Source organism: Sorex fumeus, unplaced genomic scaffold (genome assembly GCF_029834395.1).
Source record: "Sorex fumeus unplaced genomic scaffold, SorFum_2.1 ptg000131l, whole genome shotgun sequence".
NCBI classification, from domain to species: domain Eukaryota; kingdom Metazoa; phylum Chordata; class Mammalia; order Eulipotyphla; family Soricidae; genus Sorex; species Sorex fumeus.
In genome coordinates this window covers 31,904,491-31,976,579 of record NW_026606188.1, presented here as the reverse complement: position 1 = coordinate 31,976,579, position 72,089 = coordinate 31,904,491, and the positions used below count along the sequence as shown (strand labels likewise).

At 40.1% G+C, this 72,089-nt stretch overlaps 1 pseudogene; it reads right to left on the bottom strand.

Annotated features, from left to right (window-relative positions):
• Positions 1-43,781: 43,781 nt before the first annotated feature.
• Positions 43,782-43,882, bottom strand: LOC130015855 (uncharacterized; annotated as a pseudogene).
• Between the last annotated feature and the right edge of the window lie 28,207 nt (positions 43,883-72,089).

The window sequence follows — 72,089 nt, the reverse complement described above, 5'->3', positions numbered from 1 at the left end:
CTTAAAATAATAAATAGCTCTTGTACTTTGGATAGTGTTCCATCAATTTTCAGTATAAGCCAGGTAGAAAAAAATCATTTATCAGAGCTGTGATATAATAAATGGAGTCGCTGGTGTGGGTTGTGTGTGTGTGTGTGTGTGTGTGTGTGTGTGTGTGTTGATTATTACTAGAAAGAAATCTTCTAAATTTAAAAGTAGAATTTACTGGCATTATCTGAAAGGCTATACATATTGCAGTCCAGGAGCAAGGTTGACATGCAGAGAACAGGACCACTGCTTCAGCACTGTGGAACAGTGCTCTACAACAGTGGTTCTCCTAGTTTCTCCCTAGCAGAAGCAGCAGCAGCATGAAACTTGGGAGAAACGCAATTCTCAGAATTGACCCTCAATCTACTAAATAAGCAGCACTGGTCTGGGGACCAGCAGTCAGTGATTCTGATGCAGCTAACATATGAAAATCACATTTTCCAAGGTCCTTCCCAAGGAAATCATAGAATTCTTCTTATGCTTTCTTTTCTACCAAAGAAGGATAGGAATTCATTTCTGTAGCCCAACCCGATTCTTTGCACAAAACCTACATATGTTTTAACAGTTTTGCATCAAAGACGTTAAACAAAGGAAAGACGTGTCAAGATGAAAGGAAACATATTTCTTTTCAAATAATTGGAAAACATGTGCAACTGGAGGATATTATTCTAAAACCTAATTGTAATTAGCTTCCCCTGACCTAACTTAATAACTTACTAACAAATTGTACAAAACCTTGGCATTTCTTTAATCCGCTAAAGCCCAGAAAAGCAGTTATGTTCTTGAATGCAAGGTGTTGTTTGCGTCAGAAAACACAATTACAACTCAGGCCTCTGACCTAAAATTTGCTGACTCCTTCTCAGTAGACCAAATTACTATCTTACATCTTGAAAAAAAAAAAGGTGGCAAAAAAAAAGAAAAAAGAAATGTGGCAACTGAGGCTAACTAAGAGAAATTTTCTTCTGTAATTTTAATTTAGTTTATCACTTTACCCAGTTTCCTCACACTTGCTTTCTAGATGCTAAAAAAAAATTTGTTTAAGCAACATATATTATATACACACATATATATTTAAATATATTTGCTCAAGATAGTTGAAATTCTGTAGATACAACTATTGTCTATAGCCACAGAGGAAAACTGTCTTGAAATTCATAGGGTTAAGTGATGAATGGATGGATCAAAACTGCTTAGGTGGAGGAGAAGGGAATCAGACTCATTTAGGGAAGAGCTTATAGTGTTTAATTTCTCCGAATCTCCAATCACACACAACTGCAACTCAGAAGATTCAAAAAGGAACCTCCTCCCCAAATGAGATTCAGTTAAAGCTCTTGAAGAATTTTCCCACTGTGAATTATAGAAAGCATTCTCCTTTATAGAAGACTTTGCTTTAGCATGAAGTTCAAAGCCCCTGTAAAAGATAGAAACGTCTGTGTAAAAATGTCTGGAATGACTGTATCAGGCTTTCATGGGGACTGAGAACCTTGAGTTGATAAGAGATAGTGCAGTGTGGCCACAGGGGCTGCCATGCAACGGTATCAGAAGAATGTGAGAGCTTTGAATTAAATTATGAATAAGACAATATGACAGAGAATTATAAAATATGATTGTGCTAACACAAAGATTATTGTTAAGCCTTCACTAATTTGGGGGGGTGGGAATCTATTGTCAGGTCACTGTGCTCCCTTTTCTTTTCCCAGTAATGCTAAACATCATTGTCCTTTTCCCATGACACTTCATCTGTCTCACATACTAGGGGTACAAATAAAAACCCCCTTGCCAATTCCCTAATTAATCTTCAGTAATCAGGCATCTTGGAAATTCGCTGCTAAGACATAACCAGAAGCTTGTTCTAATTCCATTATCCCTGATTTTGGTGGGCTTCTGGATTTTGTTTTGGAATGGGTAGTACCCACTGGCCCTAAGGTCTTCTCCTGGTTCTATTCTTAGCCCTCACTCATGGAAACATCTCATCAATAATATTGTGCCCGTGAGTGATCCCTGAGCATAGAACTAGGAGATCAAACCCAGGTCAGTGCCCTACCAGCTGTAATATCTCTCTGGCCCCAATGTTCCTATTTTTAATACAGAGGTACTAAACCAGAAAACAGTTTGATCAGGCCACTAGAGTTGTCATCACTGAAAGTCAACCACATTATTAAGTTTATCTTTGAAAGTCACTAGTTAACTATATTTATAAAGAACTAAAGGATTAGACAGGAAATGTAATGCAAAATATCTATTGCTTCCTATTTCAGAATAGGATAGGTCAGTGGAAGTTATGTGATGGTTCACAAAGAATAGCAAAGAATCCTGTAATAGAAGAAAATCTGTCTTTTTTGGCATTTTGGATCACATCCCGGGATGCACAGGGTTTACTTCTGACACTGCACTCGGGAATTACTCCTGGCTGTGCTCAGGGGACCATATGGGATGTTCTGGATCGAACCAAGGTCAGTCACGTGCAAGGCAAACACCCTACCCACGGTACTATCGCTTGAGCCCTAAGAAAAATCTCTTTTTAAATACTGAGTTACAGTAGGAATATCCCTCTTGTATGTGTGTGTGTGTGTGTGTGTGTGTGTGTGTGTGTGTATGTGTGTGTGTTGGGGAAGAGGTACAGGGGGTGGGGGATGGGGGGTGGGGGCACACCTAGTATTGCTCAGCATTTACTCTTGGGTCTGAGCTCACGAATTACTCCTGGCCGTACTCAGGGGACATATGAAATGTTGTGATTGAACCCAGGTGGGCTGCATGCAAGGCAAATGCCCTACATACCATAATATTGCCCCCGCCCCTGTAGGGGTATGTCTTTATGTTTAACTAACAATTTCACATGAGGAAAAACTGGCAAAAGAAAATTGAGCAATTGGAATATATTCTAGATACGTGGATTTTAATGTCAGATTATTGGGGGAAATCTAGAGAAATCTTGGTACACACCACTGGGGGGTGTATACAGGGGAAATTATAATTAAGTAAATTGATCATAGAGAAAATGAACACCTTGTGTGATGGTTAGAAGTAAGGGTCCAAAGGCACACAGCAACATGGATGAATTTGAAACCTTATTGTCCTGAATAAAACATTTTTTTAAATTGAAAGGTCTATAAAACATACTACTTTCTATACACAAAACCATATGCATTTTGTAAAAACACAGGAAAACAAAACAGAATTTTTTTAAATTGGATCACCGTGAGGGCAAAGCTTTCAGGTTTAAGTCTCGGTCATACAATGATCAAACACCTATCACTTCACCAGTGCACATATTCCACCACCAAGAGCCCCAGTATACTCCCCCCACACCCCCCCTCCCATGCCTGTGTGGCAGATGATTTCCACTTTACTCTCTCTTTACTTTGATTACATTCAATTTTTCAACAGAAGACCCACCATTATTATTTGGAATTTCCCCCAACAATCAGACCTGCCGAAAAGGCATCATTAGATCATTTGTTTTCTATTGCTGATAATGAAGAGCATATGATTTTGGATTTCTGGTATTTTAGTAAATAAGTTCAGTGGGACTTCTGCTAGAAGCTGCCGGGTTCTGAGATTGGTTTGTGTGCCTCTGGGATCATAGCCGTTCAGGAGCGGAGGAGCTGTTAGTGGGCTGCAACTCAGGGTCTCATCCGGAGGGCAAAACAAAATAATTTTTTAAACTTTTTAATTGACTGAGTTTCTGTAATTCACAATTCTATTTCCCATGCACAATTCCAACACCACATTCATCACCAGTGTGCCCACCTCCCTTCCTCAAAGATCCTGATGATCTCTCCTTTCAACTCATTGTGTGAATCAGTTCTCCTGAAAAAGTTGAACATTGTATACATTCTGGAAAATATATGCAATAAAAATAAAGTGAAAATTGTTTTTGAATCTAAATAGGTTCTTGCTTTGACCAGTGATGATAATGTGCCATAAACTGAGGAAATCATTAACTCAATTCTCTACGTTTTATTTACACAAAGGGGGAGGGAATTATAGGAGTGATATCTGTTAAAAGCTGATTATTTTTTCCTCTAAATTCATCTCTCTAAATTCATCTAAATTCATCTCTTCTTTTTTAAATTTTCATTGACAGATTTCTCTTTTGACCCTAAGTCATCAATTATAGCAATTTCTCCTAAAAACAAACAAACAAACAAACAAAAAAACCACTAACGTGGGGCTGGAGCAATAGTATAACCAGGTAGGACACTTGCCTTGTAGATGACTGACTTGTTGGCCCAGGTTCAATCACCAGAACCCTTGCAGGGTCCCCCGAGCTCTGCAAGAGGTGATCCCTAGATGTAGAGCCAGGAGTAAACCCTGAGCACCACCAAGTGTGACTACCCCCTACAAAAAATAAAAAGTAAAACCAATATGAGCAACTATGTTTTTGTATACCATTGTCTTGTTCATTTAAATCCATTTTTATTACTCAATTAAAAATGCTTAAAATAAAAGATTCTAGGGCTGGAGAGATAGTACAGCCTGTAGGCCACTTGCTTTACACTCGCTGACCCAGGTTCAATCTCTGCTCCCTAAAACGGTCCCCTGTGTCCACCAAAAGTGATCCCTGAGCACAGTCAGGAATAAACCTTAAGTACAGCCAGATATAACCCCAAAACAAAAAAATTTTTTTAATTTTAAGAAATGCTCCCCTTTATGGCATAATTCAAGGTCAAGGAAAATGGGGGAAATACTTGGGATCATGAAAGATAGTCCACGGGTACCAGGTCTTAAGTATCAAAGTCCTCAGAGATCCATGAATGTGGACTGAAATTTGAGTAGGATCTCATGTTAAAATGCTTATCACATGTAGCTGGTAAACTTTTCTCTTTGAAAGTTAAAGATGTCTAGGTCAAGGTGATTTCTTCAACTATTCTACCCCAACACACTAACAGTATTTTTTAGTGAATGTGTCTACCTTAATTTATTTGATTTTTTTGGTTGGAAAATAAAGGAGAAATGGTGTAGAGTTGAAAGATTTAAATAATCAGGATTTGGGGTTAACTAAAAAAAAACTTGTTAAGGTAAAATATAGCTTACTCAGTGCAATGCCCAGAGAACTGCCCAGTAAAATCCCTCCCGCCAGGCACCTTCACCCTGCCTAACACCAAGGAAATGAAAGAGTTACACTGAAAGGCTCTCTTTTATGTATTAACAAAAGGGCAGGTGTTTGTAGGTGTACTGCGGAGGAGGCTTCTGACGTTTTTTATTCTGAGGACTATGTTTAACTTGTCACCTTGTCATCTTTCTCTTGTGTTCCTTATGTTCCCCCTTTAACATTTTCACCTTGTTTTAGTGACTCTTTTGTTCCAGGAGATGCTAAGGGTCATCAAGATTTCATAGCCATTATCAAGACCTGTCATTTTGACAGGAAGACCAGTCGCTCCACTTATCCTCTTTGGTAAGTTTCAAATGTTACTGACATATTCTTTTTGCTCTATCTTGATTAGTCAGTCTCCAAGTTCTGGTGACGCAATTAAGAAACATAGTACTTGGTCTCCCCTCAAGAGGTTTATCTTCCAAAATAGCTTCCAAAAATAGTTTACAATAAGATCTTAATGCTAAAAGTATTCGTACTTCCTGTTCTCTCTCTCTCTCTCTCTCTCTCATGCATTCACTCTTCAGAAGCATTTCTAAACTAATTTTTTGACCAGAATATTCTGTGACTTCCAAGAAAGTAATAGATACTGAGTTGAAAGCTACTCAATAAATATTTTTGGTATATTTGCTTAAAATTGTTTGATTTAATTTTAGTCAATTGTGAGAACCTAAATTCTATTACAGCTTCCAAATCAGTGGACTACTATTGTAGCACAATAGAATAATTCATCTCAAAGACACATAGCATGTCTGTCCAAGACAGACTCTGATCACTGGAACTAGCCACAAGAAAGATTGAAAAAGTAAAGATCCTGGAAGTAAGCCATTTTGTTCCTAAAAATTTACTATTTCAAACCATGAAACTAAAGGGAAATATTGGGTTTATGACTAATATTCAAAAATACTAAGATAACTGGAGAGAAAATATAGCAAATAAGGCACTTGCCTTGCACATGGCCAACCTGGGTTTGATCCTCAGCACTGTATATGGTCTCCTGAGCACTTGCAAGAGTAACCCTAAGCTAAGAGGCAGGAGTAAGCCCTGCACACAGCCAGGTGTGGGCCAAAATCCAATATGATATTAAGAGTCATTGTCAATCATCATGTGGTTTTCTATTATCTTTGGAAACAATTGAGACAACCATCATTCCATAAATACACCTCTACCTTGATGCCTGAGCCTAAAATATACAACCTGTTAGAAGCCCTCTGACTCAAAATATAATCTTAATTACCTTCTCTCCCTCAGAAATATCTATCAGGAGAGAATGGTGCCCAACAAATTTTCAGAAAGTTAAGTACATAACCAACAGTGATTTCTTTTATCATTTTCTTTTGATGTGACAGTTTCTTACGATATAACCAAAATCTATATTTTGGATGCTACTACAAATGGCATGATGGCAACACATGAGTTTTTAGCTTTTCTCCCACCAGCCTTTATGTCAGCACAGTGAAAATTTTGTCCTGTGAATTATTGTTATCATTATAGCAACCATTGCTCCCAGTGTGACTAAACTGTTTTAAATTTTAAAACACATCAATGTAAAGTACTATCATAAATATAAACTTAATGCAAGTATTTCTCATTGTTCCCACCATCCATAGAGGTATATAAAGTTTAAAAGTGTTTTCCCCTGTATTTTCAAATGAGGAGGTTATTATTCGGAGATCATCACCAGGGGTCATTCAGCCAGAAAATCAGAGCATCGATTTGGATCACCTATCTTCCTAACACCAGCGTTGAGATATCACACTCCATCCACCAAATAAAATACACACAAAATAGAATGTTAGAACCCAGTTGTGACACTCTCAAATGAGTTATACCTAGAAAAGGAAATGGCCTTTTAGTCCTTAAAGAGGTGTTGGAGGGCGAAAGGAAGTAATTAGAGTTGCAGTCAGTTTTCATTGCACCTCTGAACAGGAGAGAAACTAGAGTGTCATAAACGCAACGAGGCGTCTAGTTCCTGAATCCTCAGCCTCTGAATACCCGTGGATGGCAGCCGGCTGCAGGATGCTTGACTTCAGGGGAAATGCATGGGGCTGTTTTCCTTTCCTACACAGGCAGCTTTGTTAAAAGGCACAAAACGAAACCATATGCTGGAAACATGCATTTCTCAGCAGTAGTGGAAACGGCAGAACGGCCAGCAACCCCCTGACTTTCTAGGCCGAGAAGAGTGATGGAGACTAGCGGGAAGGAAGAGTTTCAGTGGCCGGATCCTTGAAAGACACTTGAGTATCTGCAGAGCATCATCTCTGTGTTAATAAAAGGGACGACTTGCTTATAATTGCTGGAAATACTCCCTTTCCCAAACCATTTCCCATATTTCAGAATATTCTGGGGGAAAAAAAGCCCCATTTCCCCTCCCCCTTGCTGGCCGGCTTTCTCTTGCTTCCTCATGGCTCTGACTACAGACCTGTTTTTAATCACTAATACCGCAGAATATAAACAATAGCCTTTGTTTTGTGGGCACTGCTTTTTAACCTCTAATTATTGAAACTCTCACCTCAGATAAGGAATTAGGAGGAGAATGATAGAAATTTATTGTGGAAGAAGCCTAGGGTTCTTCTAGGTCTGTGAAAAATGATAGATAATGTCCGCTCATGTTCTCCCTGAATTACAGGACAAATGCGTGGGCAATCCCTTTTCACTTGCCAGTTACAAACTCTAAATGGCTCCATTTACCAGCAGTGTATTTAGGAAGGAAATTTTGTAGTTACTTTGTCAGAAAAAAAAAATTCCATTAGGGTTAGGTGGACTCTTATCAGCCACAAGAAGGAAATCTTTTCCCCCTGAAGAATGCTGTTCTGCTTTTTTTTTTAAACCAGAAGAAATTAAACTAGGATTTGGAGAAAATCAAACACAAATGATGAGATTTTTGTTATTAAATAAACTTCTATCTTTGACCTTTAAACAGAAGGTAAAATTTGAGAATGAAAATAGTCTTTGCACTTATCTCTTTAATCATAAAAGCAAATGCTTTCCACATTATGGATATTTCAAGAATGTCTATAAATTGGCAGTGTTCAGGAAGAAAATGTTCACTTTCTCTCAATCAGTGGTGCCTAGTGGCCTTGAATGCAAATTTATGTGTAATTCACCTACATGCAGGATTTGGCATGTAGATGACCTGGATGTTTTAAGTTATTTCTTGAATATAGTTAGTGGCAGGTCACTACCGTGAGATCTGTGTGAAGTGTTACATGTGTCCAGGGAAAAGAATGATGAGATTGACTGTGTGATCTTGTGTGGGCATCAGTCATGGATGCACAGGTGTACTTCCCACGTCTTTAGTAAACGGGGATAGCAGTTAGCAGTTCTGCTTGTAGAGAGCTTGAAAGTTGTGGATCCTTCTAACAGCAAGTAAAAAGCTCAGAAGGCTGGAAAAAAATCAGCTCATCTTCAATCCATCAGAGAGAGGAGAACATGGCAAACCACAGCCCCCAAGATTGCAGAAGCAGCCTAGCGAATAAGGGGAGTTCAAGTTCCTCAGAACAAAGACTGACTGAGCAGCAGAAACGGTCACGGGAACCCTCACTGGGGTAGAGAAACCTCGACTCTAAGTGTTGCCTTGATAGAGACTTGGTAGGCACTTGGAGTTCAGAATTCTGAAGGAAATCAACTGAGGGTCAGGTTGGGGCACAAGTTAGTAAATTGGTTTTCAGGAGCTCAACCCGATTTTCACAGTAAAAATATGCTCCTGCATTAGACAAAGGTTTAGGTAAAGAAGCAATTTTGAAATATGCTATCTGGTAAAGGTAAAAGGTAAAGGCCCTCTCGTTGATCATCGATTTGCTCGAGCGGGCCCAGTAATGTCTCCATTGGAGACTTTGTTGTTACTGTGTTTGGCATATCGAGTACGTCCCGGGGAGCTTGCCAGGCTCTGCTGTGCGGGCGAGATACTCTCGGCAGCTTGCCGGGCTCTCCAAGAGGGGCGGAGGAATCGAACTCGGGTCAGTCATGTTGGCTGCGTGCAAGGCAAACGCCCTACCGCTGTGCTATCGCTCCATGCTATCTGGTATATTTAGGAAAATGTTTTTTTTCCCAAGGGTCTTCAATCAGGAAACACTAGCAAACCACAATATTATTAGAACCAAACTGACCCAAAGCAAAGAAATATTCAAGTCCAGACATCTGTAGTCTTTATCTGTATGAAACAAACACTCAGCTCCAGTCCACTCTTGCCAACATGCCCCACCTAAGAGGGCCTGGAAGAGGGGGCTGAAAAGCGTGCGTGAGGTTTACAATTCAGATGCGTTGGCCCACTACCAGGTGAGGCCCTCCCATCCACCATCACACACTAAAGGCCTATTTCCAGCAGTTTCTTTTACCTGGAACATCAAGTCCAGCTATTTAAAAAGATTATCATTCCTTTTGATGTTCCACAAGACAAAAACACAAAATGTTCCACAAGACACTAAGAAGAGAAACAGAATAAGCCCCAGAACAAGACTCAGATATGACAGTGATCTTGGAGTTTTCAGACTGGAAATTAAAAAAAAAATGTGATTGAGATGCTAAGAGCTATAATTGATTGAGTAGGTGGCAAGCAAAAACATTAGCAATGTTAGCAGAGAGATAAAAATCCTAATAAAGAACTAGCAAGAAATGCTAGAGATTTAAAAAAATGCTTCATCCACCTGAATGAAAACTGACTTTGAGGGGATTATTAATACACAGTACGTGACTGAGTAAAGAATCCCTGGATAAGAGTATGTTGCAGTAGAATCCTTAAGATTAAAAAGTTATAAATTTGGGGCTGGAATGATAGCACAGCGGACAGGGCGTTTGCCTTGCATGCGTCCAACCTGGGCTCGATTCCCAGCATCCCATATGGTCCCCTGAGCACCGCCAGGAGTAATTCCTGAGTACAGAGCCAGGAGTAATCCCTGTGCATCTCCGGGTGTGAATCAAAAACCAAAACAAAAAAAAAGTAAAGAAAAAGTTAAAAATTAGAACCTGTAGTACCAGGAATTTTACTCAATGACCTGGAGGCCAACCACACATGTTAGGGGAAAAGGAAGCTCAGAAAGACAAGGGAACACCAAATAAAGGGTGTTGGGAGGATCCTCCCAGGATGGGAGAAGCATGCTGAAAGTAGACTATCAACCAAACATGATTGCCACTCAATGCCTCTTTTGCAAACGACAGCACTCAAAAGGAGAGAGAGGGAAATGCCCTGCCACAGAGGCAGGGTGGGATGGGGGCTGGGGGGGTGGGAGGGATACTGGGATCTGTGGTGGTGGGAAATGCACACTGGTGGAGGGGTGGGTGTTTGATCATTGTATAATTGAAACCCAAGCACAAAAATGTGTAAGTCTGCAACTGTACCTCATGATGTCTCACTATTAAAAATAAATAAATAAATAAATTTTTAAAAAAAAGAAAAAAATAGAATCTGATAGTACAGTGGGTAGGGCTTTTGCCTCGCATGTGGCAGTCCTGAGTTCAATCCCGAGCATCCCATATAGTCCCCAGAGCACTGCCAGAAATAATCCCTGAGCAATGCCACATGTGGTCCCCAAAACAAAAACTTAATAAAAAAAAATTAAAATGAAGAAAACAGAATAAAATACCAGTGACTTTAGGACAAGTAGTAGTCCTGTCCTCCTGTTGTTCATTGAGTTGCTTGAGCGGGCCCAGTAACGTCTCCGTTGTGAGACTTGTTGTTACTGTGTTTGGCATATCGAATACGTCACAGGTAGCTTGCCAGGCTTTGCTGTGTACAAAAGGTAAAAAATATACATAATAATAGTACTGCCTTTTGGCAGGCAATGATTACTGAACTCTGGCATCATCTCTATTATTTTCTGTGAATTTCACTCCTCTATGGAACTCATAAAAATGGAATCATGCAAACTTTGTCCTTTTGTGACTGATAAATTTCCTTTAGCTTAATATTTTCATCTGGTTTTTTTTTATGTGGCAGAGTCTCCTGCCCCCACTCCTGGCTGCCCTCGCCGGGGCCCCTTGGAGGGGGGTGGGTTGGGTTTCCCTCCCTGCCCCGAGCAGAGCCCTGGCAGCCAAAGACCTCCGGAACCAGCCAGAGCCATGCCCAAGGCCACTCTCCACACACTCGGATGAGCCTCACGCATGAAGGAACTGGCAGAGGAACACAGGTATATGGGACATGGGGCTGAGATCTCCAAGCCTGCTTGGATCAGGAATGGGCCTCCTCCACCCAGATCTGCAATTTTCCAGTAGCTAGGCAGTCACACACACAAACTGCCCCCAGCGCCATGCAATTCCATCAATGGCCAAGATCCAGAAACTATAAAACAAAGCTCCTGGAAGCAACCTTTTATAGTCTAGTTCTCCCTCTCAGAGAACCCAGCAAGCTACCAAGAGTATCCTGCCCACACGGTAGAGCCTGGCAAGTTCCCTGTGGTGTACTTGATATGCCAAAAACAGTAACAATGATGGTCCTCATTCCCCTGATCCTGAAAGAACCTCCAATACGGCATCATTGGGAAGGACTAGTAAGAAGCTGCTAAAAATCTCAGGGCTAGGACGAATAGAGACATTACTGGCACCTACTTGAGCAAATCGATGAACAACGGGGTAACAGTGATGACAGTGACAGTGATATTTTCATGTGCATGATAATTTTATTTTCAGGCTGAATATTCTGTATTGTATATATATCATACTTTATTTATCTACTTATGGTTCAAATGAAAAAAATAATTCATCAATTAATTGTCTTTGAACTCTTCACTTGATTTCTATAGCAGAGGTGACAGAGTGACATTTATTTTGGGGTCCCCTTCCATGGTATAAAATTTCTGGATAGCAATTCCCAGGCAGGGACTAAAATCTTCCATCCCCCTGTATGTAATGCGTTGTGTGAGTAATTACTGCCAGTAGAATGTTTGAGAAAGTGCTGTCAACCTACTGTGTGAAGTCTGTGAGCCTCTGCCAAGCACAGGCAGTGAGGTGACTGTGAAAGCAGGTGATGGCAGAGCTGTGTGGTAGAAGCAGGCCGGGTTTCTCATCACCACTTTGAGGGCAGTCTCCTTTGTGTAAGGTATGCTGGGACAAAATGGCAACCAGGACCAAATGGCGACCAGCTGGTGAGACAGCAACTTTCCCAGAATCAGGGATCACCCTGTCCTCAGCATGTAGAAGACAGGACTTAGCATCGCCCACCTGGCAAGAGAAGGTCACCAGGCTGCATTCCATGCTTCCTCTACATCCAAACCTCTACAGATAACAGACCAAGCACACCCATTCCACTGGTCTTTGTTCCTTTCTCCCCTTCTGCCACCCAAGACAACTTAAAAGCCGCCTTCCCAGGGCACGGCTCTGCCCCACTCTCACCTGAGGTGCATAGGGTCCTCCCGGGAGCACGCCCCAAAAAACTTCTCCTATTTCCTTCACTTTTTTTGGTCTCTATCCCTCTGTCTGCACTGGACAGGGTTCCCAAATCTATCGCTTAGTAGAAATTAAATTTAATTTTGTATATGTAAGACTTTTATGTGAACAACCACTGGGCTTTAGGGATTACTGTTCCACTCTATTAAAGACTCTCAGACTCATCTCTTTCAAGTTTCTTTTCCTACTTTTCCAAGTCTTCTTTGACATGGTCTAGTTACTCTCCTGCCCCCACCCCATCCTCTCAGTTCCTGCTTTCTGGTCACCAGGTCAGATGGTCCAACTCTTTTAATAGTGTCTGCATCAATCTTCTCTTTCCAAAATACTCTGATTTAGTTAGGCAGAGGCAGACCAAGAGGTGAAACCAGCTAGGATTCTGAGAAAAGAATCTATAAGGATGGGCTGGAGTGATAGTACAGCGGGTAGGGTGTTTGTCTTGCACGAGGCTGACCCGGGTTTGATTCCCCGCATCGCATATGGTCTCCTGAGCACCACCAGGAGTAATTCCTGAGTGTAGAGCCAGGAGTAACCCCTGTACATTGCCAGGTGTGACCCAAAAAGAATCTATACGGGGTGCATAAAAACCAGTGGAAGTTTGGGGGTCAAGAGAGAGTGCAGGGGTTAAGGCACTTGCCTTGCATAACACTGGCCAGGGTTGTATCCCCAGCACCACATATGACCCCCAAGCACTGTCCGAATACAGAGTGAGGAATAAACACTGAGCACTGCTGGGTGTGGCTCATCTCTTCCTCCCTCAAATGAAAGACCAATAGAAATTTTATGCATCAGTAATCACCTCAGGATAATATTACTGCATTTGTTGAAAGAAGTACACTGAAAAGTTGTTGCAAGGAGGGTTGAGACTTTTGTTGGGTCTGCATCAGCAATACCCATCCTCCTCACTGCTGCCTTGGGAATTTTCTGAAACACAAGTCCAACCTTAATGTCTTTCCTTTAAAATTCTAAGATTGCTTGTGGTTATCGTATAGTGAGTTATTCTTCCCAGCCACTGAAACTCAGAGAGCAGGAGAGGAAATCCACTTAAATATTGAAGTCATGACACCAACATCCCAAAATCATGTGTTGATGCAGGGCAATGAGGCTGATGTGAAAGAGTCGAAGCTTTTGTGCTTGGCTGGTTTGGGGTTTGTTTAATTTTTTTCCTTTAATTTTTTACCACTAATCTTTGCTCACACAGTCCTTTTCCCCTGAATTCCAGAATAATAACCTCTCATCTTGCAAGTCTCAGTTTAAGTCTTTGTCTTTGTTGAAATCCCTCCTGACAAGCTCCTCACCCAAGCCCCCATCACCCCCCCCCCCATTCCCTCCATTCTATCTTCTCTTCCTTTCTAAACCCAGGCAAAGGCTAAAAAACAGAAAAGCCTGGATTGTTTCCAGATTGAGTCTGAGTCCCTTGGCAGTGTGGGAATAGTTAGTATCAGGCTTTCATTATAAAGGAAAGTAGATTCTCTGGTTACACTGAGGGGCGCGGCAGCCGCGGGGGTGCTCCATGCCTCATGCAACATGTTGGGTGGGGGAGCGGAGGGAGAGGGGGGTGGGCCAATTCTCTGTGCTAAACACAGGCGTTTGAATGTCTCCCTTGAGGATAGAAATGCCCATTTATCTTCTTCTCTTCCTGGATGCACTTTTTCATTTGGGTGCAATCGATCATCCTTTGGTTAGGGAATGTAAATTAAATATCTGATGAGGATTTACCCTGCAATTGGAGTGAAGGTAGATGAAAATTATCCTTGTGTATGAAATCTCTCTGCTTTTCACAATGCACCCAAAGAATCTATCTACCCTGAAAGTGGCTGGTCTGAAAATTATTAAAAAAAAATTGCCATCACATTTGAAGAACTTCATCTGTCGTAGCGATTATTTCTTTAAATTTTCAAGGGTCAGGCTGGCGTTTAGATCAACTAGCCCTTGTGAGTGAAAATGAATGGAATTAATAACATTTGGGGGCAGAACTGAAGAGATACTTTTAAGATTTAAGCTCATGTGGCACATGACAGATTCTGGTTTGAACCCTGGTACTGCGTATAGTTACCTGAGCCCATCACATGTGATTCCTGAGCACCAGAAGTAAGCCCTGAGCACTGCTGGGTGTGGCTCCAAATCAAACTAAAAATATAAAACATTAATTTGAGGGCCCAGGGCTAGTACAGTGAATAGGGCACTTACCTTGTATGTGGCAATCTGGATTTTATCCCCAGCATCTCATATGGTCCCCTGAGCACCCAGGAAATAATTCCTGAGTGCAGAGCCAGGAATAACCCTGAGCATTGTAGGGTGTGGCCAGAAAACAAAAAAAAAAGTAAAAAGAGGAAAAAAACACACTCCTTTGAGATGCTAATTATAATCCAATCAAATGCTATTAAATGACTATAATAATTAGTGTTTCCACTAATGTATATAATATATATATATATATTAGTGTATAGCCATTTAATGTAGCTATGAATAGTCTCACTATGCTCCTTACTCTCCATTCTACCTCTAACTCTGGCCTTATAGTCAGAGTCCTTCATTATTGAGCAAGTAATTATGCAATTCGTGTCAATTTGACTGTATGACCCCCTGTAAATGTTTACTCTATGCTTAACAGCTGCTTTTTTTTCTGTGAGCTAGGGCTTATTTCAGTGGAAGTGGTGAGACACTAAGATAGCATGGTCAAATGTTTGATTTTTTTAAATCAATTTTTAATGAAAGAATTGAAAGAAATTTATAGAAGTATGAGGAAAGAGATGTTCAAGAAAGAACACAGACTTCTCCACAAAAGAAATAAAAAGACTGATATTTTAAAACTTTATTATTTTAGAGCAGTTTAGGTGTACAATAAAACTAAGTGAGAAGCTCAGAGATTTACCACATACCCTGTACATTTACACCTTTGTAAGCATTGCTTACGAGAATAATGAATGGAGGGAAAGTATGAGAATTTTTTGAAGTCACAGTTTAAGCTATATTGACACATCACAGTCGTCCAAAGACCTAAGGGGTCATTCATGGTGTTCAGTGGATATGTACAAATTTTTAAAGATATATGTCATTTGTAATAACATAATTTCACACAGTATTTCCTGCACCGAGATCAGGCTGTCTTCACCAGGGCTCCTCGGAGGGGGCAGGTTGAGTTTCCCTCCCCACCTGGAATAGAACCCCAGCAGCCAAAAACCTCCAGAACCCCGCCAGGACCATGCTCAGGGCCACTCTCCACATGCTTGGACGAGCCTCTCCCATGAAGGAATCAGCAGAGGAACCCAGGTATGCTGGACCCGTGGCTGAGACCTCCAAGCCTGCTTGGATCCGAACTCTACCCAGATCCCCAGTTTTCCAGTAGCTTGGCAGTCACACCCACAAACTGCACACCCCCCTTCACCCCCAGGCACCATGTAATCTTATCAATGGCCAAGATCGGGAGACTATAAACTAAAGCTCCTGGAAGATGCCTATTTCCTGGAGCACAGTAGCTCACTGACATACCTAATGTAGCACACACTTGTTTGGTTTTAACATGCTTGCTTGTATTCTCTTATATACTGACTTAAATAGCTCCAGAATGAAATACAACAAGCTTCACACATATTTCCTTCTTATTCTGGTGGGAAGATGCACACTGTTGGGGTGGGTGTTTGAATACTATCTGTAATGAACTATTGTGGACCACTTTATGAAAATAAATTGTATTAAAAAAACATAATTTCACTGCTTTAAAAACCCTTTTTGTTCTGCCTATTCATCTTTACCTTGTCCACCGCTGGAAACTACTGATTTTTTTTTTATCTCCAGAGTTCTCTGCCTTTTTCAGAATGTCATATAATCTTAGTCACACAGTATGCATAAAAGTAGCCTCTTTAGAAAAGTGAGTTTTTTTCTTCTTTTTTAACTTTTTATTTGAAACGTTTTTTAATAAAAAAAAAATTGGGGGGAAGTTTTAGAATTTTCCCTTATTTTTAACTTTTGATTTATATTAACAACTTAAAAAAAACATGTCTGGTAAAAATCACCACAATTCTATTAAAGTTTATAGTATTGATGTATAAAGCTACTGGACCCCACAACCACCAGAACAGCCATTACAACTTTACAGAACAATATGCATTTAAGACTCCCTCTATTTTTATGACTCAGCATGATTCAACAGCTTACTTCTCTTAGCAGTGAATAGCGTTTCATTGTCTGTACGCACCAAACAATTTTTTTAAATTTATGCACCTATATTATTATCTCATTCCTACTTTGGACAAACTGGCAGGTTACCGGATGTAGTCTGCCCACACGGCAGAGTCTGGCAAACTCCCCGTGGCTTACCCAATATGCCAAATACCAGTAACAATAATGAGTCTCATTCTCCTAAAGAGCCTTGAATATAATCTCAGGGCTAGGATGAAGGAGATGTTACTGGGGCCTGCTCGAGGCAATCGACGAATAACAGGATGATTTGTGATTGTGATTGTGATGGAATGAGATCTTGTTTGCTTCCAAATTTTGATAGTTATGAAAAATAACTGTTATAAATATTTCAATAAAGTTTTTTGTATAGACATAGTCTTCATTTCCTTTGAGTAATGATGTGTCCTGGAGTAAGGTAAAATTGCTTAATCATGTTGTAAGAATAGATTTGCTGTGTGAAAAAATCACCAAATTCATATACCAAGTGACTATCCTGTCTTCTACTCTTGCCAGCAGTGTATTAGAGATTTTGCTTTGCTCAATATCCTCAATAGCATTTATTGTGTGTGTTCTGGAGTTCTTGTAGTTGTGATAAATATTAGTATTATCTCAATGTTGTGGCTGGTTCTGGAGGTCTTCGGCTGCCAGGGCTCTGCTCAGGGCGGGGAGGGAAACTCAACCCTCCCCCCTCCAAGGGGCCTCAGCGAGGACAGCCAGGCGCAGGGGCAGGAGACTCTGCCACAAGCATGCTGAGACCACTCTCCATATGCATGAAGGTACCATCAGAGGAACAAAGGCATACGGGTCCCGGGGCTGAGATCTCAATCGGATCGAAGCTGAGCATCCTCCACCCAGATCCTCCATCTTCCAGTAGGAAGGGGTGACACCCACCAACTGCCCCACTCCCTGCCCCACGCCGTGTAATCCCATCAATGGCCAAGACCCAGAGACTATAAAACCCAGCTCCCTGAAGCACGCGGCCACATTTGCGGTCGCACAACATCTTATTATCTCATTCTTACTTTGGACAACCCAGTCTGGCAAACTCCCAGTGGTGTACCCAATATGCCAAATAGCAGTAACAATGAGGGTCTCATTCTCCTAACCCTGAAAGAGCCTTGAATGTGGCACTTTTTAAAATCTTAGGACTAACGTGAAGGAGACATTGCTGGTGCCTGCTCAAGGCAATTGACAAACAACAGGATGATCGTGATCATGATCTCAATGTTATATAGTTAATTTTTTATTGAAATAACATTGCATTTGCATTGTATGTTTCATGTGCTCATTGTAAAAAAATCAATATGTAGATATGCCACAAAAAGTCTTTCACCATATAATCGGCCCATTTTATGCTCTATCTTTTACCTTTCCTCTCTGACCACTAACTGTTCTCACTGTCTAAAAATTTGTTGTTTTATTTAGTTCATTCACGTGTTTGAAATTTAACTTTTTGATGGCATATAATGTGAAAATCTTTTTATGATCTTTTTTACTATTTTTATACATTTTATTTTCATAAAGTAGTTCACATTTTCTATGTGCATATCTATTTTGATGAGGCAACTGTTAAGTTCTAGAACCCATTTTTTAATCGTATTTCTTGGCTTTTATATTGTTGTGGGGCTTTCCCTTATTTATTTATTTATTTTTATTTTTTTATAACTACTTTTCTTATTGAGGAAACATTGACTTCTAAGAATGTTTATGTTCACATATTTTAGGGGTACAATGTTACCACAGCACAACCATCACAAAGTAATACATTTATCTCTCTAATCCATTTTTCATTAAGTTTTGTGAAGTGTGAGGCTTACCCCCCAATTTTTTTTTGCATACGTATGTCCAATTGTTCTAGTACTGTTTGTTTATATTGCCTTTGCCCCTTTGTGGAAGATCAATTGATTTACATTTATGGAAATAAATTTCTGGTTTCTGTACTTGATTGCTTCATTTCTCTATTTTTTTATATTACCCTATTACCTTGATTCCTTAGGTTTTTATCTTGATTACTTAAATTATTGCACCATATGTTAGTTTTTCAGCTTGATTCCTCTTCATTAGTATTATATTGGCTCTTTCAGGCCTTTGCCTCATTATATATGCATTACAATTAGTTTCTTAATATTCATAAAATAAATCCACAGAATTATGATTGCAATTGCATTGAATCTATAGGCCAATTGATTAAGAACTAGCATTCTGGCAATCATATTCATGACCATGAGCATTTCTCCAATTATTAGGTCTTTGATTTTATTAGTATTTTATATTTTCCTAATATAGTTGTTACAAATATTTTGTTTTATTTGTACCTAAATATTTCATTTTGGGGATGTTAATGTAAATGAAATGGTTTTTACTTTCATATTTCACTTATTAATCATTAGCGTATATAAAAGTAACTTTTGTGTGTGTTATCTGCTCTCTCTTCCATAACCACTTGTGATACAGTCATGTCAAATATCAACATACTATATTCTTTTCCACTTTTGTATATTCTTTCCCAGTTTTTTTTGTACTATTATAGTAGCAAGAACTTCCAGAATAATGCTGGAAAAAAATGATAAGAGGGAAAAATCTTGTTTATATCTGATATTAGTGAGAAGACATCAAATTTCTCACCTTAAGTTTGCTATTACTAGTTTGATTTTTGTTAATGGCCTCTATCAAGTTTCTATTCCTAGAATTATTTGTCTCCTGTCTGATCTTCAACTCTAGTGGGGACTGAATCTCAGGTCTAGGTGAAAACTAACCAGGGTTTTTAAAACTTTTTCTAGTTTCGTTTAGGTTTTGATATATATTCTGAACACTTGGCAGTTTGATTGAGCACAAACACACTCAAAAAAGTGGACCCAAAATGTCAGTGGAAGAAAGCCATATCCATACACTATATACTTTTTCAACATAAATCTGCTATTTCTATGTAGACACATATCACTTAAAAATTAAACAGTGAGCTAATGTAAGTTTAGATATCAATGTAATCTCAAGAGCAATCGTTTCCTGGGCCAGAGCGATAGTACTAGACCTTTGCCTTGCATGCAGCTGACCCATGTTTGATCTCCAGCATCCCATATGGTCCTCCAAGCACTGCCAAGAGTAATTCCTGAATGCAGAGCCAGGAGTAACTGCTGAGCATCACCAGATGTGACCTCAAAAGCAAAAAAATAAAAAAGCAGAGTAGTTGTTTCCTTCTATATGCTTGTCTTATTTTTCAAAAATATATGTAAAATGCATATATAATTTTAAAATCCACTACGTAAAAGAATCAGATAGTTATCAAGTCTTAAGCTATAGACTGTAGGTAGGAGTGTATTCTAAAATATCTCTTTCCTCTAAATAGCTCATTTTTCTTTCCTTATTCAAATACTTTGCCACCTTCTAACCTGAGTAAGTTAATTATCTAGTTTAGCTTAATACTCTCCAGAGGATCAAAAGGGAAGTCTCTTTCCAAGGAACATGCCACATAAACAATTTCTTCAGTGATTTTAACCTTCATAACAAATATTTCTCTTAGTTACAACACAAAGGAAGTGACAGGATGTACAAGCAAAATATGCAACAATGGCAAGAAACTTGTTTGTGAAACTAGACCCCCAAATCCTGACAAACACAATATATTGTCTTTTCCCCTCTATTCTTCTTACTCTTGTTTTAATTTTGTTTGCTTGTCCTCTACTCATCTGTACAACATCCTTTAGAATTATTGGGCAAAAGAGAATACAAACCAAATGATCATCTGGGGACCGAAGAGATAGTACAGTGGGTAAGGTTTGCATATGGCTGACCCACCTGACCCAAGTTCAATTCCTGGCACCACATATGGTACTCTGAACATGGCCAGGATTAATCCCTGAGTGCAGAGCCAGGAGTAAGCTCTGAGGACATCCTGATGTCCAGACCCCAAAACAAAATGAAAGCCAGGCGATCATCTAATAAGAATAATATTCCTTATGTAAAATAAGCACTTAAGAAGTTAAAGGGGGCTGGAGCAATGGTACAGCAGGTAGTGCCTTTGCCTTGCATGCAGCCGTCTTGGGGTTCAATCCCTGGCATCCCATATGGTTCCCTGAGCAGCGCCAGGAATGATTCCTGAGTGCAGAGCCAGGAGTAACCCTTGAGCCTCACCGGTGTGACCCAAAAATCCCCCTCAAAAAAAAAAGAAGTTGAAGAAGGGAGGGAAGGAGTTGAAGAGAGAGAGACAGGGAGGGAGGCAGGGAAAGAAGAGAAGGAATGGAGAAAGGGAGGGAGGGAGGGAGGGAGGGAGGGAGGGAGGGAGGGAGGGAGGGAGGGAGGAAAGAGAGAGAGAGAAATAATCAGGTTAGGGAGATGGCTCAAAGGGTTGGATCACATAGTTTTTATGAGGCAGGCCCAATTTTGATCTTTGATCCCTGGCATTACATAGTCTTCTGAGCACCACTGGGACCAGTCATCACTGTGCCGGGAGTAGCCTCTGAGTTTATATAAATGTGACCCCCCGAACAAAAACCAGAATAATTAATGAATTTCATATACACTGAAATGAGTATGTGAATACTATCTACCGCTAAGCCAAAGAATATGTAAAAGTTACATTTCCTTTATCAATTTTTTGTTTTTTTCATTTTCATAGTTTCTGTGTGACATATAATTACCCTACCATATTTGTCAAGTGTTTGTTTATACTATTTTTCTGGAACTTTTTTTCCTTTTATTTATTTATTTATTTATTGGCTTTTTGGGTCACACTCGGCGATGCACAGGGGTTCTTCCTGGCTTTGCACTCAGAAATTACTCCTGACGGTGCTCAGGGGACAATATGGGATTCTGGGAATCGAACCTGGGTTGGCTGCATGCAAGGCAAATGCCCTACCTGCTGTACTATCGCTCTTTTTCTCTCTTTCCAGTAGAAATCTCCCTTCTGGATTTCTCTGTCTTCTGTAAAGACTCATTTTGGGACTTCCTTCCCAAATCTTTTCTTTCTCCTGTTTTTTTTTTCACCAATCCCCAAGAGCTTCCTACAGCAGGATGATGTACAGACATTGCATATTTTGAGATTCTGTATGAGTAAAAATGACTGTTTGAGAGAGTGGAGATAGTTCAGTGGTAGAGCACATGATTTGCATGTATACACCCTGGAACCAATCAGTACTACTAAAAAATTTTTGTTGATTTTTTTATACTTGAAACCTAAATATGGATAAGCCCAGTGATGGAGAGGGAATAAATCATGCAAAAGCAGAGAGGCAAGAAAACATGGCATGTGAGTTTCCAAAGGAAGTACGTGGGCGCATGGGCACACATGGGACTGAAACGTTCAGTGGCCAAGAACAGTTCCCCTGGCTGGCCCACAGCGATAGGATGGATGCACTAAGGACAGGAGAAACAGAGAAACTGGGCCGAGGACCCAGACTGATCAGTAGTCAGTTTATTTCTTTCTCCTTCCCCAGTATACCAATCTCTCCCTTACAGAGCAATTGTAGTCATGGTTTTGGTTGTATTCCCAGTCATCAGAGTTCCACCATCCTTGTCTTCATGTAGACCTCAAGCCCTTTAAGTCATCATTGTCATCTAGTCCTCCTTCTGGTCCTCACAGAACCTCTAGTCCTCAAAGACCTCAAAGTCCCAAAGTCTCCAAAGTCTCAGTTCTCATCTCTTTCTAGTCATCAACTTTCTAGTCACCTCTTACCCCTTACAGCATAGTTATATAGAAATCATGAAGGGTGGGGATACACATAGATGGGGTTGAACATTATCATAACAACTGTATCACTGTATCACTATCACCCCGTTGTTCATCCATTTATTCGACTGGGTGCCAGTAATGTCTCCATTCGTCCCAGCCCTGAGATTTTAGCAATCTCTCCTTACTCATCTTTCCCAACGATATTGGAGGCTCTTTCATGGTCAGGGGAATGAAACTCGTTATTGTTACTGTTTTTGGCATATCAAATACACCAGGGTAGCTTGCCAGGTTCTGCCTCGTATAACAACAAATAGATGTAAAGCCACTCCTTCAGATTAACTCAAGGACAAAATCTCATCTGAGGGTTCAGCGCTCCAGATTACTAGGAGATTACTTAAAGGTGGGATTCCATCCAGGGTGTATTGCTTAATCCTTTTCTCAGCTAATAATCCATTTAAACAATCATAGTAAATTTACTTCTTATAATAGTTCTAGTCATTTTGTATGAACACAGTAAGATACATATTAAGTTTAAAGGTTGGCTCTTCCTGGGAACATCTTGCTATATATTCCAGGCCACAGTCCTCAGGCCAAATTAATCTTTCCTAACCACAACAGTGTTCTTATCATGACAGAGTTTGCTCCATGACCATGCTCTTAACTTACTATAATTATGACGCTTATTTTGTCCCTTCTGATGCCAGGAGAGCTTATAGTTTGCCCTGGGTCCATCTAGTCCCTCATTGGGACCCTGCTCTTGGAGTGCTAGGAACTAAGGGCAACTGAGGCTTAAGTCAAGTAAATATGGATGCCCAGGAGTAAATATTATTTGGAATCAATTAACTGCCATGTTACAAAGCAGAGCATGAACTGTCTCCCTGTGTCTATACAAAAAGGACATTGCTAAATAAACCATGCAAATGACATAAAGGAAAGATAAAAAGCAATATAGGATTATTAATGCTTGATGGAATTGGGTGTGACTCAGGGGCACTGTTGTGGGAGTAGCTCAATAAACTTTAAACTCTCTGCAGGAGGAGCAAGGACAACCCGATGTTATCCAACATTGGTACATTGGTGAAACTGAAAGAAAAGGGTCACTTAAATGACTGAGTAATAAGAAATTATATTGCAGCATTATTTCCACAAGAAGATGATTTTGAATGAAATATTGTCACTTTAATATTAACTCTATTTACAAAAACTAGGAATAGCCTAGGAGAGTTTTACTAGTCATAAAGAGTCATGTAGTAATACCATTAATAATTTTCTATTCTAAAACCAAAGCTTTAACAGTAGCAAGATGTGAGTGGAAATAATTTAAAGAAATGCTTGTCTACTGCTCTGCCATAATTTCTCACACTTCTCTATGAGATCATAACTGTGTAACTGATTAGTCATTCCAAAACTTAAATGTGTACATGAATTATGAAGAAGAGCTCTCTGGGACCAGAATATAGCTCTAGAGTGGAGCAATGCCTTGTGATCTGTGAGGTCCTCAATTAGAATCCCAGAACGAGATTGGGAAGGAGGAAGAAGCACTTTGTAAAAAGTGAATCAAGTTTCAGTTCTCACTCTGCACTTGCTGAATGTGGAGTCCACTTAAGTGATGGTGAGAATAAGAAGATGGGATGAGAGAGAAAAGAAACAGGCAGTTCATGGAAACCCACCTTTCCCCCAGGCTTTCAGAAAGATCAATTACCTGAAAAAAAATGTGGCTCAGCATAGAGTACTGTGAGACTCTGGGTTCATCCTGGGTAGCCCATGTTTTAAAAATAAAAGGATTCCGTGTGAGTGATATAAGCACAGTAGCGGAGTGTCTTGGAATTTGGGTAGTGGTGAAACGGTAGTAACTTTGTGCATGAAAATCATAAACACTAAAACTTATAACCATGCTATCTGAGCTACAAAAATGTTTTCATCTTTAAAGACCCTAAGGGAAAAAAAAGACAACTCAGAATGCCCAATTACCCTCCTATTCTGGAAGGAAAATGCTATACCGTACATCCTACCGTATCACAATGTCTAGAATTCTAATCACACATACACAATAAGCAGATGCTACATTACAGAATGGAAGATAATCTTTACTTAATCTCTTAGTGAAGCTAAATATATATATAGTGGGATATAAATCTATTTGTATATAGATATCATAAAGAGATAGATATCTGTGGATACTATTCCCACAAACCTCATTATTACCAAGTGGCCTACAAGATACTTACAAGATACTTGAGTACCTGAATGATATCCGTTAAAACAGTAATTCTAAATGAAATGTAAAAAGTATAGGTGCATAACCTCAATCCATTTTTGCTGTTTTTATAAGCACACATGAACTCTTAAGATTGGAGATGAGCCTGAGAGGTAAGGAGAATAAGCAACCAAAACCTGAGAGAGGCCACTTCCATGTTGATACAGTATCAGATTGAACATGAGTCCTTTTAAAAGAAATCTTTCCATCTTTTCATGACACAACTGCTAATTAGCAACACAAGAATCTCCTAGACATTTTGAGAAATAAATATTTACATGATAGGAACTATTTCCGACTATTATTTGAAAGCGATAATAAAAAGCTGACTAATACCATCTTCAGTAAAGACACTAAAAACTTCCTCATTCAGGAAGACACTGCTTAGCAGGGCAAATTTAACCAATGAGGTTCCAGTTTTAATTTTAATTTTTAATACTCATTTCTTATTGAAATAACATCAGTTTTCAGGATTCAATGTTTTAGGGATGTATTCCACATCTTTTCAGGTGTCTATTACTATACCACCAAAGTACCAGTATCATTTGAGAGCAGTCCTTGAACACCCTTCACCCTCATGACCCTTTCTCTAATTCTACTTTAATCACTTCAGTTCTCTGGGTCTGTGGTCAAAGTTTAGGTGTCTGCATTTGTTGTTGTCCATTTCTTTAGGTTCCACATAAGAATGACATACTCTATTATTTTTCTTTCACCTTCCAATTTGTTTGGCTTAGGATAACTCATTTCAATTCAATCTTTGGTGATCATGTTGCAAAGTTCATCCTTATTTATTGCTCAATAGTATTTCATGGTGTATATATGCCACATTCTTTTTAAATAATAATCCTCAGAAACAGGTCACTTCTAGATCTTGGCTACTGCGAATGCAGCTGCAATAAATATAATCATGTATATATATTTTCAGATTAGTGGGTTTTTTGTTCTCTAGATAGTATCTAGGTGTGGAATTATTGGCTCATGGAGTGTTTTTATCTTTCATATTAAAAAAATCCTTACTGGTTTTTAGGATTGCTGGACCAGTTCTTACGATAAGTTAGGTAAAGATTGCTTTATTCACACCCTTACCAGCATTTCTTGTTTCTGGCTTTCCTGAAAGAGGCCACACTCACTGGTATGAGGTGATATCTCATTGTTTTATTTTCCATTTTCCCAATAATAAGTGATAGCAAGAATTTTTTTCATGTGTTTATTTACCATCTCTATGTGTTCTCTTCATTGGTTCACCAAAAAGTGATTCTGTTTTTCTCACCATGTTTTTAATGGACTTGTTTTATATTGCTGAGTTTCTGAGTTCTTCTCATAGCTTGAGGTTTTTTTTCCTCATAGCTTGAGTTTTGTGAGTTCTTTACATTAACCCTTTATTAGATATATGTTGTGTGAATATTTTCTCTAATTCGGTAGAATGTATTTTAATTTTAATAATAACTTGCATTGTATTGCAGAAGCTTTTTAGTTTGATGTAATTCCATTTCTGATTTCTTTTTTTCTTCTCCTGGTATTATTTGTTCACCTGCTGAATTCTCAGGCCTCATGCCTATTTTGAAATTTTGATAGAAACTGCATTGAATATCTATGTTGTTTTGCATAGAATTACAATGTACATTCTTCCAATCCATGAGCACAGAATAGCTTCCCATTTCCTTCATCATCTTCTTTTTCATTTGGCAGTGTCTTCTAGTTTTTAATGTGTCTTCTTTATCATTTTTTGCGAAGTTGATGCCTTGTTACTTATTTCTTTTTGTGTGTGATTATAAATTATAATTATAATTTTTCCTTGATCACTGTATCACTGTCATCCTGTTGTTCATCAATTGCCTCGAGCAGGCACCAGTGATGTCTCCTTCGTCCTAGCCCTGAGATTTTAGAAAGTGCCACATTCGAGGCTCTTTCAGGGTCAGGGGAATGAGACCCATCATTGTTACTGGATTTTGGCATATTGAATACACCACGGGGAGTTTGCCAGACTCTGCCGTGTAGGCAGGATACTCTTGGTAGCCTACCAGATTCTCCAAGAATAAGAACTACATAATAAGAGGTCGCGGCCGTGAATGCAGCTACACGCTTCCGGGAGCTGGGTTTTATAGTCTCTGGGTCTTGGAGTAATAAGATGGTGCCGGGGGCAATTGGTGGGTGTAACGCCTACTTACTGGAAGATGGGGGACCTGGATGCAGGAGGCCCAGTTCTGATCCTAGCAGGCTTGGAGATCTCAGCCCTGGGTCCCGAATGCCTGGGTTACTCTGCCGGTTCCTTCATGCCTGAGACTCATCCGAACATGTGGAGAGTGGTCTTAAGCATGTCTGTGGCTGGTTCTAAAGGTCTTTGGCTGCCGGGGCTATGCTTGTGGCACCTGGATGTCTTCACCGGGGGCCCTTGGAGGGGGACAGGTTGAGTTTCCCTTTTTCTTGATACTTAAGGAAAATATTCCTAAGTCATGGAATATAGAAATGAAACTGTAGCACTGCAGCACTGTCCTCTCATTGTTCATCGATTTGCTCGAGTGGGCCCAGTAACGTCTCCATTGGAGACTTTGTTGTTACTGTGTTTGGCATATTGAATACATCACGGGTAGCTTGCCAGGCTTTGTCATGCAGGCGAGATACTCTCAGTAGCTTGCCAGACTCTCCAAGGGGGCGAAGGAATCGAACTCAGGTCGGCCAACCGGCCGAGTGTAAGGCAAACGCCCTACCTGCTGTGCTATCACTCCAGCCCAGAAATGAAACTGATTTTTGTATATTGATTTTATGGGCTGCAACTTTATAGTATTGGTTTCTAGTATTTTTAAGTGTTTAGGCTTTATGGTGTATTATCATGAGGACTGGAAATAGTAATAGCTTTATATCTTTTCCAGTTAGAATTTTATTTATTTATTTTTGTAAATGCTCTGGCTCGGACTTTTAATATCTTATGTAATAGTAGTGATGAGAATGAATCTTTGTTTTGTGCCTGATTTTAAAGGTAAAATTTTCAGTTTTTACTATTAAGTATAACGCTAGCAACAACAACAAAGCTTTGAAAAAGTGGAGAAAAGTGCTGCAGTGATGATACAGTGGATATGGCACTTGCCTTGCCACATGGATGACCTGGATTCAATTCCAAGCATCCCTTATGGTCCCCTGCGGCCTCCAGGAATAATCGTTGGACCTAAGGCCAAAGTGGTAGCACAGTGAAGCGTAGCCTCAAAACAACAACTAACAAAACCAAAACAAACCCTCCTTTCACCCCACCCTCCCCCCCCAAAAAAAAAAACAGGAAAGAAGAGCTGAACACATCTACAGAGGATGCATACAGATGGCCATCAGGCACATGGAAAAATGTTCATCACCACTGATTATGAAAGAAATGCTAATACAAAATGACAATGATATGTTACTTCATACATGTGAGAATGGCCTAGATCAAAAGAGCAGAGCAACAACTTTTGGTGGGGAGTGGGGAAAAGAAACCCTCATTCACTATTGATGGGAATAAAAGCTGCCTCTGACTCTCAAATACACTACAAAGATTTCACAAAAAATAAAAAATCCAGTCTAGATATCTATCCCCAAACCACAACAACACTAGTTTGTAAAGATATACGAACACTTATGTTCATTGCAGCACTATTCACAGTAACTGATATCTGAAATGAATCCAGTTCCCAGCAACAGGTTAGTAAATAAAGAAGTTGTATATCAACAGAATGGACTATTGGCAGAATCTCCCAACCACGAACCAGACTGTCTTCACTGGGGCACCTCAGAGGAGGGTGGGTTGAGTTTCCCTCACCACCCCAAGCAGCGCCCCGCCAATCGAAATTCTCCAGAACCCAGCCACAGCCATGCTCAAGGCCACTCTCCACATGCTCGGATGAGCCTCCCCCATGAAGAAACCGGCAGAGGAACCCAGGTATGTGGGACCCGTGACTGAGATCTTCAAGCCTGCTCGGATTGGGACTGGGCCTCCTTCACCCAGCTCCCCAGTTTTCCAGTCGCTTGGCAGTCACCCCCCAACTCCACTCCCCACCCCGTGCGCCATGTAATCTCATCAATGGCCAAGATCCAGAGACTATAAAATAAAGCTCCCAGAAGAGAGATATTCAGTATTTACTGGAGCATGTGACCTCTTATACTCTAGCCTATTGATGTACCTAAATAGCACACATGAATTTGGTTTTAACATGCTTGCTTGTATTCTTGTATATATGGACTTAAATGGCCCCAGAATGAAATACAACAACCTTTACACACTTCTCTCTTGTGGTGGGAAGATGCTCACTGGCGGGGTGGGTGTTTTAATATTATCTGTAATGAACTATTGTGAACTACTTTATGAAAATAATGTGTATAAAAATCGACCAGGAATTTTGCTTCATGACGTGGAGGCCAGTCACACATGCTAGGGGGAAAGGAAGCTCAGATAGAGAAGGGAGCACCAAATAAAGGAAGTTGGGAGGATCCCCCCAGGATGGGAGAAGCATGCTGAAAGTAGACTACAGACCAAACATGATTGCCATTCAGTGCCTCTCTTGCAAACCACAGAACCCAAAAGGAAGAGAGAGAGAGAACAAAAGGGAATGCCCTGCCACAGAGGCAGGGTGGGATGGGGGGGATGGGGGGTGGGAGGGATACTGGGACCCGTGGTGGTGGAAAATGGGCACTGGTGGAGGGATGGGTACTTAATCATTGTATAACTGAAACCCAAGCACAAAAATTTGTAAGTCTATAACTGTACCTCATGGTGATTCACTAATTTAAAAAAATAATCGACACAATGGACTATTGCTCAGCTGTAAGAGAAGATGGGTTTTTTTTGTGTGTGACAATGTGAATGGGCCATGCAAAGTGACCTATAATAAATCAGAGGGAGAAGTGCAATTTCACTCATTAATGAGGGAAAATTCACTTATAGTTTATTAAGAAACAAAGTATGGGAATAAACAATACCAAGTTAAACAAACCCATAAACTCTGACAACAGAATTGAGGTTACCTAAGAAAGGAGAAAGTAGAAGAGAAGGACTTTATAGACCGGTGAAGAGCTATTGGTTATGGGTTCTTGGTGCTGGATATGAAGTGGCAACATTAACCTCTAAAATTTGTAAACATTTGCATGCTTTTCAACTTATTTTAGCTCAATACATTGATCATTTAAAACAAAACCATAAAAAAAGCATAATAAATGGTCTTTACTTCCTTGATGCATATTTCTTCTCATTTGTTGAGAGTTTTATCATAAGTAGATTTTAAATCTTGTCAAATGTATTCTCTGCCTTTATTAATAACTTACACATATTTTATTTTGATGATATGTTGTGCTGTATTGATTTACATATGTTAAACCATCTGTGTATCCATGGAAAAAATTCCAAAGATGTGTATTTTTTTCATGTATTACTGATCACAGCTGAACTTCAGCTTAAGATTTTGTATCTATGAACAGTTGGTCTATGATTTACGTATTAGTGATATTCCTCTCTGCATTTGGTATCAGGATAATGTTGGCCTCACAAAAAGAATCTGTGAGAATTCTTCTTTCTTCATTTATTTTTTTTTAAATGCTTAAGATATGTAATTGGGTTTAGTCGAACTCAAAGTGAAACCATCTGGTACTGAGCCTGGTTTGGGGGGGGGGGGAAACGGCTTCAGATTACAGGGGCAGAGAGAGAGAGAGAGAGAGAGAGAGAGAGAGAGAGAGAGAGAAAGAGAGAGAGAGAAAGTGAGAACAGCAGTAAAGGCACTTGCCTTGCATGTGGCTGAATCCAATTCACTTCCTGCACCAGGGCAAAGCCAGGAGTAAACTCTGAGCACTGCCAGGCCTGGCTTAAAATGAAAAGCAAAACAAAACAAACAAACCAATGCTGGGTGGAAGAAATTGTATGAAACTTTGCCTGGTTGACCCTGGATTGATCCTTAGCACCACATATGGTCCTCTAAAGGACTGACAGAAGAAAATACTGAGCATAAAATCAGAAGAAGGAAGGAAGGAAGGAAGGAAGGAAGGAAGGAAGGAAGGAAGGAAGGAAGGAAGGAAGGAAGGAAGGAAGGAAGGAAGGAAGAAGGGTGGGAAGGGGAAGGGGACCGGGAAGAGATAGAGGAAGGGAATGGAAAGAGAAGAAAAGGGAGGAAAGCCACAACCTTTAGATTTCTGTTTCATTTTCCTTGCTTTGGAAATGACCTATTGAGATTTTCTATTTCCTCTTGAGTTAGTCTTATGAGGTTCTAAAGTCTAAATTGTGTCACATTCTTCTAGGTTACCCTACTTAGTGGCACAAAAGTGTTCCTAGTAGTTTCATATGATCCTTTGTATTTCTGCAGTACCTGTTATAACTTCTCCCCCATTCATTTATGATCCAACTTAAGAGTTTTTCTCTTCCTCTTTTCTTAGTATGCTTATCTGATGGTTTTCAACCTTACATTTATCCCTTTAAAAAATCGGCTGTTTCATTGATCTTTTATACTGTGTTTTTGAGTTCTATTTCATTTATTGTCACTAATTTTATTGTTTCCCTTATTATACTGACTGGAGTGATAGCACAGCGGTAGGGCATTTTCCTTGCAAGCGGCCAATATGGCCGACCCAAGTTCGATTCCTCCGCCCCTCTCAGAGAGCCCGGAAGCTACCAAGAGTATCTCGCCTGCATAGCAAAGCCTGGCAAGCTACCCATGACGTATTCCATATGCCAAACACAGTAACAACAAGTCTCACAATTTGTTGTGGGATGTTACTGTTGCCCACTCAAGCAAATCAATGAGCAATGGGAGGACAGTGACATTATACTGACTATAGTTCTCTATATTTTTTTTCTTTTGGGGTCACACCTGGTGATGCTCAGGGGTTACTCCTGGCTCTGCACTCAGGAAATACTCCTGGAGGTGCTTGGGGGACCATATGAGATGACGGGGATTGAACTTGGGTCTGCTGCATGCAAGGCAAATGCCCTGCCCACTGTGCTACCTCTCCAGTCCCTCTATATTTCTTCAAAAATCATCACTGTCACTGTCCTGTTGTTCATCGATTTGCTCAAGCAGGTCCAGTAACATCTCCACTGTGAGACTTTATTGTTACTGTGTTTGGCATATTGAATACGCCACGGGTAGCTTGCCAGGCTTTGCCATGCAGGCGAGATACTTTCTGTAGCTTGCCGGGCTCTCGGAGAGGGGCAGAGGAATCAAACCCGGCTCAACCCAGCCGGCCATGTGCAAGGCAAATGCCCTACCGCTGTGCTATTGCTCCAGCCCTCTTCAATATAAAATATAAAAATATTTAAAATACAAAATATAAAAATATTTAAAATACAAAATATAAAAATATTTAAAATACATTTATCTTAAAGTATCATGACTTAAAATTATTAAAAATACCACATGCCACATATTATGTAAATCTAAAATAAAGACAGCCTTCTATAGCAAGCAGTTTTTCACTCTTGAGGGGAAAAAAATAGGAATTCTATCAATACTCTATGGTAATTTTTCTTTTCAGTTTTTTCCTGGTTATTACATAGCACAAATTTATTTTTATGGCACATACAAATGTAAAGGAGCAAGAATAAAATTATTCATCAACATTGTGACATATTTATTATAATTATTTTTCTAAATTTCTTGCATAGCTGAGATAAAATGTATAATTTTAAAGTCATGACATTTCCCACTGTGTTTGTGAATAAATGTTCGACCTACTTCCACTTGTTCTGCTGTAATGCACGTTTAAAGAATAAATATGTTGTGAATACCTTAAGAAATTTTATACATGCAGCCAAATTGCTTTCCAGAAATTTTGTACCAATTTACACATCATCATTTAATGAGAGTACCCATTCATTTCATTCTAATTAATGCTAGTTTTTTTAAAAAAAAGTGTTCTGTGCTAATCTGAAAGACTGGAAGGTACTATCCTTTTTGTTTTAATTTACATTTATTTGAGTACTAATGAGACTTCTGTTTACTTGGTAGTTTTATTTTTATGGGAATGAAAGCTAGGTTCATGTTCTTTGTTCGTTTGCCTTTCAAAATCTTACTATTTTTTCTACCATTGAATGTTATTAATGTGTTTAGATTGCTAACTTGTCTATCATACAGCTTCAAAAATACCATACTTCCTTCATTATAAATTTCCAGTAATGAGAATATACATCATTACTTTAATAACAGCACACCATTACTTTAATAAAAACTTTTATAAGAAAAATGATGTTCTAAGTTGTTGATATAGACATCTTGTTTTTTGAAAATGTTCAATGAAAATATAAAAAACCTTAGTATGTAGAGTTAACTGAATTGAAAAAGAATAAAGTTATTGTGCATTTATATAATTGATCATATCACCTGCTAAGTATTGTTGCAGGACAAACTAGTACATCCTTATATCTGAATGTGTATTAGTTTAAGGAAAATATGAATTTTTAATGCAGGTCATTAAATATTGAATCAGTGCCAGTTACCTGAATTTTGATCAGAAACTAACCTCATCCCATTTAGTTAGTATGCGCTGGTGATGAATAGAGAAATTCCTAGGCAAGAACTCTGCTATGAATGTTATTGTCCTGTCTTTAATTAGAATATGCTAATTTATTCTAGTTATTAAATTCATGCATAGTTATATCTCTAGTTCTTTGTGTCTGTCTATTCTTAGCAGGCATGCGTGTGAGTGAAATGTGAGTGAATGTGTGTATGTGTGTGTGCGCGTGTGTGTGTGTCTATCACATGATCTGTAAATGTTGAGTGTTTGCCATTTACAAAAGTTTCCCTCACAGATCCATTATCCCTCAATTGTTTGCAGAATTTGTCACCCATAGAAAGCCCAAGAAAATGGAGGTGTTATGAAATATGTGGATTTATTGATGTAGAGTTATATATGTAAATCTGTAAATTGTGCTACAATGACATTATCTAAATTAAGCTTCTCCAATTGGATCAAAGATTCAAATAAAGTACTGCCCTTATCTTTCTTTTAGCTATGCATTCGGGGCCTTTTGTAACAGACACATACATAAACCAACCACAACCACCACCACCACCACAACAATGATTACTGTGACTATAATTTGTTGAATGAATATGTTAATCACTGTGGAAGAACATCAAGAAGAGAAAGTATCAAAGACAGAACTAAAAAGTTTGCTCTACGCCTCCTGCAGATGGAACCCCGGTGACCAGGAGCCTCTACAAGCATAGTTCGAGTATGCAGGAACCAGGACTTTTCCTCCAAACTGCCGGGAACTTCCCAGCTCCCAGGTAACCTCTGATTCCGGAAGTCACGCCCACGGCCCGCCCCCAGGCGCCATCCTTACAGCACACAGCCGTACAGAGAGAAGAAGGACCACATGGAGGGCTGGCTTCACAGCTCTCGGAGAAGGCACCAGGTCCCAAAAAGAGCCGAGATCACCGGGAAGTCCCAGATGGGGTAGGTGTCGCATCCGCCTCCTCCAGATGGAACCCCGGTGACCAGGAGCCTCTACAAGCATAGCTCAAGTATGCGGGAACCAGGACTTTTCCTCCAAACCGCACGGCCACTTACGCAGCCGCGCGACATCTTCCTATATGCAAAGTGATCAATGGAAAGTAAATCATCCAACGTTTCTCCCTGAAAATCAGGCTAAACTCTTATACAAACCACAACACCCAATAGGAGGGAGAGAACAAAAGGGAATGCCCTGCCACAGAGACAGGGTGGGTTGGGGGGGAGGGGGTTGGGGGTGGGAGGGATACTGGGATCTGCGGTGGTGGGAAATGGTCACTGGTGGAGGGATGGGTATTCAAAATAAATAAATAAAATTTTTTAAAAAGTTTGCTCTAATTTACCTATTTTTTGGATTTTTTTGCATAGATGCTGTGTTCTGTAGTGGGAACCACAGCAAACAAACCACAGCAACTAAACAGGAAAAAGTCAGTGTGAGAAAGACAAGGAAGAAAATAAAACCTGGTCATGTGGTAGTGGCTGGGAGGGGTGCTCCTTGAGTCTGGATTGTCAAGGAAGATGATGTCCAGAACTATCTCTGTCAGACCTGCCTGGTCCACTTCAGAAAAGTCTTCTCTTATGGCCTCCAGGCTAAGTCTTAAGTTAATTGAGTACTGTTGTTCTTACATTAAAAGTTTTATGCTACTGATCTGTAGTTAATAAGAGATTGAAATGTAAGATAATGGCTGTGTTTTATGATATAATTTTATTTTTGTTATTGTCTTTTTAGCTTTTTGGATCACACCTGGAGATGCTAGAGGGGTACTCTTGGCTCTGCATTCAGCAATCACTCCTGGCATTGCTCGGGGGACCATGTATGGGATGCCAGGGATGGAACCTGGCATGGAACCTGGGTTGGCCCTCTCCACTGTATTATTGTTCTGTCTCCTAAGATATAATTTTGTTTGGGGACTACACTTAGTGGTGCTCAGGGCTCACTCCCAGCCTGATGCTCAGAGGTCACTTGTGGCAGGGTTGGGGGACAATGTCATAGAGATTTGATTTATGACTCTAACATACAAAGCACACAAACCAGCCCTTTGAGCTATCTCTTCTATCTTAGTGACATAATTGTCAATGGTTCTGGGGCACTTTGGCCAAAGGCAGCCTGGCTGCTTTCCATAGAAACAAAACTAACTGAGCTAATCCCTTGAATAAAAAGGTTCTTTGGGGCATTTTTTTCCAGGGCAGCCAACTCCTGTACCCTGCTAGTAGAGCAGTTGCTCCTGTCAGGATGAACATATCCATATCCTTCTGATCTTTTCATTGTAAAAAATTTGCTGCATTGCTTCCCTTGACTCCCAAACTATGTCATATGTGCTCCCTCAGGTTTAGGGGTCTTTTATTTTCCTTTGCCATAGGAAGAGGAAACAAACATGGATGCTTCTGTTTTATAATGTGCAGTATTTTGTTTTGAACATACATTTTCTAAATACAGGTCATTGTATTTTTATTGTATTTTTAGATTTTGTCTTGAGTTAGCTGGAACAACGTCAGTCTCACTCATTTTCTCTTAATCCTAGTTCTGTTAGATCCTGTCTTCATGAAAAACTTTGTTAGTGTATCATGAAATTCTTTTTGAATTTGTTTAGATATTTCTTCAAAGCATCCCATTAAAAGGGCTGGAAAGAGAGGAAAAGGTGCTTGTCTTGCAAGCAGTTGACCTTTGTTCAATTACTGGTCCCTCAGCCCTGCCAGGAGAAATCCCTGAGCACTGGCAATGTGCTCCAAACTTCCTCACCCATCCAAAATCACATTTAAAAATATTATTCATGGGCCGTCATCCTCCAGAGGCTATTGGACAGTCAGGTCTGGGCCCGCAGTGACGAAACTTGTTGGGCCTCATGGGATGGGGGTGGAGCCGGGTCTGTCCTCCCCACCCCAACAAGACCCCAAGTCATCACCCACGAATGGCCTCTCTGGCTCCTGATCAAGCTGCTCAATGGCCATGATCCCAGAGACTCAGGAGCAAATCTCGAAACCCAGTGGCTTTTGGCAGAAATCCCTCCAAATTTAAGTGTTAAAATTTCAAAATTTCAAAATTAAAGGGTCCTTCTGCAGCCACGCAACATCATATGCTATTCATACCCAGCAATAGAACACAAATTGTCTACTGTTGCCTTTTCAGAAGATCTGAGTGTTGGGGTAAAATCTCAAATAATAATGGTGGGTCTGGTGTCGAAATATTGAATGTGATCAAGGTAGAGAGAGAGTAATGTGGAAATCATCTGCCCCACAGCTAGGGGGAGGGGGTGGGATGGGGGTATACTGGGGTTTTTGGTGGTGGAGAATGGGCACTGGTGAACGTACGGGTGTTTCATTGTATGGCCAAGACTTAGACCCGAAAGCTTTGTAACTGCTCTCATGGTGATTCAATAAATAAAATTATAAAAAATGAAAAAAAAGTAAGGTGGAGTTTATGTACAATTCAATCAGCTAATCAGTGGCTGAATAAAGAGCAGTACTCCTACATAAAAATAAAAGATACGCTAGTGAGGTGCTGGAGCAATAGCACAGCAGGTAGGGTGTTTGCCTTGCATGGTCCCCTGAGCACTGCCAGGGGTAATTCCTGAGTGCATGGGCAGGAGTAACCCCTGGGCATTGTCGGTGTGACCCAAAAAGAAAAAAAATAAAAAGATACGCTACTGATTATTATAACCCCAAGGTTATTTACCCTAACTTATGTAACTTATTGACTACTTCTTGATTAACTGAATCCTAAATACCCAATGGATGTGTCTGAGAATATATTTTTAATCTAGGAAAAAGACGAAATTTCTTTATTACGTAAGATTTCTTTAGTAGAGTCCCTGCCTTGAGGCATGAAATTATAATAAGCTTGACCCCTGGATGCCCAAGTGTGATCATGGTGGCACTGCCCACTAGGAACCCTGGCACCACTAGAAGAAAGTAAGCAGTGTCCTGCAAACAGCAACGGTGTGTGAACATTTCAATCAAGCTGTAGCCCTCAGTGAAGGTGATATCCAAAGTGTCTGTCAACACAACAGCTCCCTTCTAGGGGCACCACACCTGTTGCTGCAGGCCACCAGCCCAAGCACACAGGTGCATGTTAACAATAAAAAAAGGAAAGGGAAGATAAAGAGAAATATCACTTAATCACTTAATCACTTAACCTCCCGTTAGTTGTCGATTTGCTCGAGTGGGCGCCAGTAACGTCTCCATTCGTTCCTGTCGCGTGCCAGTGTAGCCCAATGGCATCTTTTCGCTCTGGGAACATGAAGAGCCTCAAATCAATCGTTCATGATCTTGACGAAGAAGTCTGACCATCTGGTAGGTGGGCGGCCACGCGGTCTTTTGACATCCTGTGGAATCCAGTCAGTAACAGCTCTAGTCCAGCGGTCGTCTTTAAATCTCATTAGGTGACCAGCCCATCTGATTTTTGACACCTTGGCAAACAAAACAGCGTCCCTGATTCTTGATCAGAGCAGCTGGAATGATACAGCAGCGCCGCGGGAGCCTCAGTGGGCCTCGGCTAGCGGGTCCCTCGCTCGTCCCCGCCGGTGGGCCACACCTTTGCCGGTGCGTCCCCCGCCGCGCGTCGGGACCGGGGTTCGGTGCGGAGAGCCACTCCTCTCGGGAACCGGGGCTCGGCCGGAAAGGCGGCCACCCCCTCGCCTGTCACGCAACGCACATTCGTGGGGCACCTGGTGCTAAACCATTCGTAGATGACCTGCTTCTGGGTCAGGGTTTCGTATGTAGCAAAAGAGAAATATATGAAATCATATTTCTCTTGTGACTCAGGAGACATGTTGATGACAAGTTTCTATTATCATTTTGGAATTCATTGACAACCTTATAATCTAGTTCTGATCAGAAATGTTCCCAGCTGATAGAGAGAGAGAGAGAAAGAGAGGGAGAGAGAATATGTGTGTGTGTGTGTGTGTGTGTGTGTGTGTGTGTAAAGTTCTTGAATGGCAGTTAGCAGAGTGAGTATATGCAAAACTATGGATCTGGAAATCCTGGATTAGAAGTAATTTGATAGCATGTGTGATCTTAGGTTGGGTACTGAATTCCTTGAATCTCAGCTTCCTAACTTAAAAAATCATGCACCTAATAGTGCTTATCATGTTCTGTGAAGAATAAATAAGATGGGGGCTGGAGCGATAGCACAGTGGGTAGGGCATTTGCCTTGCATGCGGCCAGCCCAGGTTAGATTCCCAGCATCCCATATGGTCCCCCGAGCACTGCCAGGTGGAATTCCTGAATGCATGAGCCAGGAGTAACCTCTGTGCATCGCCTGGTGTGACCCAAAAAGAATAAATAAATAAATAAATAAATTAATTAATTAATTAAATGGAAAATATCAGTTCAAGTTAATTATTTGTCAATATTATTTCTTTAGTTTGGAGCCCACGTCTGACCTCTTCTCTCCCTGTATTTAGTATATACCAGAACTGGCAGCATCAGAGCAAATTTCTCCTAGCAGAATTATGTATATTAAATAGATATCTGAGTTGCATATGGAAGCACAGTACTCTATAAAGAGTCCTGTGGTGATTCTGTTCTTGGACTAACCAATAGGACCAATGTGATCCTGGTTCACTGTGGGTCAATGGGAACCTCTGTGTCACATCCTAAAACCTCTGGTGCCAAGAATGGCTCCAGAGAGCCGGGGCTCCGCCCATAGGAGGAGCCATCAGCAAGAGAGCGGTAGAGACAGAATCGCCTCTTCCCATCAGCCTAAATTCAAAATATGTACTGGATTTAAGGTATCTCTGCCAAAAAAAAAAAAAACAGGGAAAGAACAAAGGACATTGGACATCTTAAAGTCAATTTCCCACTAGAGTTTTTTTTCTCTTGCTACCTGTAAATGTCTCAATTCACAGAAAGGACTAGTAACACAGGAAAGACTGTTACAGTATTCCTCAGGATCCCAGTGGCTTTTTATGGAAGAGAAGTTGAGATTAGATAAAAGGCTTTTTGTTTCAATTTACTGAAACTCTGTGTTCCCTGGATTCTGGGCCCTAGATTTCATTGAAGCCAAAAGGACTTCTGGAAAGCATTCTGACACCTACTTTAATTTGTCTCTAATATTCTTTTCTGAATTCATTAACAGGATCTCACCATTCTACAAAGAAGTGATCATCCATGTCAAGAGATGGGTTCGACAGGGTGATACCATTTCACCGAAACTCTTCACTGCCACCCTCGAGAATGTCATGCAACAACTGGAATGGGAAGAAATGGGAGTGAAGGTAGACAGTCGGAAACTACACCACCTCCACTTTGCTGATGACATCGTTCTAATAACACCGAACGTTATCCAAGTGGCACAAATGCTGGCCGATTTCGACTGTGAGTATGGAAAGTTCAGATTACAGCTGAATCTCACAAAGACAAGGTTTATGAGAAATGGTCTTGTTCCTGATGCTCCATTCGCTCTCAACAGAATGAACATCTCCAAATGCAACAGTTATGTGTTCCTAGGTCGAGAAGTCAACATGACGAATGACCTGGCACCTGAGTTGCACAGAAGGAAGAGAGTGACTTGGAACTCCTTCAAGAGCATTGAAGAAATAGCTAATAGGATGAAGAACCTCCAGCTATGGGCACATCTCTTAGATCCCACTGTTTTTCTTGCATTAACATATGCCTCTGGACCCTACGAAAACAGGATGAGAACGCAATTACGGTCTCCCAAAGAGGAATCGAAAGAACTATGCTTGGAGAATCATGCTTCACTCAAATAAGCGAAAGAATCCAGAGTTCTGACCTCCATCGATGGTCAAGAATCAGGGACACTGTCTCGTTTGCCAAGGCATCAAGAATCAGATGGGCTGGACACGTAATGAGATTTGGAGACGACCGCTGAACTGGAGCCATTGCTGATTGAATTCCACGGTATGTCAAAAGATCACGTGGCAACCCACCTACGAGATGGTCATACTTCTTCGTCAAGACCCTGAACGATCGGTTTGAGGCTCTTCATGTTCCTAGTATGAGCAGCCACCATTGGGCTACACTAGGATACGACAGGGATAAATGGAGATGTTACTGGCACCCGCTCGAGCAAATTGATGAGTAATGGGATGTCAAGTGATCAAGTGATTCTTTTCCTCTAACATTTTTTTTAATTTGCAAGTTTTGGGACTAAGATCTCAAAAAGAAGTAGGAACTTTTCTATTATGATCCTTCAACTGGTTAGTCCTTCTCAAGAGTTACACAATCTTAATAAAAGCCCTAAACAAGCTTCATTCTGTCCAGAGGTTTCTTAGTAGGACACTGATAGCATAATTTGTATAAGTTCCAACTTAATTTTTTACCTAAAGTATGTCATGTGGAAAGAATAAAGTGATGGTTTTGAGATCAACACCAATGTCTATTTCAAAGGGAAACGCAATAAATTTGAGCTGCCTAGAACTGAGACCCCAAGACATACATTTGTTCCTGTTATTAGTATCCTTGGGTACACTCAGATCAAGATTTGTGTTTTGATAAAATACTAAGAGAAGCAGCATCTGTGGAGGGCCAAACAACCAAGCAGATTATCTTGAAGTTATTTATGAGACTTTAAGTGACATAAAACCCAGAGCAATAATGTTATTACTCTTCTTTACATGTTAATTCAATAAATGTATGTGCCACGACCTCTGTAGGAACTGGAAAATCCAAGGCTCTACCCTAGAAAGAGCCACATAAAAGAATCAGTAATATAATATGATTAAGCATAGTAAATAGATCAGATTTAAGGAATCAGACATGGCCGCAGTGATGGGTATAGTGAACTGAACTTGGCAGGATGATGGCAATGGGTGAGCACTGTAGGAGGAATGGTCCTGGCAGTAGATTCTAAGTGCTGTTCACAAGAGAGGGTAATTTATGGTTAAATTCTATGAGATGAATAAGAATTGGTTCCCAAGATAGAAAAAAAGCAACCCCAACTGTGGAATCAGAGCAAATCTTGAAAGTTTCATTCCACATTTAAGCTCTTGGCAATCAGAGGTCACGTGCTTCTCAGCTCCATAATCCTGGCTCCAGTGAAGAGCCTGTATGAGTAGATTATGTGGCATGAATGACTGTTGAACAGAGGAGTCCGTGTATTATCTTCAGCCTTCAGAATTTACCATTCTTTCCTAAATACAGTCTGGAAAGCTAGTATTTTTCCAAGCTCCCCTGAACTTTTAACATCCATCATGACTGAGGGTAATTTACATCTGGACGCAGCTGTTAAGCTGCCCAAGACACACCAATTTAAAGAGGAGGAAGACACTGTTTTTCTTAGCTTTTGGCGCTGCTGGGAAGTTAAGTAAATCTTAATACAAGGATAAAAATAAATTGCAAGATAAGTTGTTTATTAATAAAAGCATGACTTGTGGGGCTAGCAAGGAAGGGGGAGAAATCATTACATTTGTCCTTACAGAGTAAGAAATCTTTCTTTGAAGTTGTTGTTTGGGGGAGGGTAGGTAGTGGTATTTTTTTTTGTAAAAAAAGAATTGTTTAATAGTATCTGGATAGGGTTCTCTGACCCTCTAGCTACAGAACTAGCAGGATTCAAGAATAAAAATAATTCACATCCCCTAATCCCAGTAGCTTTCTCCTATTATGGGCACTGAATTGTGCAAACTAATCCACATTTATGAAGACACTGAAGAAAATCATTTTTACTATGTTGAAGTTTTTTCAATGGGGAACTAATATAGACAATTGGTATTTGTTTTTCAGACTGAATACATTTATGACCAAGTAATATTAATGATTGTTGACGTAGGCGATAAAATGGATTAGTTATGTCCCACTTTTTACCTTGCATATGTTTGCAATTTTCCATTATAAAATATGTTTTTGAAAGTGTATCCATCCTTTCTCATGGTGACCTTTAGCCTCCTTCAGAGTTAGAAATGATAATGACTTCAATATTCTTCCAAACATTTTCTAATGCTGATAAATACATACATGCATATACAGAGCTTTGTTTGTTTGTTTCAGGTTTAAGCCCAGCAGTGCTCAGGGTGTCCTCATGGCTCTGTGTTCAGGGAATCATATGTGGTGCTAGGGATTGAGCAAATTCTGTTGTGTGCAAGACAAGTGCCCTGCCTGCTTTTACAACCTCTCATCCCATAGACGGACTATCATCTCTTATATCATATTATTCTGAACCTTGATTTTAATCTATTAACAGTATGTCAAGGAGGCCATTCCATAGCTGAACATGTGACTTTGCTTCATTCTTTAAGTATCAATATACGAATGGGATATAGCATAGTATCCCATTTGACCATTAAATATAGATATCAGACTGAAGCAACAGTACGGTGGGTGGGGCACTTGCCTTACCCATGGCCAACCCAGGTTTTATCTCTGGCATTTCATATGGTCCCCCAAACACTACCAGGATTGTGTACAGAGCCTGGAGTAAGCTCTGAGCGCAACCAGGTATGGTCCGAAAACCAAAGTAAATAAATTATTTAAAAATAGATGACAGTATTTGTTCAGTACACTCTGCAGTATCAAGTAAAACACTCATACTCTGAAAATGCAGTAGGTAAAAAGTTATCTGAAATTATAAGTGAGCCAGTAAGTTTTCATTTTTCACTTTTCTCTTGGTTATTCATATGTCTTTCTCTGTGAATTGTGCATACAAATCTCTTGCCTAATTATCTCTTATGGGTATTTTGGTCTTTTAAAAATGTATATGTAGGAAAAAACAAAATAGCAAAAAAATTTAAAATTTAAATAAATAAAAGTTTAGTTGTGATATTTTTCTAATAAGGAAATTTTGGTTTTGTCTGACGTATGCTATAGATATTTTGCAGCATTGTGGTCAAGTGAGACCCTATAGAGAAAGATGAACAAGCACTGAGACCTGAGTCATCTCTGACAGGGGTCTCACAGCCTAACATTCATCCTTGAAACATCAGTTAATTCAAATGCTACATAACTTGCCAATTTTAAGCAATCCCCCCCTAAAAAAATGGCAGGGAAATAGTATCTCAGCATGTACAGTCTATATGCACATGAACACACAAATTAGGAGTCTTTCTGCAAGCCTTTCCAGTGAAACTTTTTAGATGGACCCAGACCACAGTTTCTGTCACTCAAAGGATCTTTTTCCTTTTCTTGGGAGCTCCACTCCTTCAGGATGCCCTAACAACTGAGCAGTGCCCATCTCCCACCACTTCGGTTCCCTATCTCCCCTCACTTCTGCCCTCCTCTGCAGGCCTCGACTATGCTCTCCTCTCTTTGGTCCTGCTCTTCTCTGCTCCTCTGTCCTGCTCTCCCTTTTCCTCCTCTGCCCTCCCCTCCTCTCCTGCATCCTCCTCTCCTCTCCTCATTATCCACTGCCCCAATTAGGATATCCATCTCTCAGTGCTCTCTCTTACTATATGTAACAGGAAAACTTACCATATATAATAGACTTAGTTCTTATCCCCTACCCAAGATGCACTGATTACTGTTATCCCATTTTATCACTTCTTCTACTTCATACCCCAGTTCTTTTTCATTTCCAGAACCCTCTGAAGCGCTGGCCTTATAATTAAGCTGACGAACATCTTTACTAGGACTTACCCTTTGTCTTAAGTAGAACATGGCTCTCTCCTGGGTCCTCAAAGTGTCTCTTAAGAGATAGCTGCTTTCACACCATATCCCATTAGAAAAACTTTGGTTCTGCTAGAATCTGGATCTTTATTCCCTCTAGCTTCTTCCAGTCCTTAACACTTTTTAAACATAAGCCTCTATTTCCTCTCAGTACTCCTAGAAATTTACCTGCAGTTATATTCTTAATCCTTGCGCAGGGGCCATGCTAATCTTCTCTGTATCGTTCCAATTTTAGTATATGTGCTGGGAGTGATAGCACAGCGGTAGGGCGTTTGCCTTGCATGCAGCCAACATGGCCGACCTGAGTTCGATTCCTCCGCTCCTCTCGGAGAGCCCGGCAAGCTACAGAGAGGATCTCGCCCGCAGGGCAGGGCCTGGCAAGCTCCCCGTGACGTATTCGATATGCCAGACACAGTAACAACAAAGTCTCCAATGGAGACGTTACTGGGCCCGCTCGAGCAAATCGATGATCAACGGGAGGGCCTTTACTTTACTTTATATTCTTTATATTCTCCGGCTCCGGGCACATCTCTTTGATTCCACTGTTCTTCCTGCATTAACATATGCCTCAGAGACCTGGGCCCTACGCAAACAAGATGAGAACGCTATTCAGGTCTCCCAAAGAAGAATAGAAAGAGCTATGCTGGGAATATCACGTTTCACTCAAATGAGAGAGAGAATCCAGAGTTCTGACATCCGTCGACGATCAAGAATCAGGGACGCTGTCTCATTTGCCAAGGTGTCGAAAATCAGATGGGCTGGTCACGTAATGAGATTTAAAGACGACCGCTGGACTAGAGCTGTTACTGACTGGATTCCACGGGATGTCAAAAGACCGTGTGGCAGCCCACCTACCAGATGGTCAGACTTCTTCGTCAAGATCATGAACGATCGGTTTGAGGCCCGGAGTGAACAGATGCCATTGGGCTACACTAGCACGCGACAGGGACAAATGGAGACATTACTGGCGCCCACTTAAGCAAATCGACAACTAATGGGAAGTTAAGTGATTAAGTGATATTCTTAATGTCTATGAGATTCTTGTTTCTTCAATATTCCTTCTTGTCGAGGTTGAACTCTCCACTTGGGTTTTTGTCCCCACTCCCCTCCACTTTCAAAGGTAAGTTTTTCTTCTAGTTCTCCTTCTGAACGTTCAAATTCTTTTATTTCATGGATTAATCTTTCCCATCTTCATTATCTGCAGAATATAATGGGGCATGGTTAACATTGCAGATCCAGGTGAGGTAGCTTAGAAACAGAGTTTGACACTGACCTTACCAGCTGTGCGGAATTAGGCAAGTGTTTCCATCTATAAAATGACTGTCAAAATATCTCCTTTAATGAGGTTTAAACTAGTGAACATGAGACTGAAGAGATAGTACAACGGGGAGGGCACTTGCTTTGTACACAGCCAACCTGGGCTCAATCCTCAGCATTCCATCTGATCCCCAAGCACGTCAGGAGTAATTCCTGACTGCCCAAGAAACTACCACAACAAAATTAGTGATCATGTTTCAAGAATTCAGAAGTATCAGGCCCTACTGAAGCCACCTACCTAGTACCTATCTTAATTTCTGGGGTGAATTATTGCACTGATATTCCTTCCTCTATATTTTTCTTTTCCTGCTTCTCACTAAAGCTGGTATGATCTTCAAACTGAGATCTGATACACTGTTTCTTTGATTGTGTCTCTGGCTTCCTTGTACAGAGTCCATCCAAATTCTTAAGTTAGTGACTAGGATATACTGGAGATCACTTGTATCTATTATACACTGGGGTTTTTCAATCCAGTAATTTTTCCTTTTGTGGTTAAGTTGTAGTAGTTGAAATCAGCTCTGATGGGAACATGAAAACTGTGGATATCAATCTATCCAGAGTGAATTACCAGCACATTTCACCTCTCCAGCTTACTCTCTTAGTATAGCTGCGTTGAAACTCTGCTCGCCAGTGCTATTGAACTACTGTCAATTTTGAACCCTATACCCATACCCTATCCTGCCACTCTCTGGAATGAATATTCTCCTTTCTCTGCTGGTCTCTGCTATTCATTCTTTAGCGCCCACCTCCTCAACAACAACGTTTTTGGAGTTCTCCCTCAGACTGACTGATGTACCTCTGTGTCCTCCCCAGCACCCTGCTTTGCATTGATTCTGTATCTGCATCTGTGATTAAATAACAAATGAGGGTTTGCTAGTCACCATCAAGCCTAAAAACTAAAAAGAAATGCATTGCCTCATTCAATTCTCTTAAGAATTCCATGAAATGGTTGTTATCTTCGATAAAAAAAAAATCTAGATGTAGAGTAGTCATTATTATACACAACAAATGTTTTATTATGGTCTAATAATTATCCAGGTACATAATATATTGCTTATTTATTGGTCCAAATCACTCATTGGTATGTAAGACTAGTAGGCTGCTTTATACAGCCAATATGTATTGCAGTGCCTGGTATTTAGTAGGTGTTCAACACAAGTGTATATTGAATAAATTAATTCTAAATCATTAAAATAACTGCTAACAAAATTCTACAATTATAACAATCACAGCATTTTCCCTCAATGTCATATTAGTAGTCATAAATTTTCCAGAAGCTTGCAAACAATACTGACTGGAAATTTTATCACTAATCTCCAAAAATAGCTGGTCCAATACTCCTTTTTCAGGAAACAGCAATCAAAAATACTTCACCCTAAATTGCTGTTAATGAAATCCCCATCTCTCAACTCCTCCATGTTTCTAGTCACCTATCACATCTCAAGGACGGAAACTCCTCTCCAGAAAGCACTGACTTCCTGAGAGTTTGCAAGATGCTGAACCTTTTTTTTTCAGTGTTGTCTTTTCAGATGTGCTTTCTTCATGACCACCACTGCGAAGTAATCGAACTTTTTTCATGGTTTCATAACAGCAGCCAATAATCTAGGTTTTGAAACCAAATTGGGAACAGAGGTTATGAACCTGAGTTTGTCTAGCCATTTGGTTGCACTATGGCTATTTGAGTTTTTGTTCAGCAAAAATAAATATCCTCTAATGAAAATATTTGAATTTGGGAATGAAACTGCTCCCAACTGACTTTATCTCTTGAATATTTTTAACAATGCCCAAGGCATTTTAATGGGGCCTTGCCTGTCAAAGACTTTCTCAACTCTTTTCTGTTTCACTGTATATTGGTTTCCTAAATGGATTAAAAGCTCTTACATGGAAACAGAACTTCTCTTTGTAATGGAACCACATGCTTCCTGCAGACATAAATATGATTTGCATAAGCATTAAGAAAAAGCAAACAAAGTAAAACAAAACTTTTTTTTAAGTCAAATTTTTGTTCTTTTTAAAATAACATCTAGGGATTAGAGCAATAGCACAGCGGGTAGGCCATTTGTCTTGCATGCAGCCCACCCGGGTTCGATTCCCAGCATCCCATATGGTCCCCTGAGCACTGCCAGGAGTAACTCCTGAGTGCAGAGCCAGAAATAACCCCTGTGCTTTGCCGGATGTGACCCAAAAGCAAAAAAATATAATAATAATAATAATAAAATAACATCTAAAACTAAGAATTTTACTGGTTACTCCTAAAGATTAGCAATGAGAATTGAAGACACAGTAACCGTAGGTCACGTTGAAGGGTATTTATAAAGAACATAGTATAAGAAGAATAAAATGAACTTTGTTAGGATACTTTGGTGAAGGGGGCTTTTTTCCTGGCATAGATTACTGTAATTCACCATACTTGAATGGCATTTTTAAACATAGGACATTAAGAAATGACAAAAAAGATTTTCTGAAATGCCTAACATATAGAGAAGCTGTTTTGATTTGTGCTAACCTGAATAGAAGATTTAATTTTGAATCTTTAAATATAAGCCTCTGAAAAGACTCTTATTCTTAATATTGTCATTTTGGTATAAGATATGCATAGTAAAGTGCTCCATTCTTAAGTACTCTGCTGAATTATTTTTATGTGGAGGTGAGCGAGGTATAATTACAGAACACACAGCAAGACAGAACACCTCCAGTGTCCATGGTGCACTCATGCACAATATAAGCCTCAGTGATGACCACTGTTCTTTTATTACTGTAACTATTATTGTCCTTGAACTTCCATATGAAAATTTATAACTGTATTTATTAGTGCCCAGTTTTTCTTTCACTCAGTATTGTATCTCTGAGACTCATTCATGATGTCTCATATAGGATACCTTGCTCTTGTTTGATAATATTCCATTGTTGATGGACATTTGGGCTTGACTAACTTTGATGATCATAAACAGGATGTTATAAGCAATCTTGCATATCTTTGGAGTTTACCTTTCTCATGGGCATATATCAAGTTGTGGAATTGCTAGAGTATAGAGGAGGCCATTTTTGTTTTTTGTTTTTGTTTTTCCCAGCACCACAGTTTTACTTATTTTTTTATTTTATTAGTGAAACACCATGTGGTACAGTTGTAGACTTACAAACTTCCATGTTTGCGTTTCAGTTATACATTGATTGAGGACCCATCCCTCCACCAGTGCCCATTCTCCACCACCAATGATCCTAGTAGCCCTCCCACCCCCACACCCCATCTCCCCCACCCCATCCCGCCTCTGTGACAGGGCATTCCCTTTTGCTCATTCTTTCCCTTAGGGTGTTGTAGTTTGCAATAGAGGTTTTGAGTGGCCATCGTGTTCGGTCTATATTCTACTCTCAGCATGCATCTCACATCCTGAGCGAGTCCTCCAAACAACCTTTACTTGGTGTTCCCTTCTCTATCTGAGTTGCCTTTTCTCCCAGCATGTGAGGCCAGCTTCCAAGTCCTGGAGAAGACGAAGAGGTCATTTTTGAACTATATATTTTTAGCTAATTAGAGAAAATGATAATAAGGAAAGAAAAAATACCTCCTGTTGATATCACGTTTATCATGTTCTTAGACAGCAGCTGCAGTTTGGCCAAACTAAACAGATTTACTTTCAGGTAACATCTCAGAGAGTGAGTTGATAAAATCAGAAGGCACTTGAACTGCTTCATGACAAATGTTTCATATTATATAGGTTGGGTTGGAGCGATAGCACAGCAGGTAGGGCATTTGCTTTGCAGGCAGCCGATCCAGGCCAACCCTGGTTCGATTCCTCCGCCACTCTCAGAGAGCCCAGCAAGCTGCAGAGAGTATCTTGCCCACATGGCAAAACCTGGCAAGCTATCCATGACGTATTCGATATGCCAAAAATAGTAACAACAAGTCTCACAATACAGACATTACTGGTGCCCACTCAAGCAAGTCAATGAACAATGGGAGGACAGTGACAGTGACAGTGATTATACAGGCTAGTGAAAATTTTATTTATAGTTTGTTTGAACTTTCAGGAAAGACGAAGTTCCAAATATTCTGCCCATGAAAAACTCTTGGAAAAATAAGAATGCTCTGATTAAACCTTTTTAATAACATAAAACTATTCTGTGCACCACAAGTAATCACTAAGGGATGCTTTAGCACTGGGAGGTAAACTATGCTTCCATCATTTTCATTCGCCACAGTGGGATTTAAACCTTCCACTTGGAAGTCTTCAGTGAGAATAAAAGGGTTTTCATATATTACTCCATCTATAGCATCATCTTCAAATAAAACTTTTCTGACCCCCCCTTAGCACTTCTCTTCCCTACATTTAAGTTAAAATACTTGTGTGGGGAATAACTTTAGTGCCAAGTAAAAGCTAATAATTAAATCATGCTTATCCTCAGGGGAAGCTGAAATCAAATCAACTTCCTCACATTGTAGAACTGTTTCTTAATTCCATGCCCTTTTCCCTGTCAACTCTCCCCAACAGCCTCCACATATAAATGATTTGTATTTACCTTTTCTGTCCTAGTGTTTTTGGCAAATAACTTTATTTTCTATAAAAATATCTATTTCCTCACCTCCCACTAGCCTTGGATCTATTGTACAAGGCTTATCTTGATATTTGGTCTAGACTCTTTAAAATAAATAAAAAGCATCCTGGGAATAGGTCCAGGCTTTTTGATAAACTGGGCAGTTCTGGAAATTAAGTTTACTTTCACCTTTTCTCACTTGAATTATGGTATTTGTCATTGCTTTTCTATATTGGGGTATGCTGCTGAGAGTTTCTGCTAATACAGGATGTAATGGCTCAAATTTCCGTGAAAGTATTCATTCTGAAGTTATTTCACTTCCATGCATAAATCTTTATTTTGATGTCTTAATAAACCGGGAGTCAGAGTTAGACCTTTCCTAAAAATGTCTTCATTGTCCTTATCATACGGACCTCACTAACCCCCAGATTTTTTCCTGATAGCATCCTTAACCACTAATGATCCATTTTAAATTCACTTCAGGGAAACTTTGACCAAAGCAGACTATTTTTTTTATATACATACATGGAAACATCCACTCTGCAAGATAATCACATGTGTTATTACATTGGAATTTACATGTGCAATTCAGGAAAATGTCATTTTATTCTAAATGAACTATTATGTGTAACCATATGAGAGAGTCCTACAAAAGTGGTTTGGCAAATTGTTGATTATAAAGACCAATTACCATCATCTTCAAGAAATGGGACCATATGATGCTTATTGCTTAGTCACTTTCTGGTCCTATTAGCAGATAGGAAGGGAAGGACTAATATTTATTAAGTGCTGCATGACAACACTGTAAACATTTTATAATGGCTAACTGAAAAATTCATAATTATAAGAGTGGAGTGAAATAACTTTATAACAATAAGAATGGGAAATTCCTTAAACTATGGGTGTTAAGGAACTTACATTTTCTTGTTCAATCCCAAGGAAGTTTTGTTTTTGTTCTTTAGAAAGGGAATCACCTGCTGAGTTTTTCAAATTTTCCTATCCTGAATAATTGTTGGTCTAACTGTATTTTCTCAGTTGGTGTTTTCTCTTACTCTATCTCTGTCTTGTGAATATTTAACGCACTTGTAAATGTCTACATATCTGCTTCTAAATTGCTATTTGCTTGCTAAATTCAGGATGGAGTTTTCTCTAGGCTGCTGCTCAGTTATTTTGTTAGCTCTTGTCCTGTTTGGATTCCTTCTGTCTCACTTGTACAGACGCTCTTATTTGGTTCTTTATTTAAATCTCCCAGCACTTGTTTATTTCTCCTATATTTCAGTTCTTGAACAGTTCTGAACTTATTCTACTGCAAACTATAACACCAATAATTTCCCCCTTTGATTAAGTCTGCTCTAGAACTGATACTTAGAACATAATTGACCAAAGTACTTGATATTATCCATATCTACCACTCCTCTGGAAAGTTACCTTGCATGGGTCAAATTAACTGAAAGTTATGACCAAGATGATTCTGGAAGTGACTATTTTCACTAACTTATGCTTTAAAATAAAATCAGAGTATTCAAATGATTCATCCTGACCACTGGCAAAGAGTTGCATGAGAATCCAAATATGTTGCATCTAATGATGTGACAATATCCCTGAAAAAAAGGAACTATATGCCAAAACCATTTCCTGATATTAGATAAGTTCTGTGAGATACAAAGCAAGTACAAGTATGATTTCCTAACTATAGAGTGGATGATAGTGCTGATTACAAAATACTTATCTTAGATTTGATCCATGACCAGTTTTTTATTAGGGCCTTGATTTTTTCAAAATAGTCTTTTGTAGATGACTTAAACATTTTTTTGTAAGAGGATAATGGTTACAAGCAGATTAAATGTTGTGTAGATATAGTTCATCTCCCACAGAACTCTCCAGCAGCCCTGAACTGCTGTCAGAAATCCAGGTTACTTTACTCAGAGGATCACAAAAACATAAGACATGTGATAAAGAAGTCGACTTAGACACTTGGTCCAACCCCAAACTAGCTCTCAAACTTACAGTTGCATAAAACAAGCCAAGTAAAGTAGGCCCAGACCAGCTCAGTTTACTCAATAAATAGAAGAAGAGATAATAATAATAATAACTTTTTATCTTAAGACACTAAGCTTTGGAATGTTTGATTATATAGTAGTAGATAACTGAGACATCTGATTCCCAAGGTTGAGAATAAAGCAAGAATCCAAATGAACTGCTTCTCATAAAATTTTTATCTCTTGGAGAAAAATGATGGTGGTTGGCAGCAGGAGGGAGAGCTGGCAAAGCAGTGGCAGCTCTCAGGGCTCTGAACAGCGTGGCAGACAGGGTCATAAAATTTTTCAGTGAATGACTGTAAGTGTCCTTTAAATATTTTCCCTTAAAATCAAAATGAGGCTGGAGCAATAGTATAGTGGGTAGGGCATTTGCTTTGCATTCAGTCAACCCCGGTTCAATTCCCAGCATTCCATATGGTCCCCTGAGCACCGCCAAGAGTAATTCCTGGGTGCAGAGCCAGGAGTAACCCCTGTGCATCGTCAGGTGTGACCAAAAAGCAAAAAATAAATAAATAAATAATAAGTGACTTCAAGTGGAACCAAACTGGCGACCTGAGCAGAGTGCTGTCCTGAGTGGGATTCGTGAAGATGCAGGGGTGCCCGCTGGACTCCCACACTGACAGAGCTACTGAAGCTCTCGGTGCTATCAGCAGCTGGCCACCATGTGAGCAAGAGTTTTGCATGAGTGAGTGGGGTTCTTCGGGTCAGCTTAGAACTCCCTTGGAGTATGAATCCTGGAGTTGCAGAGGCACCCAGGTTCCCATCAGGGGAGGCCAGCTCAGGCTGCTTGCCACCAGCAGGGTGTCCCCACCACCATTTCTTCACGGGACCTGACTGTGCCAGCAACGCGGCCTGTGTCATATTATGGAGAAGGGCCGCCCTGAGTATCAACTGTCTGGAGAGTGAGGATGGGGCGTGTGCTCCTTGGGCAGGTTCTGCCAGACAAGTGGTTATGGCCCATTCAGAGTGCCTGAGCTGCAGACAGTGGTAGCCCTAGCCTTGGGCCTGGTCCTTGCAGGGGAGGCAACAGTTGCTGCCACCATTGAGGCCCAGGCCCAGAGGGCACAGCACTACCAGTGGGTCACCAGAGGAGAAGGGCATCAGCAAACTTATGGTGCTCTCAGCCTTTTTGACCCCCGAAATGACCATTTTGCTTCTGGCCGGTCTCCAACAACTCAAGTTTTCTGAGAAATTAAATTGCCACAAGTTAGGTATGTGGGATCCACACCCGCAAACCACCTCCTGCTTGGCCATACAAGCTCATTTATCAGCCTTGCTCCAGAGACCTATAAATAAACCTCAAAAGATATCAAAAGCTGCAGGTAATCTTGGATCCAAGCAGGACTGAACAGACCACAGTAGATCATAGGGGGCACGGGTTTGCCTGGTGCCCACCCAAATAGAGCTGTCAGCAGCCTCTTGCTTCCACAATCCAAAATTGCCAATGTGTCTCTGACCGGACTCCACCATCCTGGGATGGAACTGGGATTAATATCTGTTGAAAATTTGGGTATTCAGGTTTTTTTTTTATTAGTGAAACACCATGAGGTACAGTTGTAGATTTACAAATTTTTGTGCTTGGATTTCGGTCATACCATGATCAAATACCCATCCCTCCACCAGTGCCCATTTTCCACCACCAGGATAATATCATTCCCCCCCATCCCCCCCTGCCACTGTGGCAGGGCATTCCCTTTTGTTCTCTCTCTCCTTTTGGGTTTTGTGATCAGCAAAAGAGGCATTGAGTGGCAAACATGTTCAGTCCAGTCTACTTTCAACCTGCATCTCCCCTCCTAGGAGGATCCTCCAAACACCCTCCATTTGGTGTTCCCTTTTCTATCTGAACTGTCCTTTCCCCTAGAGGGTATTCAGGTTTTGTGACTAACACCTCCAGGCTTTCTCAGGGTTGGGATGGGCTACCATCTCCCACCTCCTTGTATCTCTGGAAGCCCCAGCAGTTATGCCCACACCACAAAGCTGCCACTTAGTTGACAAAAGCTACTCCAGAAGTACCTTCCTGATAAGAATGCTGAACAACCAGAACAAACATGATGACCTCTTGGAACCTGTACTACAAATCATAATGCACAAAAGGAGAGAGAAAGAAGAAAGGTGCCTGCCACAGAGGCAGGCAGGGGAGGTGGTGGTTGGAAGGGTGGTGGAAGGGAAACTGAGGACATTGGTGGTGGGAAATGTACACTGGTGGAAGGGTAGGTGTTGAGACATCGTATCACTGAAATCCAATCATGAACAGCTTTGTGGTTGTCTATCACATGGTGATTCAATTTTTAAAAATTAATTATGGAGCCTGAGAGAGAATTCAACAATGAAGGCGCAACATTGGCAGGCAGGAGGCCCAGATTCCATCCATGGCACCACATATGATCCTTTGAGCATCACCAGGAGCACTATTAGGTGTGACCCCCCCCCAAAAAATGCAAAAGCAAAAGCAAATTTGATCTCTGGATTTAACAATAAACATTCAACTAATTTGGCCTTTCTCTGTGTTATCCATAATTTTTATGATGAATTTTATTTATTATGTTTGTCATATATATGTATCTATATACCAATAATAAAGTTTGTTTGTAAACTTAGTGTAACACCCAATTCACTAAAGCCACTAGGACATACCAAATTCAGACTTGCAGAATTAATGGTGGGGAAACCCAGTGGAGAGCACCAAAGTTTACTTATCAGTAATTTATTGTGCAACAAGGACACACCATCTGATATGTTCTTTTTCTTTTTGCATAAGAGGATATAAATGGGCCATTGTATGAGCAACTGAAAATATACAACATGAGCATTTTCTCTCATTCTTTTTAGAGAAAATATCCTGGATGATAATTTACTATCTGATTTTCAGGATGAATTAAACCTTTGTTATAATGATAAAACAAACAAGTCCCCAGAAAGGAGAGATAGAAAACTTTCTGAACCTACTCTCTGACTTGTCGATATTTAATCAGTCTCCTGCTTAAATAGTACTTAGACTCTCCTGCTTAGACCTATAGTACACTAAATATTTTTCTATGTGTTTGCAGGTCTTCTTCTAGGCCAGAGATAGAGGCACTTTTCTCTCATCAGTTGTCTGAACTTCATGAATGCCACAATATTGATCCAGCTGTTTAATCCTTAATCCAATCCTTAATGCCCTTTTTTTCCAGTATATTTTGAATAAACTCCATTTGTCAAACACCATTACATCTATCTCTAGAATACCTGAATTGTACATTTTGAATAGGAACAGTCATGAATAGGTATATGAGTAACATCTCAATAAGCTTAAAAATTGAACATGTATCTAATATTTTCATTGCTCCTCATTACCACCACTTTCATCCTTATTCAAAGCTTCATCTTCTTTTGACTCTTCCTTCAGCCTAAAACTTGCTTTCTCCAGAACTTGGAGATCTCTGTTTAGTTTGCTTTTTTCCCCACTAACGACCTTCCAAGGCCATTCTAAATGAAATAGTACATCCAACCCCCACCACTTATTCTTATCTTTTCAACTTGCTTTATTTTTTTTCTTTGTAACATTTTCTTTGTAATCATTACACAATAGCACAGAGGTAGGGCTTCGCCTTACAAGTGGCCAACATGGCTGACCCGAGTTCGATTCCTCCGCCCCTCTCGGAGAGCCTGGCAAGCTACCGAGAGTATCTCGCCCGCACGGCAGAGCCTGGCAAGCTCCCCGTGACGTATTCGATATGCCAGACACAGTAACAACAAAGTCTCCAATGGAGACGTTACTGGGCCCGCTCGAGCAAAATTATTTGTTCATAGCAATATATTTTCCTTGAGCAGACTCTTTCACTGGCATTTGAAAGAGTGATTCAGATACACAGTAAGGATTGTAGAATGTTAAATGGGTATGAATGATGAAGGAATGAATATCATTAAACAACCCTCTTTGCTAAATCTACATGTTCTTCCTATTCAAGGACATATCAAGGACAGTGATTTAGTATGACACAATTTTGGTCTGGTGGAGTCTTACCTAGAGCTTTGAAGAAAAATCAGGTCACTCACGGCCTGACTCCACCGGTTCTGACGAGCCTCATCCATGAATGAATCTGTTGAAAAACTCAGTTATGCGGGTTTTGTGACTGAAATCTCCAGACTCTTACAGAGTTGGGGATGGGCGACATTTTCCTGTTCTTCCTGGAGTCCGGCGGTCACAATCACAAACTCCCTTTGGCACCATATAAGCTTATTAAAGGCCATAAATCCAAAGACTCACAAATCAATCTCAGGAGAGATCAACAAGCTGCAGAGATGCCTCCAGATCCCAAAGTCACCATCCAGTTAAAACTTTAACTCTAACTGTATCTGTATTTAAGTTTTTAGAATTCCTGGAGCACACAACCACATGCATGGCTGCACAACATCACTGATGTACCAGGAGTAGCACAACACATTTGGTGGGGTGTAAAGTAGAAGGCAACCCATCTCGATTAAAAATATATTAGCACACAAGGCTCAACCTATAACAACATGTTAGTAATCAAGGGCTTAATGGCTCCAGGGTGAGATACAACAATATTCACACACTTTGTTCAAAGAAAAGTTTTAAAATAATTTTTAGCAAATTATTCATAACAAGTAATAAAAAATAAATAATTTAGGGCCTGCTCTTGGGGCAGGTTTGGGTGATAGTTCAGAAAATTGGAAATAATGGTGGTGGAAAGGTGTGATGGTGGGGGAATTGGTATTAGAATATTGAATGCAATAAATTATTGTGAACAACACTATAAAAATAAAATATTTTTAAAAACTATAACTAAATAATATACAAGAAAATGGTAAACCAATATCTTGTATGAGAATTCTCAGAAAAAATGTAAGTTGAAAACAACAATGTAAAAAATAATTATACTCCAAACTGGGCTGGAGCAATAGCACAGCGGTAGGGCGTTTGCCTTACAAGCGGCCAACATGGCCAACCCGAGTTTGATTCCTCTGCCCTCTCGGAGAGCCCGGCAAGCTACTGAGAGTATCTCGCCCGCACGGCAGAGCCTGGCAAGCTACCCGTGACATATTCGATATGCCAAACACAGTAACAACAAGTCTCATGATGGAGACGTTACTGGGCCCGCTCGAGCAAATCGATGAACAACAGGAGGACCATGATCATGACACCAAACTGACATATGCCATATAAATATTTTTTTAATAATTTAAAAAATAAACTAGTAGGTCAAGAGATACCTAAGGCTTATATCTTTAGAGATGCATGACACCCTACCCCAATGGAAAGACCCCCTAAGACCAATTAATAATCTCCAGCAATACAAATTTTCCTAAAGTTGTTCATGAAATCCAATGATATGTTCTTGAGACACTACTTATCACATGTAGCTTTAATGCAGTCCCTGTGCTAGTCATTAAATATATTTTTAAAATAATACAGTTCAGTCACTTGGGAGGTCTCTTGGTTCATTTTATAAACGTTTCTAAGAACTAACCTAGCATTCATAACACCTGATTATTTCTCAGCTTGAGGCATATGATTGTTTGGTGCTACCTGAAATCATTCCCTGAAGTTTAGTTAAGTGGATGGCTTTGGCTTATATTATTTGTTGTGCTCAAGTAACACATGCCACTTTTTGTCCACTGAGTAGTTTGTATGTCACTTATTCTCTCCTGCAAAATAGGCTTGTTCCAATGAGTGGCTGCTCCTCCTGCCCAGATTCTGGGATGAAAAAGAGAGAAAGTAGAAATGTACTTAGCTCACATGGCTTAGATGAGAAATAAACCATTGTGTCATAAACTACTGAAATATAGGGATTGTTTGTTAAGGCAGCATGACTTAGCAGAAGCTGAATCAACTGCTCCAATTCGACAAGTATTCAGTCATTCATTCCAAACACTAAGAGCATACTGCCAGGACTACTTTAGTTGTCATGGAACATAAAAATTCCTAAAGCATTTATCTGTCTTCAATTATCTTAGTTCTGAATAGTACGATAAGACATCCTCAAGTTGCTACAATACAATGCAAAACATCAAAAACATATTTGGAGACTTGCAAACAGCTACCAAGTTCCCTAAAAGGGAGAAATTACATTATACTAGAGAAATCAGAAAAACTTGCATGAAAGTAGTATTATTTGTTCATTGCAAAACAACCATCATGTTTTGAAAACATGTTGGTTGTAAAATAAATAAAATAATGAAGCATAAATAAAGACAGTTATAGCCAATAAAGGCTGGCATTTCTATGTTAATTAAATCACTTAATTTGCCACATTAGGTCAAATGAAAATGTTCCAGGGTAAAAGATAATGGTGCTTAAGAACTTGTGTGTGGGTGAATTTGCTTTAACTAGATCGTTTAATGAAAGAAATCTTACTCATCCACACTGGCATCTTTTAAGCTCCAGTTATTTCTGGTTAGTCATGTGGCTTATGATCTACTGCTTTTGGCAGGCAACTCAAGCAAGTTTATCTCACAGTCAGCAACCAATGCCTTCCTATTTCAGTTTTATCCTAGAGGGGAACCATCAAGCAGAATTTTCATGGCTGTGACTTCTGAGTTCAGTAGGTCTGGTGCGAGAACTTATTTCAAAGATCAGCAAGACATGAACAAGTCTCCAAAGCAGACAAGAAGAGCCCTTTAGGTAGCCTAGATACGAATTTTCAGAAAACTCTCCTTTGTGTCATGTGTTTTTGAATTACTCAAGTGATAAATGCCCTCTTTCTGGGTTCAAAATAAAGGTTCAAAAATTGGTTAAATGACTTCATCATGTGTCAGTGCCACAGACAGGGAAATATTGCGTGTAAGAAGACAAGGGGCCATAAATGAATTCTTCCCTGGCTTTTCCCTGAAAGACAGCAATGGAGAAAAATTAAAAGAAATAAATATCTCTCTAAGGTGTATCTTCAGCTCTGAAATTCAGTTTGTCTATGAAACTATCCATATTAAAAAATATTTATGGCAATGTACAGTTGACTCAATGGATATTTTCCCCAAGGATGGTAAGATTGAGGATTTTTACCTTCTATTGCCATGTGCTTCATTCTGCTGCCTTGTGTTGGTTGCCATGGGTTTCATGAACTGACAGCTGCAGTGGTTACCAAGGGACAACACTAGAAACCTCACGTGTTAGTTTGAACCCAAGTGCCCCATACTGCACATTGAAATATCAGTGGAAAAATACCAGCACAGGGTCAAACATATGAGGAAAAGTAGACTCTGCTCTTTAGAAATAAAGTGAGTATGCCAAGAGTGCTGTCTATGGCAGAATTTCCAAAAGTTTCCCCCCAAAATTTTTCACTTCACAGTTCAAACCTGAGTTCAGCAAGGTAGTCATTTTCTGACTTCCAACAAGTTGCTTACTGTTTCTGTGACATGTTTTCCAAAAGATACTCCTACCACCTTGCTTGGCTATGCCATGGTTATTTTGTGGTTGTGAAAGCTCCCAGGACCTGGTAGACAGTAATCCTGACTTAATGAATGCTTGTTTGCTTTCTCCAGGACTCTCCCTCAACCTAGGAACTACTCTTAACTCATTTCAGCTCTTCTTTTGATTTCTATTTTATTACAATTTATGTACTTTATATTTTAGTTGAAATTTGCTTTCACTTTTGTTTTTTGTTTCAAACTAATTTGAAAAGGTACACCCCCAAAATGCATAATCCAGGTTTTTATTAAAAAAAAGATACCAGATCATCTAGCATAGAACGTTGAACATTGATGTACTTTTAGGCTTATCAACAGATTTTTACATCCTTTGTCATCCCACAAAAATTCCTTTGGCTCAGGACAATTTTACTTTTTTAAGACTTATCTCCTGTATAATTCCGGATCATTATCCCAGAAGCCACAGATATAAAATCTGGCAATTTTATCTTATATCAGTCTCTCTCTGACTCACCAGTTCATTCAAATATCTATGTCCACCCAATGCCCAGCTCAATGTTTACCAAAAAACTGTTCTTTCTTATACCCACTCTTCTAACGCACAAGAGTAACCATCACTGTCCCTCTCAAAACTAGATTGAAAGAGTTTCTTGCCCTTCCCTTTTTTCCCACTTTGTCTCTATATTTTATTTATTTGGGCCATAACATTAACTGTGTTTTGTCACTTATCAAACATTTGGTTTACAAAGGAGGAAACTGTAAAACAGGAAGATAAATGATTTACCCACTGCCAAGCAGTTACCAGCAAAGGTCAGTGTTGACCTTTGTCTGATCTTTTCTCTTAGTGGGTGTCCTAGTACAGAGAAGGCTGTTCAGAAACATGTGTTGAACAAACATTACAAGAATGGAACCTCAATTTTCTCCACTATAAATGGAGGGTGAAGCCAACTATTCTCTTACAGAGGTGCAACTAATTGTTGTTTTTAGGACTAAATGCTGGAATATTACTTAGGAGACCATATGTCTGTGTTCTGCTGCTTCAGTGTAATAAGACTTGATAATACCTGTACAATACACACACACCATGACACAACTGTGATATTTTGTAAACTAAGCCAGGAAATACTAAAGAGAAAGTTTGTTAGAAGCTGTGGTATGAAGGCACCGGGGAAGGAAAATGATCACAACATAAATCAGTGAAATCGTATTGTTATTTATTGTGTGCTTTCATAAATCCTTACTCATTTGAGCCTTACATCAACCTTCTGGGAATGACAGGGCAAATATCATTATCTCTACTTTAGAAAGATAGAATGCTCAAAGAATTTAAGTGAATTTCCCAGGTTACAAACTTAATAAGTGGTAAAGCCAAAACTAGAGTATAGTTCTTCCCTTTTTAGATAAGAATTCGTCATTCTTCTGCTATCAATCACAAGTTATAAGGCTTAAACTTATAGAAAACTATGAAATTTTTTTAAAGGGGTGTATTCTATCTTCTTACTTAAGAACACTCAACCAGGACAATGTCATATTAACACTTGATTCCTTATGTCTAAGTAGTTTCCTTCTAGAAAACTACTTAGGGGAGGAAGGTATTAATGATATATAATTACAATAGTAATTATATTGGTAATTTATATTAGTAGCACTGTAGCACTGTCCTCCCATTGTTCAATGATTTGCTCGAGTGGGCCCAGTAATGTCTCCATTGTGAGACTTATTGTTACTGTGTTTGGCATATTGAATACATCACAGGGAGCTTGCCAGGCTTTGCCGGGCAGGCGAGATACTCTCAGTAGATTGTCAGGCGTTCCAAGAGGGGCAGAGGAATCAAACCCGGTTCGGCCTGGTCAGCCACGTGCAAGGCAGATGCCCTACTTGATGTGTTATCGTGCCAGCCCAATTTATATTAGTAATTAGTAAAATTAGTAATTTATATTAGTATATAAAAATTATATACTGATGGGGGAAATGCCATTTTTTTTAACATAAGTGTGCAAATGTCTTTTCAGAATAGTGTTCTTGGACCCTTAGGTAGATACTAGAGGTGGGATTTCTGTTTCACATGAAAACTCAATTTTTAGTTTTTTCAGAAGTGTCCATATTGGTTTCCCCAAAAGAGTTGAATCAGTCAAGATTCCACCAACAGTGGATTAGGGTCCCTTTTACTCCACATTCACACCAACACTTATTGTTGTTATTGTTGTTTTTGGGGGGTGGTGGTATTTTTATGTGATATTTTTATGTGGTGTTTTATTTTTATCTTATTGTATAAGATGTTATCTCTTTGTTGCTTTGATTTGCATTTCCCTAATGATAATTGACGCATATATTTTTTCGATGTACTTAATGGCCATCTGTATGGCTTCTTGGAGGACATTTCTGTTTATCTTTTTTCCCCATTTTTTGATAGGATTGGTGAATTTTTATTATTAATTTTACAAGTGCTTATATATACATACATATATATGATATCACATGTTATCAACTCCTCCTCAATCTGTAGGATACTTTTGTTTTATTTTGCTCCTAGTATTTTATAATTATAATTTTTATAATCTAATTATAAATTTTTATTTATAATTCTAATTATATTCTATTCTAATTATAAAATTAGAATTAGATATAACTTTATCTATATTATTTTTAGTATAAATTATATCTAATTATAATTTTATAACCTAATTATAAATTTTCTAATTTATAATTAAAAAGCAAAAGCTTTCTAATTTGATGTAGTGCCATTTATTTATCTTTGCTTCTGTTTGCTTAGCCAGTGGCATTGTATTATTGAAGTTGTCTCAGATTCAGTATCATTAAAGGGTCTGCCTACATTTCCTCAACATAGTTTATAGATTCAGATCTGATACTGAGGTCTTTATTTTGAATTCACTTTTGTGCATTGTGTGAGCCAGGGGGCTGAGATTTTTTTTTCCATGTTACTGAATAGTTTTTCCAAAATTTGCTGAAGAGGCTTCCCTTGTTCCACTTCATCCTCTTAATTCCTTTGTCAAAGATTAAATGACCTGAGAATTTATCTTTGGGCTCTCAGTTCTATCCCTTGATCACTTGACTTCCGGTTAATCACCAATTTGCTCCAGCAGGTGCCAGTAACATCTCCATTTGTCCCTGTCACGTGCTAGTGTAGCCCAATGGCGTCTGTTCGTTTTAGGAACACAAAGAGCCTCAAACCGATAGTTCAGGATCTTGATGAAGAAGTCTGACCATCTGATAGGTGGGCGGCCACGCGGTCTTTTGACGTCCGTGGAATCCAGTCAGTAACGACTCTAGTCCAGCATTCATCTCCAAATATCATTACATGTCCAGCCCATCTGATTTTTGACGCCTTGGCAAACGAGACAGCGTCCCTGATTCTTGATCATCGATGGAGGTCGGAACTCCAGATTCTTTCTCTCATTTGAGTGAAACGTGATACTCCAAGCATAGCTCTTTCGATTCCTCTTTGGGAGACCCGAATAGCGTTCTATCCCATTGGTCTAAAAATCTGTCTTTATCCCAGTACCACACTGTCTTGATTACTATAGCTTTATAATACAGTTTAAAGTTGAGAAAAGAGGAACTGGGGAGATAGTACAGTGAGTAGGGCACTTGCTTGGTATGCAGCCGACCCAAGTTCTAGCCCCAGCATCCCATATGCATATGGTCCTCCAAGCACCTCCAGAAATAATTTCTAAATGCAGAGTCAGGAATAACCTCTGATCAAGTGTGGGTGTTCACCCACCCACACACACACAAAATTTTAGTTGAGAAAAGAAAACCAACCATATTCTTTTTTTTCTAGGATTTCTTTGGCAATTTGAGGCATAGGTGAGGTAATGTTTATTACTCTATGTAAATTTAGGGCTGGCAAGCTACCTGTGATATATTCGATATGCCAAAAACAGTAACAACAAGTCTCACAATAAATACGTTACTGGTGCCTGCTCAAGCAAATCGATGAACAACGGGAAGACAGTACTATGTAAATTTTAGCAGCATTTGGTCTATGTCTTTAAAAAGTTTCATTTTTTTTTTAAAATAGGGACTGAAGCACTAAGTCTGTACTATATAGTGCTCTGAGTAGGATTGTTGCAGGGGTGGAGGGAGAGGGTTGTTTCTGGTTTTGTGGTTCTTTTGTGAGGGGTCACATCCAGCAGTGCTCAGGGCTTATTCCTCGCTTGATGATCAGGAGTCACTCCTGAAGGTGCTCAGGGGACTGGAACCATATGTGGTGCTGGGGATTAAACTCAGGTTGGCCACATGCAAGGCAAGCATCTTACCTGCTGTATTATCTCTCCAATTCAGAATTGTCATCCTGACAATATCTCTCCTTCTGATTCATGAGCAAGGGATGAGTTTTCATGTCCTTATATCTTCTTTCATCCCTTTTAGTGGTGATTTATAGTTTTTATATGGCTTTTATACTTACTAAGCTGATTCACGGGTATGTACTTGATATTTTTTTCTAAGTGCAATTGTGAACGGACTGTTTCTTTTATTCCTTTCTCTTCTATTTCATTGTATGCAAATCTCTGGACTGCCACAGATTTCTGCAAGGTAATTTTGCAGCCTGCAACATTACTGTAGAGGTTTACTGTTTCTTGGAGGTTTTTATAGTGTTTTTTGATTTTTTGTTTGTTTGTTTCATTTTTTTATAATTTTATTGAATCACCATGAGAGCAGTTACAATGTTTTCAGGTCTAAGTCTCGATCATACAAAGAAACACCCATCCCTTCACTAGTGTCCATTCCCCAACAACCCCAGTATACCCCCATCCCACACCCTCCCCCTACCTGGGTCAGATGATTTCCACATTGTTCTCTCTCTACTTTGATCACATTCAATATTTTGACACCAGACCCACCATTATTATTTGAGATTTTACCCCAATGCTCAGATCGGCTGAAAAAGGCAACAGTAGACAATTTGTGTTCTATTGCTGGTTATGAATAACATATGATGTTGTGTGGCTGCAGCCGCGCGATTTTGAAATTCCAAAATTTTAACACTTAAATCTGGAAGGATTTCTGCCAAAACCTGCTGGGTTCCGAGATTTGCTCCTGAGTCTCTGGGATCATGGCCATTAAGCAGCTTGATCAGGAGCCAGAAAGGCTGTTCATGGGCGATGACTTGGGGTCTCGTTGGGGTGGGGAGGACAGGACCCACTCCACCCCCGTCCCATGAGGCCCTGCGTGTCTCGCCACTGCAGGCCCAAACCCCACTGTCCAGTGGCCTCTGGAGGGTGGTGTCCACCAGGCCGCCAGGGGGAACAGGCCAAGGCACGGAACCCATTCCCACCTGGGTTGGCCCAGCACCAGTAACCTACTGCAGGGACTGGATGCATCTCTGCCAAAAGCCACTGGGTTTCAAAATTTGCTTCTTAGTCTCTGGGATCATGGTGGTCATTAAGCAGTTCAATCAGGAACCAGAGAGGCCATGCCTCCAATTATATAGCTGAGCCAGAGGTGGTTTGTGGGTGTGTTTCCCACATACCTAACTTTTAGCAGTTTACTTTCTTGGTAAACTTTGCCCCAAGTTTTTGGGGTCTGGCTAAAGGCACAGCAGCAATTTTGGGGTATCTGGAAGTCTGAAGGTGCCATCAGGCTGCAGATGCACTCACCTCACAGGTACAGATTGACCTGCTGGCGGCACCATACCCCCATGTTAGTTTTTTTTTTTTTGTAGAGTCCTTAGGGTTTTCTAAGTATATTATCCTGTCATATGCAAATAGTCTCTGTCATTATGAATGGACATGAGTGGACCTCACATTAGTAGAAAATACTGTCAATTGAATAACTAGGATTAAATTCTTCACTGAAATAACAAAAAGCTTAAGTTATAAATTGACTCATACTCCTACTCTGTGATTATGTAGAAGGTTTTTTATGAAGATATTTTAATTTCAATATTATGTATAATTGTGTATATATTGTATGCGTATATTATATATAGATATATTTTATACAAAACTGTGGTGTGGTTATGAATGGGTTGGAGCGATAGCACAGAGGGTAGAGCGTTTGCCTTGCATGCGGCCGACCTGAGTTCGATTCCTCTGCCCCTCTTGGAGAATCCGACAAGTTACTGAGAGTATCTCACCCACAGAGCAAAGCCTGGCAAGCTACCCATGATGTATTCGATATGCCAAACACTGTAAAAAGTCTCACAATGGAGATGTTACCGGTTGCTTGAGCAAGTGGATGAACAATGGAGAACAGTGCTACAGTGCGACAGTGGTGTGATGCCACAGTAACCATTTGTATCCTGCAGTAGCTACCCATTAAAATGGTTACTATTCATGATGGCCTCTTAGAATCTGGATTGTAAACCATAACGCCCAAAAGTAGAAAGAGAGTAAGAAGGAAACTGCCTGCCATAGAGGCAGAGGGAGGGGTAGGGTGGGGGTGGCAGGAGGGATACTGGGACATTGGTAATGGAAAATGTGCACTGGTAGAGGGATTGGTGTTGATCATTTTATGACTGAAACTCAATCATGAAAGCTTTCTAACTATATCTCACAGTGATTCAATAAAATAAATAAATAAAATGGTTACTATTTACAAAATAATAATGAGTTTAGGCAAGGATACAGATTGATTGGAACCTTTGTGGACTGTTGATAAGACTCTGAATGTTGTAGCACTATTCACCATAGCCAGAATCTGTAAACAACCTGAGTGCCCAAGAACAGATAAATGGATTAAGAAACTATGGCACATCTACACAATGGAATACTATACAGCTGTCAGGAAAAATAAAGTTATGAAATTTTCCTATAAATGGATGAACATGAAGGTGTCATGAGTGACATGAGTCAGAAGGAAAGGAACAAATATAGAATGACTGTATTCATTTGTGGTATATAAAATATATGTAGTAGAAGAGTTATGTATTATATATATAATAACATATATAATATAAAATAATATATATAATAATATCCATGTCCAGGGAAAACAGGGGTTAGGAAGACTGGTCAATGGTTGGAACTAACCATTGTGTGGAACTAACAAGTGTATGGGGGCCTGAGGGGAAGTAAGATAGAGAAGAGACGGCTATGGCAGTAGTAGCTGGGAATAGCTGAGGGTTAAAAGTGCGTAAGGGGGGCTGGAGCAATAGCACAACGGGTAGGGCGTTTGCCTTGCATACAGCCGACCCGGGTTCTATTCCCAGCATCCCATATGGTCCCCTGAGCACCGCCAGGGGTGATTCCTGAGTGCAGAACCAGGAGTAACCAGTGTGCATCACCGGGTGTGACCCAAAAAAGCAAAAAAAAAAAAAACAGTAGGTAAGGGATATTATGCACAACCTTTCAGTATCAGTATTGAAAACCACAATGCCCAAAAAGAGAAAGAAGAAAAGCATTTGCCATAGAGGCAGGCTGGGGGTAGGGTGTGGGAGGTGATAGGAGGGAAACTCGGGACACTGGTGCTGGGAAATGTACACCAGTGGAGGGATGTATGTTGGAATACTGTATGGCTGAAATCCAATCATGAACAGCTTTGTAAAAATAAATAATTTTTTTAAAAAAATTATAAAAAAGGCACTGAATGGTACAAACATTATTGGAAAACAGTATGGCAGTTCCTCAAGAGATAAAAAATAGAGTTACCATATGAAGCAGGAGATCCACTTTTCGGTATTAGTCCAAAAGTGTTGAAATCTATGCATACCCACATTCATAGCAGAATTGCCCACATACTAGTTAACACGTGGAAACAACCCAAAGTGTGAATTAACAGATGGACAGATTAGGAAAGTGTGGCATATATGTTAATATTAATTACTCTTAAAAAGCAAGGAAATCTTGGCATACATTACCACATAGATATATCTTAAGAATATCATGATAATCAAAAAAAGACAAGGCTTGATCCCACTTATATGAAATACTTAGAGTAGTCAAAACCAGAGATGAAAAGTATAATGGACAAGACTAAAAAAAGTGTGAAAAATGGGGCAGGGTGGGACATTGCTTAATGGATATAGAGTCTCACTTTTACACGATGATAGAGTTCTGACAGTTGATGGTAGTGATGGTTGAAAGCATTATAAATATATTGAATACCACTGAATTGTACACTTATAGGCTAAGAAGGCAAACCATAGGCTAGGCTTATTGACACAATAAAGAGGGGGAATCAAAATTGAGAAATTGTTAATTCATGATCAATGTGAACAACCAACCCAAATGTGTCAGATGAGAAAAAGTAGAAAATATTTCACACAATAGAAAATAAAGAGGAACAGAGCTGATCACATCCCTCAAGTGGTGGAGCACATGCCTATCAGACTCAAGGTCTTGAGATGGATGCCCGACACTATGTGGCCACACAGCACTGCTGGGGATAGCCCTGGTGGCTTCCAAGCCTCCCCCTTGTAAGCAGGCTTTTGCCAGGAGTGACCCTGACTGGTGAGCACTATTGGTGTGGTCCATATAAAGAAAATGAATCATAATGAAAGAATTAGGAACAATAAGAGCCACATTCAGAGAGAAGTTTGACTGAACATACCTGCAACAGATAGTGCAGCTTGTGACGCAGCAGAGACGCAGGTTCACTGAGGGAGCATTCCACTGCCTGGCTGGGCAGTGGAGGGCGTGGCTGGCACGCCTGAGGGCTCATTCATCACCATACGGAAGGCATCCTCTCAAGAACATGTAAACGAGATGAAGAGCTCTCTTGGAAGGTTACGGCCAATAGGCGCCAACCCTCTGTGTTCTCTGCCTAAGGTCATTTCACTTCAAATGACTCATCTTAGTGTCTAAGATTCTGAGAAGCATATACATCAGGGAGGAGGTTGGTGTGTCTAAGCTGCCAGCATCTCATAAGAAGAAGAAATCCTTTCTGCGGAATCACATTCCAAGGTGCATGGGTCACTTATTTTTTAAAAATCCTAGGAGAGGGCTAGAGAGACAGTAGAACTTGTAGAGCATTTGCCTTGCCTGCAGCTGACCCAGATCGGATCCCTGACATCCCATAAAGTCCCCTGATCACTGCCAGAATTCCTGAGGGCAGAGCCAGAAGTAACCCCTGAGCATCACCAGGTGTGCCCTCCCCCCACAAAAAAACCCCTCAAGATTCTAGAGGAATAACAAAAGTCCAAAGACAATAGGAATGAGTAACATGAGAACTGGCCATCCAGGGAAAAATCACCACTGAGGGGTGAGGGGGAAGATGTAGGAATAGAAGAGGAAGGGGAACATTGTGACAGTGTGGGGGAAGTGGTTACTCTGGGGGCAAGAGGAGTGCTAAAAGGACATAAAATGAAACACATGAAACCTCCTCAGCAACAATACTGTAAACTAAGTGCCCATAGCACAGAGAGAGAGAGAGAGAGAGAGAGAGAGAGAGAGAGAGAGAGAGAAAGGGAGAGTGCCTGTTGTGTAGTAAAGTGAAACACATGAAGCCTTCTCAATAACAATACTGTAAACCATGGTGTCTATGGTAAAGAGAGAGGGAGGAGAGAGAAAGAGAGAGAGAGAGAGAGAGAGAGAGAGAGAGAGCACTTGTCATTCAGGCAGGCTGGGGGTTGGGAGGGAAAATGGGAGGTATTGGTCGTGGAGGGAAGTGGACACAAGTGAAGGGATTGGTGTTGGATCACTGTATACCTGAAACTCTATCACGAATAATTTTGTAATTTATGGTGACTCATTACATGTAAACCTCATTACATGTCCAGCCCATCTGATTTTTGATGTCTTGGCAAATGAGACAGCGTCCCTGATTCTTGAGCGTTGACGAAGATCAAAACTCTGGATTCTATCTCTCATTTGAGTGAATCGTGATATTCCAAACATAGTTCTTTCGATTCCTCTTTGAGAGACCCGAATAGCGTTCTCATCCCGTTTTCGTAGGTTCCAGGTCTCTGAGGCATATGTTAATGCAGGAAGAACAGTGGAATCAAAGAGATGTGCTCGTAGCTGGAGGTTCTTTGTCCTTTTAGTTATTTCTTCAATGCTCTTGAAGGCATTCCAAGCCACTCTCTTCCTCCTGCGCAACTCAGGTGCCAGGTCATTCATCATGTTGATTTCTCGACCTAGGTATATATAACTGTTGCATTCGGAGATGGTGGTTCCGTTGAGAGCGAATGGAGCGTCAGGAACAAGGCTGTTTCTCATAAACATTGTTTTCGTAAGATTCAGCTGTAGTCCGACCTTTCCACATTCACGGTCAAAGTCGTTCAGCATTTGTGCTGCTTGGCTGACGTTTGGTGTTATTAGAACGATGTCATCAGCAAAGCGGAGGTGGTGTAGTTGCCGACCATCTATCTTCACTCCCATGTTTTCCCATTCCAGTCGTTGCATGATGTTCTCAAGGGTGGCACTGAAGAGTTTTGGTGAAATGGTATCACCCTGCCGAACCCCTCTCTTGATATGGATGATTACTTCTTTGTAGAATGGTGAGATCTTGGTAGTGAATCCGCAATAGAGTTCACAAAGGATCCTGATGTATTGAGTTTGTACGCCCTGATTGGCTAGGGCTTCCATGACCGCTTCCGTCTCAACAGAATCAAAGGCCTTCTTTAAATCAATGAACGTTAGGCAGAGCGGCATCTTGAACTCCCGAGAAACCTCAATGAGCTTAGTAATCGTGTGGATATGGTCGATGGTACTGAATCCTTTTCGGAATCCAGCTTGTGATGTAAACATGTAATGAGGTTTACAGAAAACCGCTGGACTAGAGCCATTACTGATTGGATTCCACGGGACATCAAAAGATCACGTGGACGCCCACCTACAAGATGGTCAGACTTCTTCGTCAAGACCCTAAATGATCGGTTTGAGGCTCTGCATGTTCCTAAAATGAACAGATACCATTGGGCTACGCTAGCACGCAACCGGGATGAATGGAGACGTTACTGGCACCCGCTCGAATAAATCGATGAATAACGGGGATTAAGTGATTAAGTGATTAAGTGATGGTGACTCAATAATTTAAAAAGATTTATTAAGTCCTTAAATAACAAAAACTGAATTTAGAAAGTGAAAATATTTTGCAGGGTCTTTAATGCTTTGATAGTGATTGAGGTTCAATAACTTTATGTCAAAAGCATAAACATTAACACAAGTGTGACCGTATCACCCTCAAAAACAGTTTTTTAAGTTACATTGATGAACTTTAACATAAATTTTGCCACACTTTGCTCTTTGTATTTATTTTAAATTAGGCTATGTTACCCTTATTTGTAGTATTGTACTTCTGGAATATGTTCCCAATTTTTTCCACAAACTTTGCTGTAATTTTTAATAGGAAAAGACGTTGTCTGTTTACATGTCCCTTGGAATATTTTTGTCATTTGTTTTAAGTTATTCATATCCCTTCTCCTCTCCTTGTCTGTCAAGGATATCTCAACCATTTCCCTCAACAATCCATAAAAATGGCTAATCTCAATGCAGTTCAATTTAAGGCTGAGTTCCTGGTGAAGAGCTTAGTGTACTTTACAGTCTATGCTTTCCTCTCAGTAGCATCCCCCTCGCACCCTGACACATACACACACATACATACACACCTCTCCCATAGTGAGCACTTCATATTACAGATCACGGAGGTATGTAATCAACACGATGTCACTACAATGCCAGCTACAAGCCCACAGAGACAAAAAGTCAAAGCAGACCCAAAAAGTGGCCACATGAAGCATTAGAACAGCAGTTTCTGCTCTGCTGGTTCTTCCTTCATTCATGCCTCCAGGAAGTATTTATGGATTGACTATTATGCTCTAATCACTGAAATCTAATAGTGAGCAAGACAGATAGGCTCCTGTATCACAGAACTGACAAGGAAGTAGGTAACAGAGAACTTGGAAAACAACGATGAAAGTTTGTAATACATGTTCCCATGGAACTGAGAGCAACACTCATATTGTAGAGTACATCCTCAGTGCCACAAAATGAACAACACACTTAATACGAAGGAAGGAAGGAAGGAAGGAAGGAAGGAAGGAAGGAAGGAAGGAAGGAAGGAAGGAAGGGAGGGAGGGAGGGAGGGAAGGAGGGAGAGAAGGAAGGAGGGAGGGAAGAAGGGAGGAAGGGAAGAAAGGAGGGAGGGAGGAACGAAGGAAGGAAACCTTATCATCATTTTCTATTGTGCTAAACAATAAAATCACAGTGTTTCTCTTACCACAAAAGAGAGACTACTTATGCGGTTGCCTGTGCATTCATGTATATGTTGATAAAGATTAGTCACCAGGATTTAAGCCATCAGTGACACCTAAAATATGAGTTTTGGTTAAATTGATAATGGGGTGAGGGGTGGGAATAGAAGGAATTGGTATGTGTGCAAAGACTCAAAGTTGAGAAAGAATATACCATTAATTCCATGATGTTTTAGCCATGTTTTACTCTACTTCTCTGTGACAGAAGGCAGTGTCACCACCAAACATATGTGCCAGATTGAATCCAAAGCAGTTGAATGCTGTTGTCCATAAGAATTGCTTTGTCTATGACCTAATGCAGAACCCAGCAGCTTGGAGCAGAAAAGTGAAAGGACTATGCGTTAATCCAGGCAATCATTTCTGCCCAGAGGGGAAAGGGTGTTGCTCCCTTCCGCCCTCCTCCCTCTGGAAAGAAAGATGGCGGCCACATGGGAGCCTTGTGGACAGCAGGTATGAGCCGGGGGTGTGGGGGCGACTAAAACCTCATGGGAAGGGGGGCATTCCGGTCCGTCCTTCACGCCCTACCGAGGTCACCAGTTGCCCCCCACGAGCGGCTCTCCAGCACGGCCACGACTCCAGAACACAGAAACCAATTTCTTAACTATCTGACTTTCAGTAGAAATACTTCCAGGGTCAATAGGTAAAATAGCAGAAATCCAAAACCAACATTTAATTCTTGAACCCAGCTGTAGAAAGCAAATCACTTCACAATGCTTTTTCAGCATGTCTGATTTGGGGGGGGGGGGGTAAACTCTAAATAATAGTGGTGAATCTTTTATTGAAACAATCTAATCAAAGCAGATAGAGTGTTAACTAGAATTCATCTGCCTCACAGGGACGGGGAGGGGTGGGGGGTGGGGTTTTATTGGGGTTCTTCATGGGAAAAAATAAGTATTGGTAAAGGGAAATGTGTTTGATATTTGCATGACTGAGACATAAACCTGAAAGCTTTGTAACCTTTCCCACAGTGATTCAATAAATAAATAAAAAAATAAAAAATAAAAAAATAAAATTTTGAAAGAAAAAAAAAAAGAATTGCTTTGTCTGTTTACAAT